General features: G+C 38.1%; 1 protein-coding gene across 1 annotated transcript; it reads right to left on the bottom strand.

The window, feature by feature from the left end:
- Window positions 1-20,319: 20,319 nt before the first annotated feature.
- Window positions 20,320-64,306, bottom strand: LOC135650381 (uncharacterized). Its single transcript, XM_065169639.1, has 7 exons — window positions 63,793-64,306; window positions 57,671-57,868; window positions 57,230-57,502; window positions 55,430-55,532; window positions 22,971-23,089; window positions 21,871-22,047; window positions 20,320-21,111 (listed from the first exon to the last, which is right to left on the bottom strand). The coding sequence occupies exons 1-7, from the start codon at window positions 64,099-64,101 to the stop codon at window positions 20,380-20,382; spliced, it is 1,911 nt and encodes a 636-aa protein (XP_065025711.1). The 5' UTR covers window positions 64,102-64,306; the 3' UTR covers window positions 20,320-20,379.
- Between the last annotated feature and the right edge of the window lie 7,783 nt (window positions 64,307-72,089).

Raw genomic sequence — 72,089 nt, 5'->3', positions numbered from 1 at the left:
TGGTAGGATTTTGATGTAATCCTTTTACAAATCCAATTCCATTTCTATTTGCGATGTGACCCTTGTGTGCAAGGATCATATCTAATCTTTTGCTACCAACCTTAAACTTGTTTAAGGTTTCTTTAAGAAGCAAATTTTTATTTTTTATTGCTTCTAAATGCTCACACTTAGAGCATGGAGGAATTTGAAGATTCTCAAACTTATCTTGTAGCAAAGCATGCTCTTTCTTTAAGATACTTAACTTCTTGCTAACAATTCTACATTCATCAAATAATTCATGAAAAGCGATAGAGAGTTCTTCAAAAGATAAATCTTCATTAAATAAATCACATACCTCTTCTCCTAAAGCCATTAGCGCGTAATGAGCAACTTGCTCGGTGTTGGACTCCTCTTCTTCGGACGCGCTTGAATCATCCCACGTTGCCTTGAGTGCCTTCTTCTTTGATGTTCTCTTTTTGGCTTGAGGACAATCGTTCTTGTAGTGTCCCGATTTTTTGCATCCATAGCAAATCACTTGGTCCTTCTTTTGTTCAAATTTGTTTTTAAATATGTTCTTTCTTAAGTATTTCTTAAATTTTTGAGTCAAAAGTGCAATGTCATTGTCACTGTCCTCATCACTTGATGTTCCTTTCAAGTGGTCTTCTTGTGATTTGAGTGTCATATCCTTCCTGTTCTTTGGAAGGGGGTTCTTGAGCTCGTCATGAGCTTGACATGTCATTTTGTAGGTCATTAGAGACCCAATGAGTTCTTCAAGAGGGAATGCTTTAAGGTCTTTGGCCTCTTGAATGGCCGTAACTTTTGGATCCCAACTTTTAGGGAGAGATCTTAAGATTTTAGTTACTAGTTCAAAGTTAGTAAAATCTTTACCAAGAGCTTTGAGTCCATTGATGACATCCGTAAACCGGGTGTACATGTCTCCGATGGACTCACTTGGTTTCATTCGGAAAAGTTCGTAAGAGTGCACAAGGATGTTGATTTTGGACTCTTTCACTCGGCTAGTGCCTTCATGAGTGACCTCAAGAGTTCTCCAAATATCAAAGGCCGAATCACAAATTGAAACACGATTAAATTCATTTTTGTCTAATGCACAAAACAAGGCATTCATAGCCTTTGCATTTAAAGCAAAAACCTTCTTCTCCGATTCATTCCATTCACTCATCGGAAGAGAAGATTTTTTAAATCCGTTTTCAACAATAGACCAAAGCTCAAAGTCCATAGAAATGAGGAAGATTCTCATGCGAGTCTTCCAATATGTGTAATCTGACCCATTAAACAAAGGTGGTCGTGCAATAGAGTGGCCCTCTTGCATGCCGGAGTAAGCCATCTCTCTTGGGTATTAAACCAAATATGAGAGATAACTTCGCTCTGATACCACTTGTTAGGATCGGAGCGGCACTAAGAGGCGGGGGGTGAATTAGTGCAGCGGATTAAAACTTCGGTTTTAGAAAAATCTTTCGTATGATAAGAACGAAACTTGAAAGACTTAACTTGAAAGCGTATTCTTGAAGTTGCGCAGCAAAGGTAATAAGGAACTAAAGCATGTAAGAAGGTTTGCAGTAATGTAAACAGCAATAATGAAATGCAAACCAGAGATTACGCCGATTTTAGAGTGGTTCGGTCAAATGACCTACATCCACTTGCGAAGCCCCTCTTCGATGAGGCTCCTACCTTCCACTAGCAAATCTCTTGAAATGGAAGGGTCAATACCCCTCTTACAACCTTTTACAAACAGCTCAACCTCTTACAAATTTTCAATAAGAAAAAAGGAGGAGAACTCTCTAGCAAATTGAAAACAAGACTTGCTAAGACTTTCTAAGACTTTTCTCTCAATCAAAATGCTTCTCAAAAGTTGTAACCTCAACTGAGATTTGAGGGGTATTTATAAGCCTCAAGAGGATTCAAATTTTAGGCTCCAAAATTTGAATTCTCTTTGGGTTCCCGATACTGGCGGTGCCACCGCCCAGCCAAGCGGTGCCACCGCCCAGCGTTCGGGTGCTGGGCGGTGCAACCACCCAGCCCAGGAGGTGTCACCGCCCAGCTCTCGGGTGCTGTGCGGTGCTACCGCCTAGCCAGGCGGTGCCACCGCCTGGATCTCCGATTTCACTGGTTTGGCTTAATTTTAGCCCAAACCATATCTGACTTTGGGCCCAGTTGGCCCCTAACCAGGATATAGGATTATCTTTTAATCCTAATCCTAATTACAAGTGAACTACATAACAAAAACACATCCTAAGCAAGCTTTCAACCGCGAACGTCGAGTCTTGTTTCGGCGAGCTTTCCGACGAGCTTCTTCCGACGGACTCCCATCAAGCTCCCGATCTTGTGATGACTTTAACGAGTAGCCGAGCCTTCTCGGTGATCTCCGTGAACCTCCGACGATCTCTTCGGCGAACTTCCAAAAATTCCGATAGGTTCCCGATTTCTTCTCGGTTGGTTCCGGCAGCATCTCCGACGATTCTTCGGACTCTTAAACGTCCATCGATCTTGACTCCGGTATTCTTGCTTTGTGTTTTCTGGTTATCGTAGTTAATCCTGCACACTTAACTCAATAATATGGATTAGATCAATTAACCCATCAATTGATTTCATCATCAAAATCCGAGATTCAACATACACCACTCTCTTTGACACTTAGACCACACTTCTCCTTTTAGAAGAACTTTCTAAATACTAGGAAGAAGTGACTATACTTCGAGAGAGATTATAATTCTTTTTCACAAGGATTCTTTCTCCATTTCTACTCTTTTTCTTGCTACCTCAAGTAGGAAAGAGGAAATAGCAGGGTATTTATAGACCCTAAATGGCTTAAAAATAGAGCCAAAAGTGTCATCCTTGGTTTCAGGTGCACTAACGATACCATCGCCGGTACTAGGCGATACCAACGCCTGCCAGTCGGATATTGGATGGTACTACTACCCAATTTGGTGGTACCATCACTAAACACACTGACACTATGTGGTACCATCGCCTAGTCTGATGGGACGATGGTACCACCGCCTAACAGCCTTAGAGATTGAGTTTTTGACTTTTCCAGCTCATAGGTAGTGCCACCGTCTGACCCAACTTTTGGGTCACTGAATGGGCCTTCCTCTTGGCCCAAAAGAGTCAATTTAGGCCCAATGGGCCCATAATTTAGTTAGCATGATTACACCAAAAACTAACTCAATTAGTCCCCTAAATTACTTCGATCTAGATAAATGATTACAAGCATGACTCTTATATTATAAGACATGTTATTGGTTCATCCGACGCTTCGTCCGCTCCTTCGGTACATCATCCTCTCTTTCAGTGTATTGTCCAATCGACATCTTGACCATTCACAACATCTGATCTCCTTAGTGCAACGTCCGATCCTTTGGCCCGATGCCCGAACTCATGGTATGAAGTCCTTCTGCCAGTACGTCGACTGATCCTTTGGCACGACGTCCAATCATCTAACATGTTCACTTCGGCCCAATGTCTGATTCTTCCTGCTTCAATTGATTTACTTTTTCTAATCGAAGACAGTCTTATGTCACTGAAATATACATTAAAGCATAACTTCATTAATTGATTTTAATGTTAAAATATGAGATTCAACTATCTCCCCCTTTTTGATGATGACAACCAATTGATGGAGGAGTTTAAACTAAACTCCCCCTATCAATATGACATATTAAAAGAAATTTTGAATTCAAAAAATCATGAGTATTTTATCATTACATGCATCATAAAATCATGAGTATTTTATGCATAATCATAATTTCAAAATATCAAAGTACACCATGCATGATTCAAATTTTAAATTATCATAACTTCTCCCCCTTTGTCATCAACAAAAAGGAGAAAAGTGCAACTATCAAGTTTTTTAAAACATACAAGTTTTACAACACTTTAGAACATGTAAGCTAGCAAGTTTTAGAGATGTGAAAGTTAGCAATTTTGCTTCTCTTGAGATGTGCAAGCTAGCAATCTTTGCTTTGTTGAATCTCAGATTTTGATGATAAAATTAATTGATGAGTTTACGATCTAATCTGTATTTTGAGTGATGTAGGACAAACTTTAATCAGGAAAGATAAATCGATTAAAGCAAGATGAATCAGACGTTGGGCCAAAATGAAATATATCAAGATATTAGATGTCGAGCCGGAGGATCGGTCGACGTACCAGCAAAAGGTCTTTGTGCCATGAGCTTGAGCATCAAGCCAAAAGATCGGACATTGCGCCAAGAAGATCGAAAGTTACTGGAGTCAACATGTCGATTGGGCAATATACCGAAGGAGAGGATGATGCATTGAAGAATCGGATGAAGCGTCGGATGAACCAATAACATATCGAACAATAAATGCTTGTAATTAATTGTGTCTAGATCGAGTTAGTTTAGGTCATAATTGAGTTGGTTTCGGGTGTAACCATGATAACTCAATTAGGAGCCTATTGGGCATAAGTTGGGACTATTTTGGGCTAAGTGGAAGGCTCATTCGGTCACCCAAGATTAGATGGAACCACCTATGAGCTGAAAAAGTCAAGAGCACACTTTTCCATGTTGTCAAGTAGTGGTACCAGTAGGTCAAGCGATGGTACCACCTAATGTCAAGCGGTGGTACCGCCCAACATAGGCGGTGATACCGCTAGGACCCAGGAAACCTAGGATAATACTTTTTTTGGATTCATTTTTAAAGTCATTTGGTGTCTATGAATTCCCCACCCTTTCCTGCTTAGTAGAGCACAAAATTGAATAGAAAAGGGGAAAAATATACTTAGAAAATAGTGTTATAATCTCTCTAAAGTTAGTGAGTCTCTTCCTCCTAGAGTTAAAATATTTTTAAGAGAGGAGTGAGGTCTAAAAAAGAGAGGTGTAAAGGTTCTCTCATGAGCCTATGAGGTCTAAAGGAGAAAGAGTTGTAAGAGTAGTTGATCTTCGCCCATTGGAAAGAAGATTGTTAGTGAACGTTGATGGCCTCGACGGAAGAGGAATTGGGAGTGGTCTCGAAGTAGGTCATGGCCTCGATGGAAGAGCACACTTTTCTATGTTGTCAACCGGTGGGACCACTAGGTCGGGCGGTGGTACTGCCCAGTGTCAAGCGGTGGTACCGCTCAGCATAGGTGGTGGTACCGCTAGGACCCAAGAAACCTAGGATAAGACTTTTTTTGGCTTCATTTTGTAAGTCATTTGGTATCTATGAATACCCTACCCTTTCTTGCTTAATAGAGCATGAAATTGAGTAGAAAAGGGGAAAATTATACTTGAGAAAAAAGTGTTGTAATTTCTCTAAAGTTAGTGAGTCAATTTCTTCTAGAGTTAGAAGGTTTCTAAGATAGGGGTGAAGTCTAAAAGAGAGAGGTGTAACAGTTCTCTCTTGAGCCTATGAGGTCTAAAAGAGAAAGAGTTGTAAGAGTAGTTAATCTTTGCCTATTGGAAAGAAGATCGTTAGTGAACGTTGATGGCCTCGACGAAAGAGGAATCGGGGGTGGACGTAGGTCATGACGATCAAACCACTACAAAACTCAGTTTATATTTCTATTTTACTATTTACCTTTGTTGCAAATTGTTTTACTTGCTCATTATAATCTTATGAATGTTTTTAAGTTAAACATATTTCCGATATGATTTTATAATGGATATACCATATTATGTTATGGTCCCACTTCACATTTTGTATGTTTGATATGATATCCAGAGCTTTGGTTATGTGTTTCTATACATGCTTTTGATAAGAATGATATAAATGCAATGTCAAATTCGATGTTTGAGCTTCTGTTTCGTATTCGTTCTTTGATATGCTCCGAAATGGTTCATATGTCATTGATATGTTTTGAAATGTTTCTCATACCATTGATATATTCCAAAATATTTCATTTGTTATTGATATGCTCTGAAATATTTCATACCCCATTGATATGCTCTGAAATGTTTCATCTATTATTGCTATACTTCGAAATGTTCCATATGTCATTGATATGCTCTGGAACATTTCATACGCCATTAATATGCTCTGAAATGTTTCATCTGTTATTGGGATGCTCCGAAATATTCCATATGCCATTGATACACTCCAGAACATTTCCTACGCTATTAATATGCTCCAATTACTCTATGCTCCATTTGTTATAAACCAAATATGTTTTGAATGACATGACACATATGATTTTATATCTAATGAGATGGTATCCTTGAGAATTCTTGAATTCTGCCTTACATTATGATACCTTACTTGTTTGAAATCGTTCCTTTTGTTCTGAATATACTTTGTCACTTGCTGAGCTGTTTTTAGCTCACTCCGTTTTTATATAAAATCTTTCAGGTCAGCTTTGTCACTCTTTGAGATGTTTGAATTGGGTTGAGGTAGTGGAGAGCTATTCAGAATTATGGGCAAGTTTTGTTGGTTATTATGTTATTATTGTATAAGTATATTTTGTATGTAATGAAATGTTGTCAATGAACTAAAATGGATATACCTTGTAAAAGTGTTACAAGATCTCTCTTATTTGGAATTTCGAAATGTTAAGTCTAGTTTACGATGATATGAACTTGTGGTAAGTGGTTGGAGTTTTGATTGTATAAATTACTTAGCTTATTGATTTATAAATATTGTTTATGTTTGTTAAGTTGGCTTGGGTTGTCATAAATGTGAATTATCGAGTGATATGATATATGTTTATAAATTGCATAGGTTTTATAGATGTGAATTTGATAAAATATTTTTCAGTGTCCTTAAATGTTAGTTTAGATCCTAGATTGGTTTATGATGAAAATTTTTATATCATCAATATTTTTGAGGGGCGTGACAGGTTTGGGCCGGATTCAAAGCCCAAACAGGACCCAGAAATCCTAGCCAACGGTGGCACCGCTTCGGAGACTCGATCTCCCAAGAATTCTAGGCGGTGGTACCACCCCTGTCAAGCGGTGGTACCGCCGGCAGTTATTGTTGCCAACGGTGGTACTGCTAGAGCTCGGCCTCTGAGCTCTGTCAGGTGGTGGTACCGCCCAGTAATGGCGGTAGCACTGCCAGGACCCCACAAATTCGGGATTAGACTTTTTTGGCTCCATTTTTGAAGTTATTGAAGCCTATAAAAACCTCACCATTTCCTACATGAAAGGGCAAGAAAGCATTGAGATAATCTTAAGCTATTCGGGTGTAAAAGTGTTGTAAACAAGTGCTAGAGTTCTCCTCCTCCCTTTTTGAGTTTTGAGGTCATTCAAGAGAGGAGTGAGACTTGTAAGGGTTATCTCCTAAACCCGGCAAAAGGAGAAAAGTCGTAAAAGGTGGTTGGCCTCCACCTATTGAAGGAAGGCCTCTAGTGGTCGTTAGTGACCTCGTCGGAGGAGGAATCTAAAAGTGGATGTAGGTCACGTTGACTGAACCACTCTAAAACTCGGTTTGCATTTACTTTGAGCAACTTTCTTTTATAGCAAACTACCTCTCCTCCTTACTATGCTTTAACTATGTTTACATATGCTTTCAAGTAAACACCTTCCGAGATCGGCTTTAATCGTACGAAGATTTTATGAAAGCTTTAAAGTTCAAATTCTTTCCGAAACGGATTGAATCGAAACCATTCTCGTCGGAATCATTTTAAACGAAACAAGTCTTTTGAAATAGTAAAAGTTTTCACTCTTGTTTGGTTTAAAACCCAAGAGAGATGACATTTGCCAAAAACCTAGAGGGTCATTCAATTACACGTCCGCCCATATTCAATGGGACGGATTATACATATTAGAAGACTAGAATGAGGATCTTCCTAATTTCAATGGATTTCGAACTATGGAATATTATAGAAAATGGATTTCAAAAGTCTTCTCTTCCAATGAACGATTGGAATGAGTTGGAGAAGAAGACTTTTGCTTTAAACGCAAAGGCTATGAATGCCTTATTTTGTGCATTAGATAAAAACGAGTTTAATCGAGTATCGATTTGTGAAACGACTTTTGACATTTAACACACACTTAAAGTGACTCATGAAGGCACTAGTAGAGTGAAAGAGTCAAAAATTAATCTTTTAGTGCATTCTTATGAGTTGTTTCAAATGAAACTGAGTGAAACCATTGGAGAGATGTACACCCGATTTACGAATATCGTCAATGGTCTAAAAGGACTTTGTAAAGGTTTCTCATATTTTGAACTCATTACTAAAGTTTTAAGATCTCTTTCAAAGAGTTGGGATCCTAATGTAACGGCCATTCAAGAGGCCAAAGATCTAAATAATTTTCCTCTTGAAGAACTAATTGGCTCACTAATGACCTATGAAATGACATATAAAGCTCATGAAGAGCTTTAGGACACCCTTCCAAACAACAGGAAGGATATAGTACTAAGAACATAAGAAGACCACTTGAAAGAAAACTCAAGTGATGAGGATTTTGATGAAGACTTGGCACTATTAACAAAAAAATTCAAAAAATTTATAAAAAAATAAATTAAAAAATGATACTAAAAATAAATTTGAACCAAAGAAAGAACAAGTGATATGCTATGAATGCAAGAAGCTGGGATACTTCAAGAGTGAATGTCCCCAAGCAAAGAGGAGGCTACCAAAGAAGAAAGCGCTCAAAGCTACATGTGATGACTCAAGTGCTTCCGAAGAAGAGGAGCTAACCAACACCGAGCAAGTTGCTCACTATGCACTAATGGCCATTGGAGATTAGGTAACAAGTTCATTAGATGCAAATTTAACTTTCGATGAACTTTCAAGTGCTTTTCATGAATTATTTGATGAATGTAGAATTTTGAGGAAAAAGTACAATTCTTTGAAAAAGGAACATGCTTCTCTTATTAGCAATTTTGATAAAATAAAAATTAAGCATGACAATAGCTTAGCTCCCTGCACAAAATGTCATGATTTAGAAATACTTCAAAAGGAAAACTTGCTACTCAAAGATACCTTGAAGAAATTTGAGGTTGGTAGCAAGTCCTTGAACATGATCCTTGCCAACAAGAGTCACGTTCATAGGAAAGGCAGAATCGGACTTGTGAGTAGCTCTCATCTAAATCCAACCACATTTATTAAAGGTCCTACCTTACATGTATCACCTCACACTAAATGCAACTTTTATTACAAACCTGGATATGTTGCATACAAATGATGTCCACTCAAGAAATATAATCCACATAAATTGATTTGGGTTCCTAAATGAATCCACATACAAATGAGATTCCTAAAAGAATCTCAAATGACTCGATGCAAAATGATAAACTATGTAGATCGATTTTTGAGGCATCCAAGGTGAAATGGGTATCTAAAAATCATCTTTTTTTTTGTAGAAAAATGTACCATCACAAGCTAGGAGCAAGAGATGATACTTTGATTTTTGATGCTTAAGGCTTATGACCAAAGATCCAAAAATAACTCATAAAGCTCTCTAGCCAAAATAATAAAAAGGGGATCATAAGAATTAAAACTATTAGTTACAAAATGATACTTATAAGATCATGATGTAATAATTATTTGAAACCTTGTGTATTAAACACTTGATCTTGATCTCTCAAACATAAAAACTCTTATGCACAAGTTCCCTTTCTAACTTCTTCTAGATTCCTAAATTTCTAGGATACATTCCCTAATAAATTCTTTTTTGGATCGAATTCTATCTAAGAAGGTCATGAATCTATGTTCGGACCTTCTTTGGATCATTCACATGAATCATGATCTTATAGTATGCGCAATGAGCCATATACATTTTTCCATACAAGTTTTTACGATGTTTGCATATAAATTTTATATGATGAATCATGAACTTATTATAAACATATGAGTTATATATAATGTTTGAGTATGGTATACATTTTATATGATCAATCATGAATGTACGAATCTTCTCCTCTTATGATGCGAATTTTTACATGATGATGTAAATAAGGTTGTGTGCTTCACAAACAAAAATTTCTTTCAAGTTGAAATCACCCATGATAGCCCCACAAAACTATGTGAGTAGTGCTCACTACCTGTAGGCGGTGGCACCACTCAGCTGGCGGTAGCACCACCAGATGTTATGGGTGGCAGGCAATAGCACCACCCAGCTAGTGGTGCCACCGCCCACAACCTGCCCCCTTATAAACTTAAGTTAGGGCCGACGGTAGAACCGACCCCAACACATTCTGCACTCCTCCAAACAGTTCCAAACCGATTGCTCTCCCTCCAACTCAAAAATCCTCACTTCCCACTAGATCAAGGATCAATCTCCGACATTCTTTGAAAGATCGCTAGAAAGGAGAACTACTAAGGTAATCTCTACACCAAACTGATTCTCCTTTGTATTATTTGTTCTTGCTCCTTATTTGCCTTTATTATTGTAGTCTCAATGGCTTCTAAAAGATCCTCTAGGGACAAAGGGAAGAGGAGATTAGATGAAAATTATGACTCCCTATTTTTCGATTCTAATCAACATGCCCTAGAATTTTCTTCCATAGAGTCTAGACATGTTCATAAGGGTAAATATGTTGATTTAGATTAGTTAAGTGATTTGCAACCTATTCAATGGTTTGCTAATCTAGACATTCTCCCTATTCTTCAAATTAGTGAACCTATTTACCCTAGACTTGTTAGGCTATTTTACAATAATTTATATGTAGATGAAGAAGAAAGGGTATCTACCTATCTATTAGGTCATCAAATACCCATTACGGATATATCAATTTGCAACATCATAGGAATTCTAGTAAAAAAAAGGGGGTGTTATTTTAGAGGATAATGGGATGATGAAACAGTTGGGACTACTTACGTTGATGCCTTAGAAACAATTTTTGGCAATCCTAACTTAACGATTCTTCCAAAAAGCTGTGAAATTTTACTACCTTTAAGCACCAAAATACTTCATCATATCTTGATAAGTATCATTCTCCCAAAACAATATCATCATGATGAAGTAAGCCAAATGGAACTAGGCACCATGTATTGGATCATGAAGGGATATAATAATTGTTTTGGTTACCTAATCTAACAAAACATAATAAAACTATCAAAAAAGGACATGATGCTTCCATATGATGGCTTAATCACAAGACTAATCCATACCTATGATATTGCTATTCCACCCGACGAAGAAGTTATAAAACTAGACAGATTTAATATCATAAATAAAAATATATTTCGATGGATGAGATGTATATTTAGAAATGGTATATGGACTAGACTACTTGGAAGGACTAATCCCCTCCAACCCGAACCAAAACCTGAAACACCAATTTTTATGGGTAATCTATCTCCTCCAACTGGTCCCTTTGAGGAATCACCTCCAATAGAGCAAGCACCTCCCACATCTATCGAAGACATAGGGAATCAGATGGATCATTTTGAACAATGACAAGATTGACTTGAACAACGCCAAAATCAAATCTTAACTGAGTTATAGCAGATTCACCAACAGTTTGATACATTGTTTAGACACTTTAACTTTCCACCACCTAAATAAGCTGAGTATGTATTTGGGAAAAGTAGACACAATTCCTCTTTGTTATGTTGTAATCCTATGTTGTTTACCTTAATGTTGTAAACTTAAAATGCTACTTACTTTGATGATCGCAATGTTGTGCTTTGATGCTTAAAATGCTACTTACTTTGATAGTAAAATTCTGCACTAACTAACTTGATGGTTAAATTCTAAGCTTACTTTAATGAATATATCACTCTAAGAATTAGACTTAATATATCTTTTGAATGGATAAATTACATGATATATTTAATTGTTGGTGTATTATTTGATGATCAGTTGTGGAGTTAGGAATGTTAAATTTGTCCAAATGCATATCTTTTTCAGACCATCTTTACGAATTTCTTGAATGGAGCTTTCATAAGATTATGCCATATTAAGTTTACTTCATACTCTTGCTCCATCATTTTTGATACACTCAATCACTTCATGGATTTTATTGACAAATGCATCTCTCGGATTTATCTCTTGTGAATTTTTATTGAAAAATGGATTTGATATGATAATCCTCTCAATATGAAGGTTTATTCATGGAATTTCTTTTATCCTTCATATGATGATTCTTTCACATGAATTCTTTCTTAAAGAAGGAAGATTTTTTTTTTATGAGATGAACACTTGCAATAGTGAGGATTTGATTTCACATGAATATCTTGATCCTATGAAAATTGAAGCATGATTTAATGAAACTTTTTTATCATTTTTTACTTGATTCAAATCATTTCACAAAGAAGGTTCTTAATGGATTTCCTCCTTCTTTCCTTTTTCATGCATGGTTTTAATGAAAAAAGGGGAGAAGTTGATGGAAACTATCTCTTTAAATATTAAATGTTGAGAACTTTTGAATGATAATATGAATGCTTGAAATATAATTGGTATGAATTTTTACAAATTGAAATGTGGCATGAATTTTTACCACACTTGTATTGTTAAATTGTTCTCCTTTTTGTTAATGATAAAGGGAGAGAAATAATATCAAAATGTGATAAATTGATGACAAATGTATGCAATATATTTCATCATATATACTTGAAATGTTTGCTTGATAAATTTTCTTCATTATGATAAGATATCTAGAGCTTAACTTGTAATTTTATAAATTGATATCTTGCCATAGAATAATGAATTGCTATCTTTGTCATCTTTCATATTTGAAATATCAGACTTAAAAATGGATGTCATGTCTTGACATTATTTTGAGAATGTTAGTCCATGATAGGAATCATGATGTGCATATTGATAAGTTTAATGAATTTAACTTATCGGTTTGATTCTTGAATTCAAAGGCCTTGAATTCAAGAATGTCTTTTCTCAAGTATGACATATAGATAGGGGGAGTTAAGGTTAACTCCGTCATCAATTGATTGTCATCATCAAAAAGGGAGAGATTGTTGAATCTCAGATTTTGATGATGAAGTCAATTGTAAATTATTTTATCTAATCTATATGTTGAGAAAAGTGTGCAGGATTAACTATGATAGCAGTAAGACATAAAGTAGGTATTTCCGGAGTTAAGATCGAGATCTCATTGGGAGTTTGAGAGTTCGTCGGAAGTCCGGACGTTCGTCGGAAGTTCTACCGAAACCAACCGAGAAGTCCAGAAGCTTGCCAAAGAAACTCGTCGAAGCTTGCCAAGAAGATTGTCGTGAAGTCCGGGAGCTTGCTAGGGAGTTCACCGAAGTATCGCCGAGAGTTCATCGGATGTTCGCTGGAAGCTCGTCGGAAGAGCAATTGACACACCAGAACATGAAGTGCAGAAGTCATGTCTTAATTATCGTAGTTAGAGTGAAATTAAGTTAGGATTGGGAGGTAATCTCACTAACTTAATTAGGGGCCAACTGGGCCCTAAGTTGGGCTGGTTTGGGCCTGGATTTAAGGCCCAACCAAGACCCAGAAATCTTGGCCGGCGATGGCACCGCTAGGGCCGGCGGTGGCACCGCTTGGGAGACTCGGTCTCCCAGGAATTCTAGGTGGTGGTACCACCAGTAGTTATTATTGCTAGTGGTGGTACTGCCCCTGTCAGGCGGTGGTACCGCTAGAGCTCGATCTCCGAGCTCTGTCAAGCGGTGATACAACCCAGTAATGGCGGTAGTACCGCTAGGACCCCGGAAATCTGGGATTAGACTTTTTTTTGCTCATTTTTGAAGCCATTGGGGCCTATAAAAATCCCACCCTTTCCTGCATGAAAGGGCATGAAAGCATTGAAATAATCTTAAGCTATTGGGGTGTAAAAGTGTTGTAAACAAGTGCTAGAGTTCTCCTCCTCCCTTTCCAAGTTTTGAGATCATTCAAGAGAGGAGTGAGACTTGTAAGGGTTGTCTCTTAAACTCGGCAAAAGGAGAAAAGCTGTAAAAGATGGTTGGCCTTCCCCTATTGAAGGAAGGCCTCTAGTGGACCCTGGTGACCTCATCGGAGGAGGAACCCGAAAGTGGATGTAGGTCACATTGACGGAAACACTCTAAAACTCGATTTTCATTTACTTTGAGCAACTTTCTTTTATAGCAAACTGCCTCTCCTCCTTACTATGCTTTAACTATGTTTATATATGCTTTCAAGTAAACACCTTCCGAGATCAGCTTTAATTATACGAAGATTTTACGAAAGCGTTCAAGTTCAAAATTCTTTCCGAAACGGATTGAATCGAAACCATTCTCGTCAGAATCGTTTTAAGCGAAACAAGTCTTTTGAAATAGTAAAAGATTTTCGCTGCACTAATTCACCCCCCCTCTTAGTGCCGCTCTTGATCCTAACACTCTTTTCCTTAACTGCTTTCTTTTATTACTTACTTAGCTGCTTACTTCACTTTGCATTTACTCTAAGTCAAACTTAAACACTTTCTGATACGGGCTTTATCGAAATAGTTTTTCTACATTGAACAAGTTTTCAAATCGACGTAATTTTTACATCAGCACTAATTCACACCCTCTTCCCCCCCACCCTCTCTTAATGCCGACTTGGTCTTAACAGTTCCATCTAATCAAAGTGATCATGGCCCGAGGAGATATAGTGGAAAGAGTTCCATCCGAAGATTACATCATAGATCCACTAACAAAGCCATTGTCTCATATTGTCTTTAAACGGGTCTGATGGGGATCAAATACATAGGTGATTGGCTTGAGGTCAAGTAAGAGATTGTTGGTCATAGGTGCCCTACAAGCCAATCACGTGAGTGATGGCACATGTGACATGATATGCATTTTTTTTTTTTGATATTTTATCACTTTATATTACTTGTTGCATATATATATATATATATATATATATATATATATATATATATATATATATATATATATATATATATATATATATATATATATATATATATATATATATATATATATATATATATATATATATATATTGTGATGTCCATGGATCTATGCAATGAGAATCAGATCCTGATGAGATCACGATAATGAGACTGATTCGCCTTTAAGCACAGATCCTAAACAATCTCAATCATAGGTTACTCAAGAGGAACATCGAGATAACCGGACATATTGGTATATTGTATACCCGTACATATGATGGAGGCAATTGGTCTCATAGCTGCTCATGTAAGGATACTAGAGCTACAATGCAGGTGCTCATTGGAGAATGAGTTTACTAATTGATCAGTTCACGGAATGCTGGATGGTTAATGATACCTCATTGTAAGACAATGATTCAGTTATCCCAGTAGTGTATTTGATCCTTAAACTTGAGACACCAAGGATGTCCTGTATGAGTACTTTACTGTTTGATAGTGGACTTATAGGTCAAAAAGTTCTAGATCTAGCACAACCTATGATTAGGAGTGGTAGCCAATCTTACAAGGGCTATTGACTATCAATAGAGGATCATCCGCTCTCGGTATCATGAGAGAAATATCTCATGTGTTCTTGCTCAAACAAATCCTTGGCTAGGAGAATTCAATTAGAGTGATACTCGAGGAGAAACTGTATGGGCCTGATAGTACTATGCCCAATATACGATATTTGGGATATTAGATGGATGAGTGATAATAGATACATAGTAACTGAGGACGGACATGTCCAATGGATTAGATTCTCCTATATCGTTTGGGGAATACGACGTAGTGGCCTAGTACATCCGTAGTCGATGAGTCGAGTGAATTAATATGGAGATAATAATTCACTAAGCTAGAAGGAGTTCTGACAAGTATAACTCACGGCCAACTCGATATTGGGCCTAGAGGGTCACACACATATGGTAGATATTGCAACAAGTAGAGGTTCAGGTATGAGATATCCATCGGAGCCCTTATCTTATTGGATATCTAATAAGCCCTGAATTATTAGATATCCAATAAGCCCATGAATTATTGGATCATCTGGATGAGATCCAATAAGTGCAAATAAGAGATTATTGGATAAAGATCCACTAATCTAAGAGGCTTGGGTAATTTGATGGAGATCCAATACCCAATATGGCAAGATCCACTTGGGTTAAGTGCTAGTCATAGGTGTCCTACAAGCCAATCATGTGAGTGATGGCACGTATGACTTAACACACAGTCTTTTTTACTTATTATTATTATTTGATATTTTATCATTTTATATTGCTTATTGCATAAATATATAGTGATGCCCATGGATCTATGCAATACAAATCGGATCGTGATGAGATCACGATAATAAGATCGATTTGTCTTTAAACACAGATCCTAAATAATCCCGATTATAGGTTACTCGAGAGGGACATCGAGGTAACCGAATAGACTAGTGTACTGTATACCCATCCATATGATGGATGCAGCTGGTCTCATAGCTGCTCATGTAGGGATACTAGGGATATAATGCAGGTGCTCATTGGAGAATTAGTTCACTAATTAATCCACTCATGGAATGTTAGATGGTTGATGATGCTTTATTATCAGACAATGATTTCGTCGTCCTAGTGGTATATCTAGTCATTTGACTTGAAATACCAAGGATGTTCTGTATGAGTACTCCACTCTTTGATACCAAACTTATAGGTTTGGAAGTTTCAGATCTAGCACAACTGATTATCGGGAGTGGTAGCCAACCTTACGAGGGCTATTGAGTGTCGATAGAGGATCATCTGCTCTTGGTGTTATGAAGTACTCATATAGATTGTCGTGATGTATCTATAGTCCCTCATCCATCTAATATCTAAGATATCGTATACCGGGCATAGTGCTGTCAGGCCCATACAGTTTCTACATGAGTCTCAATCTAATTGGATTCTCCCGGAGAACTCTTTTTCTTTCAATCTGAATGACCCTAACCAAGGATTTGTTTGAGTAAGAACATATGGGATATAGATCATAACAATTAAAGAGTGGTATATCTAGTCCTTAGACTTGAGATTCCAAGGATATCCCAGTGGTATATCTTCGCCCATTGAAAGAAGATCATTAGTGGACGCTAGTCGCCTCAATAGAGGAGGAATCAGGAGTAGACATAGATCACGATAATCGAACTACTATAAATTTGGTGTGTATCTTCTTTCTGTTCTTCATTACTATTATTTTTTCTACTTTTAACTACTTATTACATTTACTCTAAGTTATGCACACTTCGATATCATTTTCGATACGGTTTTATTGAATCAAGCTTTTTCAAATCATTGAAGTTTTCTGAATCGATATCGTTTTCCGAAAAGCACTAATTCACCCCCTCTTACTGCTAATTTCAATCCTAACAATACTCACAAAATTGATTCCTTCCTTCTATGTATATGATTTTTATTAGCAAGAATCATGTTTAATGATTTGCTATCAATTTTAAAATTTTCTAATGTTTATTATAATAATAAATTTTCTTTTTTTTAATGAATCTAACTCTTCACATTTAGGAGTTAATATGTAATTGTCATATTCATTTATCAAGTTTACCAGAGAGAGAAACATGATCCTTTTTTAGCAATTTATATTTCTTACCAATTAATCTAAATTCACATATATATCATGAAATGCATCAAGCAATTCATTTCTTACCACCGCTTGACACAGCTTGGGAGACTGTGTTCTAGCAGTACCACCACCAGTTTGGGTGGTACCACCACCTAACTGTGGCGGTACCATCGTCGGGTTTTTTAATAAATTACAATTCATACTTTCTAACTCACAAGTGGTACCATCTCTTGGCCTGACAGTGCCACCGCTTGGCCCAACCTCAGGTCATTGAATTGGCCTTCCAATTGGCCCAATTTAATCTTTATTTAGGCTTAATGGGCTCTTAATCAAGTTGGCATAGTTACACCTAAGACCAACTCAATTAAACACTTACACTAATTTGATCAAGACACAACAATTATAATCATGAAGCCTATGTTATCTAGCATATCATTAGTTCATTTGGCATTTCATCGGAACTTCTGGCATGTCGTCCTTTCCTTCGGTGTATTACCCGATCCATCGGCATATTGACCTCCCATAACATCTGATCTTCTTGGCGCAATGCCTGATCCTTCTAGCCCGATGCTTGATCTTTGACATGATAAACTCCGACCCAATATTTGATTCTCCTACTTCAATCGATTTGTCTTTCCATAATCGAAGTTTGTCCTGTGTCACTTTTCTCAAACGCTCATTAGTTCATAAACTCATCAATTGATTTCATCATCAAAATCCATGATTCAATAAGAGAAACTAGAGATTGATCCCATCGACCTTGAATACTATAAGGAAGATTCACAATTGATGATAGAATAGGTTGAAGCAAAGAAGAACTAAGAGAATTGTTTGCTTGATGAGGTAGGAAATTCTGTCCTTCACGTTTCATCACTAAGGCAATAGAAGAAGAGGAACAACATCCCCAATAGGAGGAAGATCTGCCTTCGTCAGAACATGGTGGAAGGAGTTAGATAATATTGACTCAGACTACTTGAGAAATAAGAGACACTCAACCATCACAATCGTCTATCCAACATGCAAAGGTAAAGGGGAAGGCAGTAATATTAGCTGCACCATGAGAAAGAATCAACTTGGGTGATGAGACACATTGTCAATTACATTTAGTAATGTGCTCACTTGTTGACATGATAGTGACATGGACAATAGTGCCTCGACCAATGATAGTAACGATGCCGAAAAGTCGATGATCTCGTATATTAAGTTTGAGGGTCGTGCATGGACCGAGGAGTAGTATTTTACATATACCACCCTAGATACAAATCATGGGGCTTGAGGAAGTAGTCATCAAGTTGACACACGAAAAGGAAAAGAGAAGGTAATGGATGATTTTGAGCAAACGCAATAGAGGCTACATGATGTAGATACATAGCGAAGCTTATTATATTCCCAACCATCATATTATGGAATATCTTACAGCCAACAATAGTATAATAATAGTTGGTCATTCTTCTCCAAGCAACAATACGACGATCAGTTTTATGATACAAAGCAATAAGTTAGTGGCAAAAGTAGAAGTTTTGACGTTCTCCAACCTCTGCACCAATACACCACACAATCATACATGTGTGGTTTACAACAATCAGACTATGACTATCACCACATTGATACACTAGTGGCATATAGTGTATCAGTATACTAAGTTGTGGGATCAATTTTAGAATTGAGTTCGACAAACATGCCATATTGATTATGCAGATATATAGGATCGAGGACCTTGATCCACCACTCATGAAGTCTCATTGTTCTTTTTCTAGTAAAACTAGTATATCCATCAATCGATCTATTTTTTGTTTGATTCATTTGAAACTTAAAAGTTTAACTCATAATCTAATAATTCAAATTATTTTTTTTTAGATAATTTAACATCAACGAAAGAATAATCCTAAACGTGCCACAAAGCTACTTCTTAAAGCTCGAAAAAGATGTATAGTACTATTCCTTCTTAATTTAAAATATTTTAATAAAATTATACTAAATTTATATTTACTTCCAACTTAAAATCCCTAATCTTTTTTTTTTTTTAGATAATTTTGGATATCTTTCTGTGTCATCGGCATGCACCACCATGCCAATTATAGATCGGTTGAACCTTCTTTATGATAATATTTTTAATGTTGAATAATAAAAGTTGAAATGAGCTTGAATTCTATATGATCGTTTTGTAACTCTCAGATTAAAAGGAGTATTTTATATTATCGAACTATATATGGTTTAGGATTTAGATAATTGGAAAAGAACACTAAAACAAAAGTAGCTGTTGAGCTGGATATTTGTAACCATTAAAAAAAGAATGGATAGGAAAATATGTTGGTGAATAAATGCACTTTTTTAAGATGAAACTGTTTTATGATAAGTCGTGCCAAGAAAGAGATTTGTCAAATTGCTTTTAGTTTGACTAATGACATTGTTATAGATAGATACCAATAACAAAAAGGACCAAGCAAAAGGGAAGAAAAGGCAACCGCTAAAGAGAGCAGTAATGTCCCTCTCAGATATATGACTTGTATTCTTTTCAACAAATAAACATGCGTCGTTGTACATAAGCGAGTTATAAAACGTTAGGAGTAAGTCAAAAGGGTTTATGTGAGTTCTGAGCCGAGTTTTGGAGTTTCAAGGTGCCATTATTTAGCTTACTTTCCCAGGTGCCGTTGCAGATATGATATTCTTCGACTTATGAGGTAGATGGAGGGCTTCAGTCCTTTGAGTACTTGGTCTGCTTGGTCTGCCTCTGGAACTCTACAACTTGCTTGTTTACTAGTTGAATATCATTTGTGTAACATATAATAGCTTAATGTTAATTACTCTCAGATAGTCAAGCCGAAATAATAGAAGCTTTACCGTTTGCAGTTTTCCCGATAAGCCCAAATAATTGGGAGCATATTCTCCCAAGATATGATTGACTACTACAGCTGATGAACAAGCAGTAGCAGACTTCAGATCCATCAGAAAAATAGCCTCCAATTCACAAATTCCCTTGAAACACTAAATGAAAGGAAGCAACAATAATCAATGGCAGATACCAACACAGTAACCATCAAAGAAATGTAATTTCTCAGCTGTTGCAATAACATCAATTCTATTGTCCTTTTCATATTAGCGTTTTTCTTTGATCATCATCATCATCTTTGGCAAGCTTTTCGATCAGTAGTTCCATCATCATTTTATACATAGGCATATAATGATCATTTATCATAGTTCTCGAAAGCCTAATCTTACTATACAGATATCTTGGGGATTCATAGATCCCAACATTCTTTTCATCCATTATGACATTCTCCGTTGGATCAGACTCTGAAGTTTGCAACACCACCATATGCATGATTCTCCCGGGAGGGTAAAACTGGTGCGTTTCGAATGCAACTGCTGAAATTTGCTGCTTGTTAGCTTGCAGCACTGCATTTTCCTCATCCATTATTTTTTTTACAGCAGCCACTACATCCTCCTGACCGTCACCAACAGTGGAGTCAGATTGCTCATTGATTTCCTTTTCCAATTGAAACCATAAATCACCATCTGTCAATTGATCAACAGCAGAAGCACCACCAACTTGATCTTGTTGTATTAGCTCCTCTTTCTCTGTTTCCTCATCGTCCGAATCTTTGGAACTATCAAATTGTGGTTCATTCACCATCTCATTGTCGCAATAATCAACACTAATTTTCTCTGAATTTCTTTGTGGTGCAGATGGCAGAATAGGTTCCTTCTCTTTAGTGACTGTGCCAATAGCACGACGCCGTGCACCCATGCATGTCCAAGAGGAGAATGATGACTGGCTTCTAGCAACTGCTTGTGCAACATATTGTGCACGTTTAACCATAACCTAGTAAGAACCAAGAAAGTCATAACCTCAATAAAACTGATAGTCTAAGACCCCAACTAATGAAGCATGACACAAAATTTAGTCAGATTATAGCAATTCAAATGGTTTAAATAATGCAAGTGCACAATTGCTCAAGATTGAAAGAAGAAACTGCATCAGGTGGTAAATAATTGATCAGTTTGCTGAAAAGATAGTCCAAGAAATGGAAATGAAAGATCGCCTTTTATGACTGAAAGAGAAAGAAAAATGACTAACAAAACACGTGAATAGATAAGTGATATCAGTAATATTTGTTGATAGACAAGTATGAGAGGTGGACTAAAGCTATCATTCATTAGCAAGCAGGTAACAGATTGTCAAGCATAAACCATAGTTGTAAACAATGTTGTATCAGAGTTACCAAACTCCCAGACCATACAATTCCAAAGTATGCTGCAACATGCATCAATCAAATCACTATTTCTACACATTCTGTGTAACTTGAGCTCTTATTACACTTTCACATATTATAAGATGCTTTACAAGCACAAAACCTAAACTTTCTCTGATATATATATTCATCTACCAGCTCAATGTATAAGTCAACAGATGACATTTAATTCATACAATCTGAGACGACCATCAAACAGTGATTCCAGTCACAAAGTCTATCTACTTTCCATATTGCATGATAAATATGATTCATCAATATGCTCTTGGAAACTTAAGAAACTATAACTTTCTTATATTATAAAACTGCAGTGTTCATATATATCTTACCTGAGTTTTGCTGGATACAGGCCGAAGTAGAGCACCAGCACCTGCAACCTTAGCCCTTGCACTAGAAATGGATGGCAAATGAGATCCTAGGGCAGATGCGGAGCGATAAATAACATTTAAGATTCTAGTATGCTGTATTTGATCTCTCAAATCATTTAACCATGATGATGCCGTCACCTAAATGAAGTTGACAAAATAAATATATAGTTATAAAATAGAAGATCAGCAGGAATAACATCAGTGGTGCTGGAAAGTCCTCACAGCAAATATTCAAAACAAGTAAATTGCAATGTGTGAACCTTGTACATCAATAGGATGGTTTATCTTGAATCACAGTTTTAACATTAGGTTCCATAATCAGCATTGTTCAAGGACAACTTGATTATCTTGTAACTTGAACATTCATTGGCTTGTCTACATGCAAAGAGAAATTAAATATTTGCATGACATGGTATAGATGTAGACAACTCAAAAACAGTGTTGTGCATGAACTTGATGTGATCAGATTGATTTGTGTCAGGCTTCCTTTCAGGCTAGATAGAGAAAATTTTCACATTACTGTCCAGCCATGTACCTAGCTGCTGGTCGCTTTCACTTTCCTGTATCAGCGATGTACAACCGAATGAGTTCTAAAGAACATACCTTAATATTGGTGTTAAACAAATAAATGTAAATATACTAGAAAAGCACATGCCTATACTGGAAAAGACTACGTCAACAAGATCTCATGCTAAAAACTTTTACTTTGCCAAAATATAATACAATTCACATATCAAAAAAGCAACATTTAAAGCAGGTATTCCAACAGAATCTGAAGATACTTTCTAGGATTATGAGAGTAATTAGACATTGCTCAACAACAATCATGTCTGAGACTCGGTACAAATTTGCTAAACTAGATAATAAACCAGTAGATAACAAACCAGTGACAAAAGTATGATTGGTCTAGCAGACTAAACAAATACAAAACGCACATGCCATTTTCATCTTATCATCAAGGCCAGAAATATTATATAATAAATAGAAAAACTATGACTACCTCAGAAAACTAGATCACGACTACTAAACTAGATTCGACTAAATAAAGGACTCGATGATACCTCAGACCGAAGATCGTCTATGGAAGCAGTTGAAAATGTTGGAACCAGGTCTGAGCCATTGACAACCGTAGTAATGAAGTCCTTGCCAGACTCCGCCAACTCCCATGTCATGCAAGCAGCTGGCATACAAAAAAAAAAAGAATTTAACAATGAAACTGCAATTACTAAGCATAATCTTGTATTATTCTCTGATTTTTCACAGGCCAAAATAAATTTATCATATGTTTATATCTTGACATCAAAGAGTCAGCATGGATCAGCTTGGGAGCTAAAGCTCCACAGAACAGAGATCCATGGATGCTTCGACAAACATTTTGTATACGATTATCAACACAAAATTTCATTCACCAAAATTCTAGCCAAGATAGATTTAAATCCTAGTATGCTGGTGGGTGAAGATAAGCCAAAGTGTCCAATTGATAAAATTTGTTCCATCAACAAGGTGCAACCACAAAAAAATGCAAAGGTCCTAGCAATTTATTTGTAATAAAAATTATCTTTCACTGGAACCTCTACTTTGAAACAAAGATCATAATATGCAAAAATCATTCATGGTTACTAGCAAAGTGATGAGATGCTCTGTCTAGACCTGAATCGGAACCAAACCAGCATGGCAGTTCGCCAGTACCAAACTGAACAGGAATCGGCCCTAGGTGGTTCGGTTTCGGTTCCTGGTTTTGGAAAATCGGAACTGATGGTTCCTAAACCGACAGTTCAGGTTTTGGATTGAATTGCTGATTCACAATTTTTTTTAAAAACTAAAAAGGCTCGATCAAACGAGCTTAACCGATCGTTGGGCTGACCATTTGAGCCCAAACAGTCCAACGATCGATTGTTAGGGGTAAATGACTAGTTTGCCCCTCCCAAAGTCATATAATGGTTATTTTCAAGGGTATTTTGATCATTTCATAATTAAAAAAATAAAATAAAATGACAAATTTACCCCTTTCAACAGCTAAATAACTAATTTTGGGGGCATTTTAGGGATGAAAAAACTCTAAAACCTATAAATACCACCTAACCTATCATTCTTCCTTACACATTTGATTAAGCATTCATAAGACTCTCTTTAGCTCTTTTACGCTCTCTTACGCTCTTTGATCACACTCTTTAAGCTCTCTCCCTGATTTTGATGGCAAGCGGAAACCATCACTTCACCGAGAAGAGTTTTGGAAGTTTGACTATAGTAATTCAAGAAATCTAGCACATTATCATCAAGATGAAGGAATTCAATATAGGAGCCAAAGTAAAGGCGAACATCTTGAAGCTTCATTTCAAGAAGGTCCAAAATATCGATGGCTCCTTCCATGTCATCTGCAATTACTACGGCCAGATTTTCAAATTCAACTGAAGTGGATATAGAACCTTTCAGAAGCATCTTCAAAAGAAAGAAAAATCCAATAAAAAAAATCAAACACAAATTTCCAAGTACCCCACTAATCCTACTTTTTATTTTTCCGTTGAAAAAATTTGCAAAGAATTATCTAGATTTATTTCTGTCGAACAATGTTTTTTAGTTTTGGTAAAAAAAAGTCGATTTTATTGATTATTGTCAAAACGTTTAGAATCTCACTGCCAATGTATTCCTCGAACTACTCTTACCCACGTTGTATATAATCTTTTTAAAAAAGGAAAAAGAGTTTTACAAAAGTTATTTTGAGCTTTTGACGGTCGTGTTTCTATTTATTCTGATATTTGGAGTAACAAATACACTCCTCTAGGGGTACCACTTATTATTGGATTGATAATCAATTGGATCATGCAAAAATGAATTATTGCTTTTAGAGTTTTTGATGAACGACATACTACCGATAACATCTATAAAATGATAAAAACTATTTTAGAATGAATTTTTTTTTTAATTGGTTTTGACAATGCATTTGCAAATACCGCTTGTATTCCTGAACTAGAAGAAGTGTAACAACCAACTTTTGGTGGTGTTTTTCCTATATTAGGTGTTCTTGCCGTGTTTTACATTTATGTGTACAGTATATGATGTCTTGAAATTTTTCTTTCTCCAATTAAGCAAGCAATTTCATACTTGTGAGGTCATCCACAAATAATAAGAGTGGTCTAGATTTTGCAAATTAAATGGAAAAAGACCCAAAAGATTTCCTAAGGACGTTCGTACCCGATTTAATTCTACCTATGAATTCTTTTAATGAATATTTTTTAATATAAAGAATTATTATGTACTTTTATTGCAAATAATGTTAGACAATTTATATCCACAACAATGACAAGTTTGTGTCAAAATTTTACTTATACTTTATGTGGTTTTTATTATCCTACTGCTTATATATTTTTAATTGTTTGTATTATATGCAGTGCCCGAGATTCACACACACTAATTACAAATAGCAAGCCAATAAAAGTACAAATAATATATATATGTTACCCTCACTTCATAATATAATTTGTGATACCTATACTTAATAAATATAATAAATGATATGCTCATATTTTCAACCTTTAAGATTGAAGTATATGCTTTCCAAAAATATCATTCTCGGTATTCTATATAATGTTAGCTAAGCATGCATAAGCTTTAATGTTTACATTAAGTACAGTGCAAGAAGCCAAAGTGTGCTAGCGAAATTGAATATGAGGTTCAATTATGGTAATAAGCGTACATATAGTGACTAGAAGTGACGATTGAATTGTAATCGATGTTAAGTGAATCTTAAGACCTGAATAAGTTTTAACCAAGGATTAAAATATAGTACCATACCGGAGTTTCGACATTCGCTCGATACAGTACGATACTGTATACCGAGCGGTATACCACTTGGGGAGAAGAGAGGCAATGTCGCTTCGGCATACCAAAGTGGGGCGACGTCGCCTCTATATATATATATATATATATATATATATATATATATATATATATAAGTAAAAAAAATCATATATATATATTTATATTTATATATAAAAGTAAAAAAATTGACAATGTTGTCGAGGCGACGTGACGTCGCCTTTTTCGGCAACATGCCGAGGCGACGCGACGTCGCTTTTTCTCGCTTAGGGAGAAAGAGGCGACGTCGCATATTTATATTATATTATATATATATATATATATATATATATATATATATATATATATATATATATATATATATATATATATATATATAATACCGCTCGGTAGTGGGCGTTCCGTGTACCGATCTGTTGACGGACCGGTACGTACCGCCCAATACGAGCGGTATTATTCGAAATTGTAATCCTTAGTTTTAACATAATTAAAATAAGAAAGTTTAAGTTTTAAACCTCATGTATATGGAGGATCATAAGCTACTTACTCATGGATGGAGTAATGAAAAATCAAATATGGATGCAAAACAAAGAGAAGTGTTGCACTATATGTTGAGATATTTAAGTGAGATTGAAGGATAAGTTTAGATCAAAAATGTTATATTCGTCCAAACCAAATTAAACTCAATTAGAATTGTTGTAACATTAAAATTATATTACTAAAAAAAATAAGAAAATAAACAAAAAGTTAAACTTAAAATGAGGCCTAATGGGATTAAACCATAGACCTCAAGGCAACCTCCTAAGCACCTCTACATTAATGTTGGCCTCATCCTCTTTACCCAGCTGATAACCCACAATCCTTCCTCTCCTTCTTCAGCCATTCTCTCCTCCTCTTAGGAAGGCCAAGAAACTCCAGCTCTAAGGAAGATTAAGGTAAGAAAAACTCAACTCTTCCCTTGTCCTAGGGTTTCAGTTTTACAGATTATATGCTGATATTTCTAGCTGCTTTTGAGTAACCTAGACTTCAAATTTATCTGTGATGTTTGGATATGTTTTGGATGATTCTCTTATGGTTCTAAGGCCACTAATATGACCTTAATCTAAGATCGATGCATAAAGTTATTATGGTCCCAATCTATGGTACTCAGAATCCTCTGTTCTCTAAGAAGAGATTCTGTTCAAACTAAATTAACCCCCTTAAGGATATGATTAGGATCTAGCCTTTTGATATGTTTTAAAAAATTCTCTTTTCTGTGAGATTTGGAATCGAGTTAATACCACCTCTATACACTAAAATATGAGGTTTATAAGTTCAGACAGTCCGAACACAGTTTCAGCAGAGTAAAATAGGTGTTGGTATTTGAATTAAAAGGGTAGTTTAAACTCCAAATGATTTGGTTTTAAATTAAATTTTGGTGTGTACTTAGTTTTATATGTTCTTTAGTTTTCTACAAAATTTCATGATAATTCAAGATCATTTGATCAGCTAGAATAGTAAAGTAAAATTTCTCCGGAGAATTGTGTGATGGTTTGATTGATGCTAACTAGTTCATTTGATTATAGAGTGACTTGTTAGAAAATTTGGTGATGGAATCTATATAAATTTTTAGGTTAAGCATAGCATATTTTGTGAGGGATTTTATCAAATTTTTCTATCGATTATTGCAATGAATTGTTATAAATCGATAATTCAAAAGGTAAGGTTCTTAATTAACGTATCTCATGACCCTATGCTGCCAATTTGATAGGTGTATCACTCCCTAGCACACTCAATCGTTAAGGAACATAATCTTTCCTTAACATATTTATTTTTAAGTTCAATTAGATAACTATAAATTCAATTGACTACAAAATAGTGATCGTATAAATTATCATATCCATAATATATTTTGGAAAACATGTTTCGACTGATATGATCGTCATGAGCTAAATGTAAATATATATATTTTGTAAACATAAAAATATATTAATTACAATAAGAATGTCTTATATGCATGGATATCTAATGACGTGCAATGTGGAAGCACACGTGTATTCTATGACATATGGTGTGAGAGTGCACAGATATGTTACGACATGCAATGTACGTATGTGTTATCAGATGCGGTGTAGGAGTGTATATATATATTATGACGTGGTGTGGGAATGCACGTATATATGATGGCATGCAGCGTGGGAGTGCACGTATATATAATGATATAGGGTGTAGAAGTTAAGGAATTTGGTACATTTCCTATACGTGCATATAAATATTCTGAATTATTTCGACATAGAATTTTACCTCTTTATTTTGCATATGTTATGTTCTAGGGTTATGCTTACGAAAATAGTCATAGGATGAGGTGTTTATTGTTAAGTATCTTATGACGATGATTTTAAAATATGATATACATGACATGATGCATGCTCACTTGAATAAAACCATAAAGGCTTATACTTATTAAGTGATTACTCACTATAGATCATATTTTGTAAGTAAGGATACAAGTACTCCACCCAAGTGATTGGAAAGAGAAGTGAGCATGTGTAAGCCCATGCCAACGCAAATATGGACATTGACCTATGGGCATTTAATGTGTATAAATTTTAGACATGTTATGTTTGGGTTTTCTTTCAGTTAGATGTTATAATTATGTCCAAGTGTCAAAAACATTGTGTATTAGGGGAAACCCTATCAATTTTTAGTAAGTTAGCATATTTTAATTTTTAGATTACCTACTTTCCGTTGCATTAGTATCGATAGCAGCAATGAAAAATTAAAATGTGACATCCTACTTTAGTCATACATAGTTAGCACTAATGCCTCGAGGGTAAATCAATTTCTACAAGGACTCAGAGTAGAAATTTATCAGGATGTAAAGATGATGATGAATGTCGTAGATATTCTTTATTCCCTAGTAGTAGAAAAGGCATTAGAGGCAACGGAGGTTGAATAAAGAATTCTCCAAGCCTAACAGATGCGTCGCAGCCAAGATATGCCAAGGAAGGGTAGGCCCCCACAATAGATTTTTGGCAACAAAAGAAAATGGCACCAAGGTCAAGGACAACAATAGAGGCAACCCAAATGCCCCTACAAAAGGAAAAGTAGGCCAAACGTCCTAATCTTCTCAGCTAGTTCAAGCATAAAGACCCACTTGCCCTGAATGTGAGAAGCATCATATGGGGGAATATTTTAAAGGTAAAGGGCTATGTTCTCGATGTAGAAAGCCAGGACATTTAGTAAGGAACTGCATAACAATTTCATCATAATAGAGAAGAGTACTAGACAAAGTCTTTGTGATGACCAAGAAAGAAGTAGAGGCTAACTTATCAATAATCTCAAGTGAGATATTTATTTATGACATTTCCTTACATGTATTAATTGATTCTAGCACTACACATTCTTTTGCATCACTAGCTTGTGTGAAGAAACTAGACAAACCAACTAAAACACTAAATGTGATATATTGCATAGTTGTCCATCAAGGGATATAATGTATTCAGGTCAGGGATTGGGATCATGTCCAATTCAGATTCCCAACAAAGAATTAATTGCAAACCTGATAATATTGAACATACAAGATTTTAATGTTATACTGGACATGGACTAGTTGTCCAAGCATCATGCTTTTATTGATCGCAATATGAAGATGGTAGTATTTCAACCTCCAGGTTCAGTAAAGTTTGTATTTGCTGGTTTTAAAGAAAAGACATCAATCCCTTTTATCTCGACAATGAAAGCAAGGAGACTTTTAAATGGTGGTTGCATAGGATATCTAGCAAATGTGATTAACACTGGGGCGGAACCGAAGTTCAAGCCAAAGGATATGCCAGTTGTGAGCGAATTCCTTCAAGTGTTTCTAGAGGATCTCCTTGGATTGCAGAGATTGAATTCGTCATAGACTTAATGCCAAGCACTGAACCTATTTCCAAAGCACCTTATAGACTTGCTCCAATAGAACTGAAGGAATTAAATATGCAATTACAGGAGCTCCTTAATAAAAGGTTCATTCGCGTTAGCTTTTCATCATGGGGAGCACTAGTCCTATTTATAAAGAAAAGGATGGGACGATGCGATTGTACATAGACTATTAGGAGTTGAATAAAGTAATTATTGAGAAAAAATACGCACTCCCCAAAATTTATGATTTGTTAGATCAATTGCAAGGTGCATCAATGTTTTCCAAAATTGATTTGAGATCAGGGTATCATCAATTGAAAATCAAAGACATTCTCAAGATAGCCTTTAGGACTAGATATAAGCATCTTAAATTTCTTATAATATCATTTGGTTTAACTAATACATTAATAACTTTATGGACTTAATGAAAAGGGTATTCAGGGAGCATCCAAACAAATTTGTGATTATTTTTATTGATGATATTTTGATATATTCACACTCTAAGGAGGAACATGCAAAACATTTAAGAAAAACTTTGAGTACCTTTAAGGAAAACCAATTGTATACAAAGTTTAAGAAGTATGAATTTTGGCTAGAGAAGATAATATTCCTTAAGCATAATGTATCCAATAAAGGGATATCGGTGGATCCAGCTAAGGTAGAAGCAATTAGTAACTAACCCAGGTCGACAATTGTAATGGAGGTAAGGAGTTTTCTTGATATGGTAGGTTATTATCGATGTTTTGTAGAAGGATTCACAAAGATGGCATCACCTCTCACCCAACGGACGAGAATAAATATTAAACTTAAATGGACTAATGTTTGTGAAAATAATTTTCAAGAACTTAAAAGGAGATTGATTTCAACCTCAATTCTTGTTGTACCATCAAAGATAGGAAGATTTATAGTGTATAGTGATGCATCCAAAAATGATCTAGGATGTGTTTTGGTGCAGAATGATAGAGTCATAACTTATACCTCAAGACAACTAAAACATTATAAGAACCATCTAACCCATGATATAGAATTGGCAGCAGTGGCGTTTGCCCTAAAAATTTGATGTCATTATCTTTATGGTGAGAAATACGAAATATACACTAATCATAATAGTTTGAGATATTTCTTTATTCAAAAGGATCTAAAAACGAGGCAAAGGAGATGGTTAAAGTTAGCAAAAAATTATGATTGTGTGATCAATTATCATCCTAGGAAAGCAAATGTAATTGCAGATGCATTGAGCAAAAAGTCAACCAATTTAGCTACTTTATCGACGGTTCAAAGACTTCTCTATATAGAATTGCAAAAATTTGAATATGAGATGATCCTTAAAATTTTAATTAGGAGATTAGCAACTCCGTCACTGCAGCCCAATGATTTAAAAAGCGTTAGGCGCTAAAGTCCCAAAACGCCCGAGGCGCTAGGTGATCCTCGAGTAAGCAAGGCGCTCTAAAATATTAAAATAAAAAATATATAATAAAATAAAAAAATATATAATATAATTAAAAATATAATTTATTTAAATAAAAATATATTATTAAATTCAAAATATACTATTAACAATATATTACTTAAGATAGAAGAGGAGAAAAAAATATTCTCTGAAATATTAAAATATAAAAATAAATAATATAATTAAAAATATAATTATTTAAATTAAAATATAATATTAAATTAAAAATATACTGTTAGTAGTATATTACTTAAAGAGGAGGGAGAAAAAATTATTAACAAAGAGAAATAGCAACAGCAACGGTTTAATATATTGTTAATAGTATATTACATAAAGTTAGAGGGGAGGAAAAAATGTTAACAGTAACAGAGATAGCAGCAGTGCTACGAACAACACCAACGGTAGCGACGGAAGCTGCGGACAGTAGCAGTGACAGCGGTGAAAGTTGCGGATAGCAACAGTCGCAACGGCAGAAGCTGCGGACAACAGCAGCAACAGCGGCGAAAGCTACGGATAGCAGCAGTGACAGTGGCGAAAGCTGCGAACAATACCAGCGGCAATGGCGGAAGCTCCAGAGGGTGTCCGTGGGTGGCGGAGGAACCTGTGGTCCTCTCCCTCGATAGTGGAAGTTCGCAACAGCAGAAGGAAGCTATAGGGGCCGTCGGACTCGTCCGTCGACAATAGAGGAAGGCTTGGTCCGCTGTGTCTGCAACGAAGGCAGAAGGAACGCTAGGGTACCTCGGGGTCGCACAGGCGTGAAGCGTGGTTTTGAGGTAAGAAACTACAAACTGAACCAGCCTTAAACCGGTTCGGTTTACCTAATAGAGTCGGGCGCTCGCCCGAAGCGCCCAGCACTTGCGTTCGGGCGAGCACCCAAGTGATGCCTCATTGAAGCATGCTGCTTGGTGCACACACGAGCGCTTAGGCGAGTGCCTATTTAAATCACTACTGCAACCAACCCTTTTGGGAAAAATTAAAGAGTTACAAGTTAACAACCTTTATTTGAACCGATTGAAGTATGATATTAAGATAGAAAAAAGAAAATATTTTCACATTGATGAAGGGGTAATCAGATTTCGGGGTAGATTATGTGTACTAGAGGAGCTTGGACTAAAGCAAGAAATTTTAACAAAGCACTTTCATCTCTATACTCGGTGCACCCTACAACAACCAAGATGTACAGGAATATAAAAAAGCACTACTGGTGGCCAAGAATAAAGAGAGATGTGATCCAATTTGTTGAGAAATATCTTACGTCAACAAATTAAAATCAAACATCAGATGCCAGTAGGTGCCTTGAGACTATTGCAAATACCCTAATGAAAATGTGAAAAGGTCAGTATGGATTTTGTCATGGGTTTGCCAAGACCAACAAGAGACATTATGGAATTTGGGTCATTATAGATAGATTAACCAAGACAACCTACTCCGTTAACTATTAGATGGATCAATATGCTCAATTATATACCCAAGAGATAATTAGACTCCATAATGTGTTGGTGTCCATTATGTTAGATAAAGACTCTAGATTCACATCAGGATTTACTAAGAGGATATACTAAGAGCTTGTGTCATGGACTTTAAAGGATCATTGAACAAATATTTACCTTTAATAGAGTTTGCCTACAATAACAGTTACTAGACAACCATTGGGATGGCACCATTTAAAGCACTATATGACAAAAAGTGCAAATCACCTGTTTATTGGGATAAGATGGGTGAAAGAAAATATTTGAGATTAGATTTAGTGAGAGAAACAACAAAAGTAGTAAACAAGATTCGCCAAAAGATGAAGGTAGCACAAAGCAGACAGAAATGTTATGCCGCTAAAAAGAGACCTTTGAAATTTAAAATAGATGATAAAGTATTCTTAAAGAGCCATGAGGTTTGGGAAGAAATGCAAGCTAAGTCCTCAATATATAGGACAATATGAAATTCTTGATAAAATTGGTGATGTGGCTTACAAACTAGCCTTACCTCCTGCATTAGCAAAGGAGCATAATATATTCCAAATATCAATGTTAAGGAAGTCCATTTTAGATCCTTCACATGTCCTAGAAGAACAACCAATATATTTGGGTGAAAATTTAATGTACAAATTCTTGATAGTAAGGATAAAGAACTTTATAATAAGGATTACAATTTCGAATAATATCGCCCGTACCGAGCGGTACGTACCAGTCCGTCAGCTGACCAATATACGGATCGCCCGTTACCGGATGGAATATATATATATATATATATATATATATATATATATATATATATATATATATATATATATATATATATATATATATATATATATATAAACGAGGCGACGTCGCCTTTTTCGACGACGTCACTAAGGCAATGCGACATCACCTTTTATATATATATATATATATATATATATATATATATATATATATATATATATATATATATATATATATATATATATATATATATATATATATATATATATATATATACTGAGCGGTATACAATATCGTACCGTACCGAGCGAATATCAAAACTCTTGTACAGTACGATATTTCAATCTTTGCTTTATAATAAGAAGATTAATTTAGTCAAAGTGCTATAGAGGAATCAGGCAATGGATGATTTACTTGGGAAAGGGAAGAAGAGATATGCGAGAAATATCCAGCGCTATTCAGGTACGAAATTTTGCGGACAAAATTTTTATTAGGAGGGGAGGATTGTAGTGCCCGAGTCTCACACATACTAAATTATAACTAGTATGCCAATAGAAGCACAAATAATATGTATATGTACCCTCACTTCATGATATGATTTGTGATGTCTATGCTTCATAAATATGATAAATAACATGCTCATATTTTTTACTTTTAAGATTGAAGTACATACTCTCCAAAAATATCATTCTCAGTGTTCTATGAAATGTTGGCTAAGCATGCATAAGCTTTAATGTTTACTATAAGCATAGTGCAAGAAGCCAAAGTGTGCTAGTGGACTTGAATATGAGGTTAAGTTACTTATTCGATACGGTACGATACTGTATACCAAGCGATATATTTCGATATACCGCTCAGTATATATATATATATATATATATATATATATATATATATATATATATATATATTACATATATTACATATATATATTACATATATATTACATATATTACATATATATATTACATATATATTACATATATATATATATATATATATATATATATTACATATATATATATATAACATATATATATATATAACATATATATATATATATATATATATTACATATATTTTGGTAAACCTCTCAGTTTACCTCTATGCGAGGCAACGCCGCCTCTCTTCTCGAGCGACGTCGCAAATAAAAAAAATTACGATGTCGCAGATTAAAAAAAAAATTACGACATTGCTTCCCTTCTCAAGTGGCATCGCCAAGGCGACATCGCCCAAGAAGTGAAGAAAAAAAATCTTCGTCTTTCTCCGTCCCACGATGCCGATGCCTCTTCTTCGGCACACGGATGAGAAGTTGTCGACAAACGAGGAGAAGAGTAATCTCCAAGTTCTCCCTTTTTTTTCTTATTTCTTTCTTCCCCTTCTCCCTCTTCTTTCTTCTCCCTCGATCACCGTCGACAATATTGCAGACCTTGCCTAGAAGTGACGATTGAATTGTAATTGACCTTAAGAAAAAGGTCAAAAATATTAAGTATATGGAGGATCATAAGCTACTTAGTCATGGATTGAGTAATGAAAAATTAAATGGGAGTGCAAATCAAAAAGGAATGTTGCACTAAATATTGAGATACTTAAGTGAGATTGAAGGATGAGTATAGATCAAAATTTTCATCTTTGTCAAAGCCAAATTAAACTCAATTAAAGTTGTTGCAACATTAAAATTATATTAGTAAAAGAAGAAAAGAAAAGAAAAAATTGAAATAAGACTTAATAAGATTGAACCCTAGACCTCAAGGCAACTTCTTACGCATCGCTACCTTAATTTTGGCCTCATCCTCTTTACCCAATTGAAACCTATGATCCTTTCTCTCCTTCTTTAACTATTCTCTCGGGGAGGCTACAAAACCCAACTCTTAAGGAAGATTAAGGTAAGAAAAACTCAACTCTTCCCTTGCTATACATAGGGTTTCAATTTTACATATTATAGGCTGATTTTTCTAACTACTTTTAAGTAACCTAGACTTTAAATTTATTTTTGGTATTTTTAGATATGTTTTGGATAATTCTCTTATGGTTCTAAGGCCACTAGTATGACCTTAATCTAAGATCGATGCATAAAGTTATTATAGTCCCAATCTAAGGTACTCAAAATCCCTTGTTTTCTAGGAAGGGGTTCTATTCGAGCTGAATTAATCCCCTAAGGAATATGATTAGGCTCTAACTTTTTGATATGTTTTAAAAGATTCCCTTAGGGTTCTGTGAGATTTGGAATTAAGTAAATACCACCTTTGTACACCAAGATATGAGGTTTATAAATTCAGACAGTCCCAACATAGTTTCAGCAAAACAAAATAGGCGTTAATAATTAAATTAGGAGGGTAGTTAGACCTCTAAATGATTTGATTTTAAGCTGAATTTTGGTATGTCCTTAGTTTTATATGTTTCTTAGTTTTCTACAAAATTTTGTGATAATTCAAAATCGTTTGATCAGTTAGAATACTGAAATAAAATTTTTCCGTAGAATTGTGATGGTTTAATTGATGCTAGCTAGTTCATTTAATTATAGAGTGAATTGTTAGTCGATAATTCAAGAGATATGGTTCTTAATTAACATATCTCATGACATTATGCTCCCAATTTGATATGTGTATCACTCTCTAGCATACTCGATCATTAAGGAACGTGATCTTTGCATGACATTTTCATTTTTAAGTTCGATCAAGTTTAATTCACTATAAAATAGTGGTCATATAAATTATCATATGCATAATATATTTCAAAAAGCATGTTTCAACTGATATGATAATGGGCTAAATGTAAGTGTATGTATTTTTTAAAAATAACAATATATGAATTACGATAAAAATATCTTACATGCATGCATATATGATAACGTGCAGTGTGGAAGTATATGTGTTTTCTATGACGTGCGGTGTGGGAGTGCACGGATATGTTATGACATGCAATGCACGTATATATTATGAAGTATGGTGTGGGAATGCACATATATATGATGACATGTTATCACAAACGATCGTCGCGCACCCGCAACAACTTCGTTCAATGAACCGTTCGTCGCTTTTGCATGCTTGTATAGAGACATGACAGCATGTTTTGCCTTGGTTTTGTGTGTTTTTGCTTAGAAAATGTAAGCAATGACAGTTCGCAGCGCTGTAATGCGACCGCTCGCCGCACCGGGCCGAACTGCCCCAAAATGGCTCCGTTCTCGCGTGCCACGACTTGATTTCTGTACGCCGCAGCTGCACGCGAAACGTCAACCATCTCAGCACCTTATGGACTTACAACTGTTCGTTCTACCTTCTAAATTCCTAGTTTTCTCCTTCCTCTCTTTTCTCTGTTGCACTTAAGGTGCTTGCTGAATTTCTTGTAAAGCTTCCCTCTCTACGAGACGTCGAGAGTTGTCCGTCACTCATTTTCAATTTAATCAACTTTCTATTTTATAAGTCCTTCGGGACCTGTACGAGGTTGCACCTAGGTTGAACCTTTGCGAACGCATATGTCACAAGGGCGCCTCATGACTTAGGTGTTGAATCTCGGATTTTGATGATGAAGTCAGTTGTAATTTGTTTGATCTAATCTATACGTTGAGAAAAGTGTGCAAGATTAACCACAATAGCAGTAAGACATAAAGCAGGTGTTGTGCCGGAGTCAAGATCGAGATCACGTTGGGAGTTCGAGAGTTCGTCGGAAGTCCGGACATTCGTCAGAAGTTCTACCGGAACCAACAGATAAGTCCAGGAGCTTGCCGGGAGTCCGCCGGAGCATTGCCGAGAGTTCATTGGATATTCGCCGGAAGTACGTCGGAAGCTCGCCGGAAGAGCAATTGACGCACCGGAACAAGAAGTGTTGTGATCATGTCATAATTATCATAGTTAGAGCGTAAATTAAGTTAGGATTAGGAGGTAATCCACTAACTTAATTAGGGGCCAACTGGGCCCTTAACAATGCTAATTTGGGTCGGATTGAACAACCCAATCAGCCATTGAAAACATGGTCGGCGGTGGCACCGCCCAGAAGACCCAATCTCCCAGGTGGTCTGGGCAGTGGTACTGCCAGTAGTTATTGCTGCCAACGGTGGTACCGCCCCTGTCTGGCGATGGTACCGCTAGAGCTCGGTCTTCAAGCTCTGTCAGGCGATGGTACAGCCGACAGTTATTGTTGCTAGCGGTGGTACCGCAGCTGTCAGGCGATGGTACCGTCAGAGCTCAGTCTCCGAGTTCTATAACGCGATGGTACGGCCCAGTATCAGACTGCAGGCGATAGTACCGCCCAATAATGGCGGTCGTACCGCCAGTATCCCAGAAATCTGGGATGAGACACTTTTTGGATCCATTTTTGAAGTCATTGGGCTTATAAAAACCACACCCTTTTCTACATGAAAGGGCACGAAAAGTATTGAGATAATCTTGAGTTATTGGGGTGTAAAAGTGTTGTAAACAAGTGCTAGAGTCCTCCTCATCCCTTTCTAAGTTTTGAGATCATTCAAGAGAGGTGTAAGACTTGTAAGGGTTCTCTCCTAAACTCGTGAAAAGGAGAAAGCGTTGTAAAAGGTGGTTGGTCTTCACTTATTGAAGGAAGGCCTTTAGTGGACGTCGGTGACCTTGTCGAAGGAGGAATCCGAAAGTGGAAGTAGGTCACATTGACTGAACCACTCTAAAACTCGGTTTGCATTTACTTTGAGCAATTTACTTTTATAGCAAACTGCCTCTCCTCCTTACTGTGCTTTTACTATGCCTATGTCTCACATACACTTTCAAGTAAACACCTTCCGAGATCGATTTTAATCGTACGAAGATTTTACGAAACCGACGCTTTTCATTTGTGCAATTTACATTACTGCAAATCTCCTTAATCGTCTCTTACACTTTTACGAAAAGCTTTCAAGTTCAAATTCTCTCCGAAACGGATTGAATCAAAACCATTTTCGTCGGAATCGATTTTAATCGAAACAAAGTCTTTCGAAATCGGAAAGTTTTCTGCTGCACTAATTCACCCCCCTCTTAGTGCCACTCTTGATCGTAACAATTGGTACCGAAGCAAGGTTCACTCTCATTCGGTTTTAAATCCAAGAGAGATGACATTTGCCGGCAACCTAAAGGGTCATTCAATTACACGTCCGCCCATGTTCAATGGGACGGATTACACATATTAGAAGACTAGAATGAGGATCTTTCAAATTTCAATGGATTTCGAATTATGGAATATTGTAGAAAATGGGTTTCAAAAGTCTTCTCTTCCAATGAACGATTGGAATGAGTTGGAGAAGAAGACTTTCACTTTAAATGTCAAGGCTATGAATGTCTTGTTTTGTGCATAAGATAAAAACGAGTTTAATCGACGATCGATTTGTGAAACAACTTTTGACATTTGGCACACACTCGAAGTAACTCATGAAGGCACCAGTAGAGTGAAGGAGTCAAAAATTAATTTTTTGGTGGATTTTTATGAGTTGTTTCGAATAAAACCGAGTGAGACCATTGGAGACATGTACACCCGATTTACGGATGTCGTCAATGGTCTAAAAGGACTTTGGTAAAAGTTTCTCGGATTTTGAACTTATTAATAAGATTTTAAGATCCCTTCTAAAATGTTGGGACCCTAAAGTAACGGTAATTCAAGAGGCCAAAGATCTAAATAATTTTCCTCTTAAAGAACTAATTGGGTCACTAATGACCTATGAAATGACATGTAAAGCTCATGAAGAGCTTGAGGACACCCTTCTAAAGAACAGAAAGGATATGGCACTGAGAACACAAGAAGACTACTTGAAAGAAAACTCAAGTGATGAGGACTTTGATGATAACGTAACACTCTTAACAAAGAAGTTCAAAAGAATCATAAAAAGAAATAAATTTAAAAATGATACTAAAAATAAATTTGAACCTAAGAAAGAACAAGTGATATGTTCTGAATGCAAGAAGCCGGGACACTTCAAGAGTGAATGTCCCCAAGCAAAGATGAGGCAACCAAAGAAGAAGGCTCTCAAAGCTATATGGGACGACTCAAGTGCTTCCGAAGAAGAGGAGTCAACCAACACCGAGCAAGTTGCTCACTATGCGCTAATGGCTATTAGAGATGAGGTAACTAAGTTCATTAAATGCAAATTTAACTTTCGATGAGCTTTCAAATACTTTTCATGATTTATTTGATGAATGCAAATTAATTAGTAAAAAATATAAATTGTTAAAAAAGGAGCATGCTTCTCTTGTTAGTGATTTCGATAGATTAAAAGTTGAGCACAATGATAGTTTAGCTCCATGTACGAAATGTAATAAACTAGAAATACTTCAAAAGAAAACTTACTACTAAAAGAAACCTTGAAAAAATTTGAGGTTGGTAGCAAGTCCTTGATCATTATCCTTGCCAACAAGGGCCACGTTCATAGAAAAGGCGGAATTGGATTTATGAGTAGCTCTCACCAAAATCCAACCACCTTTATTAAAGGCCCTACTTTGCATGTCTCCCCGAAACAAATACAACTTTTGTTGCAAATTTGGGTATGTAGCCTATCATTATCCATTCAAGAAATGTAGTCCACATAAATTGATTTGGATTCCTAAAAGAACCTCAAATGACTCAATGCAACATAATAAGCTATGTAGATCGATTTTTTAGGCACCCAAGGTCAAATGGGTATCTAAAAATCATCTCTTTTTGTAGAAAAATGTACCATCACAAGCTAGGAGCAAGAGATGGTACCTTGATAGTGGATGCTCAAGGCATATGATCGGAGATCCATCTCATTTCTCTAAGCTCACTAGCCTAAACGAAGGATACATCACCTTCGGAGATAACAACAAGGATAAAATCATTGGCAAAGGAACCATAGGTAACAAATCCAACCTTCTTATTGAAAATGTATTGTTAGTTGATGGTTTAAAGCATAACCTTTTGAGTATTAGTCAATTATGTGATAAAGGATATATCGTTAGATTTGAATCTAATGCTTGCATTATTGAAAAACCACACAAAAACACATCTATGATTGCCCTAAAATAAAATAATGTATAAACTATCGAGATTGATGATCTTTGTAATGAAATGTGCTTTTCGGTTTTGAATGACGATGTTTGGCTTTGCCATAGGAGATTAGGTCATGCTAGCATGAAACTAATCTCTCAAATTTCATCTAAAGAACTTGTAAGAGGAATTCCTCATATCAGGTTCGTCAAAAATAATGTGTGTAATGCATGTCAACTAGAAAAACAAATAAAAAGTACCTTCAAACCTAAGAACCAAATAAACACCTCTAGACCTTTACAATTGATCTATATGGACTTATTCGGACCAATTGCTACATCAAGCCTAGGAGGTAGCAAATATGCATTTGTCATCGTGGATGATTATAGTAGATACACATGGACTTATTTTTTAACACACAAAAGTGAATGCTTTAGGTATTTCTCTAAGTTTTGTAAACTTGTTCAAAATGAAAAGGGTTTTATGATTTCGTCAATTCGAAGTGATTACGGTGGTGAATTTCAAAATCGTGATTTCCAAGAATTTTGTGAATCTAATTGATACAACCACAACTTCTCTACTCCAAGAAATCCTCAACAAAATGGAGTAGTAGAAAGAAAAAAAAGAAACTTATAAGAAATGGCAAGAACCATATTAAACGAATATAACCTACCCAAATATTTTTGGGCCGAAGCCGTAAATACGACATGCTATGTTATGAATAGGGTTCTAGTAAGACCATTACTTTCCAAGACTCCTTATGAGTTGTGGAACAACAAAAAACCCAACATTTCATAGTTTAAAGTTTTCGGATATAAATAATTTATTTTGAATAAAAAATATACCTTAGGTAAATTTGATGCAAAATCCAATGAAGGAATTTTTCATGACTATTCTTTTGTTTCTAAAGCATTTCATATCTTTAACAAAAGAACTTTGATTATAAAAGAATATATTCATGTTGTTTTTAATGAAGTTTCCGAAGTTAAGAAAAATGATTTTGATGATGATGTTAATTTTGATGCTTTGAATTTAAATGAAACTCTTTCTCCATCTAGCAACTTGGATGCATCTTCTTCCGAAACATCCTTACCCAAGGATTGGAAGTTTGTAGATGTTAATTCTAAGAAGCTAATCATAGGAAAAACATCAAAAGGGGTTGAAACTCGTTCTTCTCTTAAAAATTTTGTGTCAACGCCGCTTTTCTCTCATAAATTGAACCTAAAAGCATTGAGGAGGCTTTAAAAGATGATTCATAAGTCATTGCAATACAAGAAGAGTTGAATCAATTTAAGAGAAATGAGGTGTGAAAGCTTGTTCCTAAACCAAATGACCATTTAATTATTTGTACTAAATGGGTCTTTAGAAACAAGCAAGATGAATTTGGTATCGTGGTTCGAAATAAGGTTAGATTAGTGGCCAAAGATTTCAACCAAGAAGAAGGTATCGATTATGAAGAGACCTTCGCTCCTATAGCTCGATTAGAAGCCACAAGGATGCTCCTTGCTTATGCTAATAGTAATAATTTTAAGTTGTTTCAAATGGATGTTAAAAGTGCTTTTCTTAATTGCTTTATTTCCGAAGAAGTTTATGTTGAACAACCTCCCGGATTTGAGAATGATAATCTCTCTAATCATGTGTTTAAATTGACTAAAGTTCTTTATGGATTGAAACAAGCCCCAAGGGCTTGGTATGAGAGACTTAGCTCATTTCTTATCAAAAATAATTTCTCTAAAGGCAAGGTCGATACTACATTGTTTATCAAAAATTTTGAAAATAATTTTCTTATTGTTCAAATTTATGTTGATAATATTATTTTCGGTTCCACGAATAAATCTTTATATGAATCATTTGCTAAAAGTATGAGTCTTGAATTTGAAATGAGTTTAATGGGAGAATTAACCTTCTTTTTAGGCTTACAAATCAAACAACTAAGTAATGGCATTTTTCTTAGTCAAACAAAATATGCTTTAGATTTGCTAAAAAGGTTTAATATGGATAGCTTAAAAGCTATCAAATATCAATACTCCCATAAGTACCTCCACTAAGTTAGACATTGATGAAAGTGAAGAAAGCTTTTATCAAAAAGCTTATACGGGTATGATAGGAAGTTTACTATACCTCACCGCAACTAGACCGGATATCATATTTAGTGTAGGTCTTTGTGCTAGGTTTCAATCTAATCCTAAGATATCTTATCTTAAAACAGTTAAGAGAATTTTTAGATATCTTAAAGGTACCACTAATCTAGGATTATGGTATCCAAAATCCGAGAACTTTGAACTAATTGCGTATGCTGATGCGGATTTTGCTGGATGTAGATTAGATAGAAAAAGCACATTGGGAACATATCAATTTTTAGGACACGCACTTGTTTCTTGGTCTTCCAAGAAACAAAACTCGGTTGGCATTATCTACAACCGAAGCTGAGTACATTGCAGCTAGTGCATGTTGTGCACAAGTTGTGTGGATGAAAAACACTTTAGAGGAGTATAAGATTCATCTTAAAAACATTCTTATAAAATGTGATAACACAAGTACAATATGTTTAACAAAAAATCTCATTCAACACTCTAGAACTAAACATATTGTATTAGGCATCACTTTATACGAGATCATGTTAATAATCATGATGTAATCTTAGAGTTTATTGATACGAAACATCAATTAACCGATATTTTTACAAAGCCTTTAAGTGAAGAACAATTTGATTTTATTAGAAAAGAATTAGGAATGTTAATTTGTCCGAATGCATGAATTTAATGTATTTTATGAATCGAGCTTTCATAAGTCTATTTCGTTTTTTTTTTTAATCTTCCTTGGTATCAAGTTTACTTCATGTCCTTGCTCCATCATGTACTAATGTTGGATACATGGAATTCATTGACAAATGCATCTCTCACGGATTTCACTCTTATGAATTTTTTTTTTATGAGAAATGGATTTGATGTGATCATTCATGAAATTTCTTTTATTCTTTCACATGAATTCTTTATTAATGAAAGAAAATTTTATATTAATTTTTTAGTATGAGATGAACACTTACAAGAGTGAGGATTGATTTCACATAAATATCTTGATCCTTGTGAAAATTAAAGAATGATTTAATTAAACTCTTTTATCGTTTTTTAGTTGACTCAAATCATTTCACAAAGTTGGTTTTTAATGGATTTCCTCCTTTCTTTCCTTCTTCATGTAAAGTCATGATGAAAAAAAAAAAGGGAGAAGTTGATGGAAGCTATCGCTTTAATGTTGATAACATTTAATGTTGAGAACTTTTAAATGATACCATGTCATGAATGCTAGAAATATGATTGGTATTGTCAAATACAAATTGAAATGTGGCATGAATCTTTACCACACTTACATTGTTGAATTGTTCTCCTTTTTGTTGATGACAAAGGAGGAGAAATGATACCAAAATGTGGTAAATTGATGACAATGTATGCAATTTATCTTATTATAAATGCTTATATGCTTATCATTTGAAACATATTAAAATATAGAAAAAACATATCTTCTAAAATTGATAAATGTCTTTCATATAAGATATCATGAGTTGAAATATGGCAAAAACATATCTTATCGTATCAAATTGATAAATGTCTTTCATATAAGATATCTAGAGCTTAACTTACAATTTTATAAATGATATCTTGCCATAGAATAATGAATTGTTATCTTTGTCATCTTTCATATTTGAAATATCTTACTTGAAAATGGATGTTATGACTTGACATCATACTTGTCACGGTATCTTGAGAATGTTAGATCATGATAGTAATCATGATGTGCATGTTGATAAGTTTAAATGAATCTAACTTATCAGCTTGATACTTGAATTCAAAGGCTTTGACTTCAAGAGTGTCTTTTCTCAAGTATAACATATAGATATGGGGAGTTAAGGTTAACTCCGTCATCAATTAATTGTCATCATCAAAAAGGGGGAGATTGATGAATCAGATTTTGATTATGAAGTCAATTGTAATTTGTTTGATCTAATTTATATGTTGAGAAAAGTGTGCAGACTTAACTACGATAGCAGTAAGACATAAAACAGGTGTTGTGCCGGAGTCAAGATCGAGATCACGTTGAGAGTTCGAGGGTTCGTCGAAAGTCCGGACATTCTATCACGGACTTAGCTGGTTTTGCCTAAGTCGTGCGGCACCCTTGCGTGTCCATCCGCAAAGGTCAGCCTCCCCGAAGCCTCCCATGGTCCCTTAGGACCCACAAAAAAAGAGAACAAGATAGAGAAAACGCCTCACTCGGGATCCACAAGCAAACATCTCTGACAAACACTTTATAAACAATGCAAATTACAAATAGACTTTACAAGCTCTGAACAGTTGCACAACAAAGGGTAACATGGTCCATTATAGACCGAAAATCTCTCGCACGTGTCAACATGACACAACCTTTATTTACAAGCCTAAAGCGGCCACCAACCTAACTAAAATGGGACTATTAAGCCTTCGGCCGTCCCTCTACATGCTGTGCAAAGCATGAACATACCAAAAGACACGGACATACATAAGCATTACATCAAACATCCTGTTTAGAAGTTTGTCCGTGACATTCTCCCCCACTTATTCCTTCGACGTCCTCGTCGAAGCCTTTGTCGACACTGCAACTCCTCGCCTTTGCTGAGTTTTCAATCTTCTGCTCCAGTTGCAATGCGCCTCTTGGCTCCCAACTGCTCTCTGCTGCTGTTTTTGAGTACTCGAACCTTTGATCCGCCATGCTGCTTCAACTCGCCAATGACTCTGACTCTAGTGTGGGGTTAGCTGAGTTGTGTTAATCCCTATTGGTTCCTGCGGATCCTCCAAATGAAGGAAAAGACCATCCTTACTACGCCAGTCTCTCAAATGCCTCGTGCTACTTGAACTGGGTGGATGCTTGTTGGAGCTTTAACGAGCATCGTCTCGCAAACTTCTAAAGTATTGGGTCTTTCCTCCACAAAATTTGCTCATTGACTCTTCTTTCACTTAGTTGTCACATCCAAGTAGGTTCGCATCACTTCCGCTTTCGATTGGCATTTTGTTGGGAAATGAAGCGGACAATCTACTCTCAGTAACACTGATCACCGTTGGTGAGGATTTGACAACTATTGTCTTCCATTATCTTCGAAGGGTCTTTGAATATATGCAGAGCTCCTCTGCTGGATAGATAAGAGAATTGGGGTACTGGGTTTCGCCCATTCTCTTAAGAGTTGAGAAGGCAAAGGTTACTTGACTTCGCCCGCCTCCTCGAGGTTGTACTCCATGCATCGAGCTGGTTACTAGCCTTCGCCTGCTCTTTGCTCACACTTTTGAAGCACTTGAAGTGTTTGCACTCCTTGCGTTGAGTTAGTTACTGTGATTCACCTTCTCAATGCCAGGAAGTTTTCACCCAACTTGGAATAATTCTCTAATAGATTTGGTCGCCTCTGGGATTGTACCGTCTTCTCCATCAACCCTACCGCCTACTCCCCTGAGTAGCGAAGGTACAACACCGCGTACTGCCTGCTTCGTTCCTTGGTCGTGCACTCTTGCATGACCCGAAGTCCTTCACTTTCGGCTATCTTGATGAGAAACTCGTTGACACCAGTCTTACGAAGTTCCTTGGCCTCTGCCCTTCAGCCTTGTCACGATACTTGGAGTTTGCCTCTGCATGCTCCACCTCCTCGACCCCTTTCACGACCAAGCGCTCTCCCTCCATGAGAGCAAGGGATCAATGACTTTCACGGAAGTCCCGCCTCTGCGGTACCATGGCGCTGCCATGCCCATGGCACTACCATCCGTCGTCTCGCATCTGCATCCCTTTACTTCACAATCAGTAGATACGCCTCTGTGGCACTCCTCCGAGTCCACCTCCATTCTAACTGATGCTTGATTTTGGGTAGCTAAGTCCCTCTGGACTCGTCGTCGCTTCCTCGCCCCTTTCGACCCCCTGCTTCAACACCTCTGTGTTCTCCAAGCAGCTCCCTTTGGTCGATGGAAAGACAGACTGCAACTCCCATGCATGGCCTCTACCATCACGTTGTAGGGTTTGCACCGATTCTGTTCTCCTTAGCTTCCTTGGTAGCAACGTTCGCTTACTCGACCTTGTCCTCTGACTTGTCGGGCACCCTTAAACGAATATGGGCTCTGGAGCAATCCAACTCTCCAGCTGCTTCGATCATACCACTGCATGATCAAGTCCCTCCCATGGGACTCACTGGTACTTGCATTCAAACTTTTCCCTTGGTGGAACCTAGCCCCCATATGCTGATGACCAAGGTTTTCATCCGATGCAAAATTCGATGCACGCACGGAAGACCCGCCTCTGCGGTACCATGGCCTTCACTCCTTAAATCCATAGCCCTTCTTGCCGTCGTGTTGTTCACCGAAGTGGAGCTTCCAGTAGCCCCCAATCATACCTCCGTATGATCTAGTCCCTCACGGGACTAGGTTGTGTGTATCGCATTGCCACGAACTGTTCCACCACGATCCGCTGCACCATGTCGCCTCTTGGTGACATCTCTATTGCATTCTGATCCTTGTGTGATGAACTCGAATTGTGAACCCTTCATGTGTGGCCTCTGCCAATACATCGCAGGGTCTCTTCCACCTTCGATTTTGTTCGCTCCTTTGGCAATCGACCTTCTTCCACCCACTCTTGGGTCACACCTAGATGAAGCACCGCTCTAGGACAGTCCGTCGCCTAGTAGCTCCCGAAGTCCCCCGACTTCGCTACAATTAGTGCACCATTGTCTGGATCCTGGGCCTCTAACCCTACCAGCACAATGTTCGCTGCGCAACGCTTCCTTCATAGCAACTTGAATGGCAACACTGTGGCATATTCTTCAAGAGCACCCGCCTCTGCGTCCTCTTACCCCGTGCTAAGGCCTTCTGAACCCAACTTCGCCTACGCAAATTGAGTCGCCTTAATTCCTCCATCAAATGCTCCTCCGAGATAAGGTGCATGTGCCCAGAAGCTCCCTTCGTCTTTGGCACCATGCAAGATGAGTCCGCTCCGTCAGAATGAATGACCCATGGAACAACATGATCCTACTCTTGCCTCTGCAAGAGTTCATGTCCTTGACCTCTGTCCAAGGAAAGCACTATGCCTCCGCTCCATGTTCCATCTTCTATACTAGCTCCCTTCATGCGGCTTGGGTACTTCGCCAAGTTATACCCAAGTTGCTCCGCTCCTCGTTTTACATTGAGTTGATGGTGGCCCTCGCGCCCACCATTCCACGAGTCAGCCCTCCCTTGAGTCCGATCTCCATATCGACTCCAAGTGTGCCTTCATTTGTGTTGCTTTGGGTTGCTCCCCCACTTGATCTCGTAATGCATCCACCAATGCATTCTCTCAAGCGAGATCATGCGACGACTCCTCGCCACTTGCTCAGTCCATTGAGCTTCGTGGAGTTGTTGTTTGTTGAGGTATTCATCCTCAACATGTGAGGTCCATCCCACATGATTCTCCCTCTGGAGAGCCGAGACTTATCCCTCCTGGATAACTGTCCCGTTGGAGTAACATCTCTCTTCGTTTCGGAGACCACCATCCCCTTGGACTACTCCGATCTGCTGAACAAACTGTGCATTGTTCTGCCTCCTGCAAACACACTTGCTAGATTGCAACTCCACGTCAATACAGCCCCCGCTGCACCACTCAAGGCCTAGCAACATGCTGAACTCGTTGCACACTTCAGCCTCCTACGGACATATCCTTCACATGCCGAAGAGAAAGTTTCAATGCTCCATGGCGCCGAGTTTCGATCGCCTTGGGATGGCCGCGAACATTCCATCGTCCGCATATAAGCCCATGCATGAGTACTGAATTCTTTGAGTTAGTAATTCCCCTCACCTCTGTGAGCTTTGCACAACTCTTTCGGTCGCTGAGCAACTCATTCCACCTTGGATGGTCTTATCCTTTACCAAGCGCCTCGCTTGCCTTGAGCACCATCAAGTATGGTTGTCAACGTTGAGCCATAGCTCAAACTCAGCCATCCCAACCTTTGTGCGCTCCGCATTCTTCCAAGCTTGTCTGTTCTCGTGGTGCCTCTTGCGCGAAGTGTTGGTCATTCCTCTGAATGTCAATCTCAGATGCCCGCTCCTCCGAGCGACTCTTTTTCCCTACATCTCCATTCCCATTTTCCCCCAAACGATCGCGCGTGTGCTGACTGCCCTCAACGCAGCCCCGCTAGATCCCCCACGTTTGCATGCTAAGTGTTTCTATGAGTGCTTGTCCTGCTCTGATACCATCTGTCACGGACTTAGTTGGTTTTGCCTAAGTCGTGCGACACCCTTGCGTGTCCGTCCACAAAGGTCAGCCTCCCCGAAGCCTCCCATGGTCCCTTAGGACCCACAAAAGAGAGAACGAGATAGAGAAAACACCTCACTCAGGATCCACAAGCAAACATCTCTGAAAAACACTTTATAGACAATGCAAATTACAAACAGACTTTACAAGCTCTGAATAGTTGCACAACAAAGGGTAAAATGGTCAATTACAGATTGAAAATCTCTCGCACGTGTCCACATGACACAACCTTTATTTACAAGCCTAAAGCGGCCACCAACCTAACTAAAATGAGACTATTAAGCCTTCGGCCGTCCCTCTACATGCTGTGCAGAGCATGAACATACCAAAAGACACGGACATACATAAGCATTACATCAAACATCCTGTTTAGAAGTTTGTCCGTGACATTTCGTCGGAAGTTCTTGCGGAACCAACCGAGAAGTCCAGGAGCTTGCCAAAGAAGCTCGTCGGAACTTGCCAAGAAGATCGTCGTAAAGTCCAGGAGCTTGCTGGGAGTTCGCCGGAGCATTGCTGAGAGTTCGTTGGATGTTCGCCGGAAGTACGTCGGAATCTCACCGGAAGAGCAATTGACGCACCGGAACAAGAAGTGTTGTGATCATGTTTTAATTATCGTAGTTAGAGCATAAATTAAGTTAGGATTGAGAGGTAATCCTACTAATTTAATTAGGGGCCAACTGGGCCCTTAACAAGGCTGATTTGGGTCGAATTGAATAGCCCAATCAGCCCCTAAAAACATGGCCGGCGGTGGTACCGCCAAGGCCGACGATGGCACCGCCCAGAAGACTCAGTCTCCCAAGTGGTTTGGGCGGTGGTACTGCCGACAGTTATTGCTGCCAGCGATGGTACCGCCCCTGTCAAGCGATGGTACCGCTAAAGCTCGGTCTCCTAGCTTTGTCAGGCGGTGATACCGCCTAGACTGGGCGGTGGTACCACCCAGTGTCAGACTGCAGGAGGTAGTACCGCCCAGTAATGGCGGTGGCACCACCAGTACCCCGGAAATCCGGGATGAGACACTTTTTGGCTCCATTTTTGAAGTCATTGGGGCCTATAAAAACCCCACCCTTTTCTGCATGAAAGGACACGAAAAGTATTGAGATAATCTTGAGTTATTGGGGTGTAAAAGTGTTGTAAACAAGTGCTAGAGTTCTCCTCCCTTTCTAAGTTTTAAGATCATTCAAGAGAGGTGTGAGACTTATAAGGGTTCTCTCCTAAACCCGTAAAAAGAAGAAAGCGCTGTAAAAGGTGTTTGGTCTTCACCTATTGAAGGAAGGCCTTTAGTGGACGCCGGTGACCTCGTCGGAGGAGGAATCCGAAAGTGGATGTAGGTTACATTGACCGAACCACTCTAAAACTCAGTTTGCATTTACTTTGAGCAATTTACTTTTATAGCAAATTGCCTCTCCTCCTTACTATGCTTTTACTACGCCTATGTCTCACATACGATTTCAAGTAAACACCTTCCGAGATCGATTTTAATCGTACGAAGATTTTACGAAACCGACGCTTTTCATTTGTGCAATTTACATTACTGCAAATCTCCTTAATCTTCTCTTACACTTTTACGAAAAGCTTTCAAGTTCAAATTCTCTCTGAAACAGATTGAATCAAAACCATTTTCGTCGGAATCGATTTTAATCGAAACAAAGTCTTTCGAAATCGGAAAGTTTTCCGCTGCACTAATTCACCCCCCCTCTTAGTGCCGCTCTTGATCCTAACATTAGGTAATCCCAGCTAAGTCCGAGGAGTTGGCACAAGGGTGCTTCACGACTTAGGCAATTTCAACTAAGTTCGTGACTTAGCTGGAATTGCCGAAGTCTATGACAGTGCAATGTGAGAGTGCACATATATGTTATGACGTACGATGTGGGAGTGCACGTATATATTACAATGATGTGGGATGTGGGAGTCTATGTATATTATAATATGGGGCGTAGATCTTCATGAATTTGTTATGTTTCATACATGTGTATATAAGAGTCCTGAATTATTTTGACGCAGAATTTTACATCTTTATTTTGCATATACTATGTTGTAGGGCTATGCTTGCGAAAGAAATCATAGGATGAGGTGTTTAATGGTAATTGTCTTATGACGATGATTTTAAAATATGGTATACATGACATGATGCATGCTCACCTAAATAAAACTACAAAGGCTTATAACTAAGTGATTACTCACTATACACCCTATTTTGCAAGTAAGGATACTAGTACTCCACCTAAATGATTGGGAAGGGATGTGAGCATGTGCAAGCCCATGCTAGCGTAGATATGGACAATGACCTATAAGCATTTTATGTGTATAAATTTTAGATATGTTATGTTTGGATTTTCTTTTAGTTAGATGTTATAATTATGTACAAGTGTCAAAAACATTGTGTACCAGGGAAAACCCTATCAATTTTGTTTAGTAAGTTAACATATTTTAATTTTTAGATTGCCAACTTTCCGTCACATTCCTATTGATAGTAATAATGAAAAATTAAAATATGACATCCTACTTTAGTCATGCATATAGGGTATAGGTGGAACTAGGAGTAGGATGTTATATATTGTTGGTGCTTTGAAAGCATATTAAAATAATCATGATTTAAATATGACTATCACGACAACAAAATCAAAATGGACAAATTATTTTCTTGATATTCCATGAACTTATCTTGTTGCTTGTGTTTTTTATTGTCAAACTAGAATAGATGGTTTAAGTGATTATTTAACTATTTAAAATGAAAGTTTAGGAATAGAAGTTGGTATCGATGATAAAATTAGAGAAATAAAAAACTAATCATTATTATAATACAAACTATAGTAAACGAACCACCTCCAAAACTTTTTCATCTATGGATCAATTTAAAAGGATTAGTTAAATATTTAAGGGAGAGACATTATTATTATAAAAACAATAAAACCAAGGAGATTATCAAGCTCGAAATCCGAGCTCGAAATTTATTTGACTTCTTTTAAGTTTGGTGTCAGCACTACAGTATAAATTTTCGATTCTTGAATGGTCGATGTGATATATAACAACCTTTCTTATTTTAGTGATGATTGCAAAGCAAATACCAATAGCTCTAATGTCAATAGTACAAGCCTTTAGTGTGGGGGAGTGCATCTTGGATGAAACCCATTCGAGTATGATCCCCGAATCAGATGAAACTCAAACATGCATTAACAACTAGACAAAGACAGAGAAATGGAACTAAGAGATCATCCGTGAAGAGAACGACTGCTTATTCGGTTTAATGGGATAATTGAAACATTCAACATCGAAAGCTATTGAAATTTTATAATTTTACTTTTTTTATATCTTTTTTGTCATTACACATTATACATTTATTTTCAAATTGTAAAAATAAAATTATAAATTTTTTTCATGTTTTAAATTATTTTTAATTAAAATTTAAAAAAAGTTGGTGATTCAAACTAGAACCGCCGATGGTTCCAATTCAGAACCGGACTATCTGTTTCGAAACTAAGGTCAAGGCTAGGTCTATCACCTACTTAGTTTCATCAAGGAGATGATACCCAATAAAGCAAGGTGGTGATCCTCTACTCTCAAAATCACAAAGCAAGACAATGTCTATTGCTTTTTTTTTTAATTAACAAGCTTTAATAACTTATAGGTAAAAGACTTGTACCATATTGCACTCAAAAATTTGCTTCCCTAATTTAAATATTATATCAATAACACCACATCAATAATTTAAAAAAATGTCCCTTTGTGATTATATAAAAGTAATCTAAGGTAATTTAATTATTGTATCTTCTGCAAGTAAATTAATGTACAGAGACAATAGATCAACAATAGAAGTTATTTATCTAATAAAACAATTAATGAAAAAGAATAGAGAAAAAAAGATTTACATATAATTTTTATTGATTTTGAGAAAGCCTATAATAGAGTTCCTAGAGATTTATAATAGTGGTTTTAAAAAAAAAATGTATTCACTAATTATATTGATGTTATTAAGGATATATATAATAATGCAACAGAAGAGATCGAGTCTTAATAGATTTAATAATTGGATAGGAGTCTGTTGGAGTACAGTTAATTGGTTCACTATACTAGCTTCTTCAGATATTAAAAAAGCACAACTATTAGTAAATCATCACATTTTACTCAAACAATAAAATGATAAATATAGATATATTAAGACTTAACAGCTTTAATATTTAGGTAGGAGTATGTAGGAAAGAGTTAATTGGTTCACTAGCCTTACTTTTGGTTTGTAGGGGAAGGTTAGTTTGAAGGGATGCGGTAAGCATCAAATCACTTATTTTGATCATTGAGGACAAAATAAAATGTTTGACCTTTCTAAGTAAATTTGCTTTAAAGTCATGTGGTAAGCATTGAATCACTTACCTTGATCACAGAAGACAAAATAAAATGTTTGACCTTAGCATGTGAATTAGCTATTGTATTTAACTGAACCTGAATGATGACAAAAATTAACTATGAACTCATTGTTTTTTTTTTTAAGTTTGCAATGAAAATATTTTAGAACTTTTCTTGAAATGGATTCGAGAATAGCATGCCTTAATTTTTATTTGTATTTAGTTTCTCATTTTGTCAAAAAACCTGTTTTGTTATTACCCATCAATAAATCCAAATAGTATACACGCTTCTAAAATGGAAGACGATACCTTTTGGTAAGTTCTGAAATCTAAGTATTCAACAATAACAAAGAAGCTGTGAGACCCCAGCTATTTGGGGTCAGAAATATGACCTTTTTCCACCACTTGGTTCTGTTGAGAAAATTAACACTCTCCAAACTAAGAACCATTGGATTATTGTTCCTTACAATGATTTTGTCTTCCTCAGTCTCTTCTGATACCACTAATCTCTTTGAAATCAGACGTACTAGTTATTTTTCTTCATATATACACCTATAGAGGATGTACATGATAACAGACACATTTTATATGGTATTACACATACTGTTTAATTTCAATGGAAAAAGTAACTAACAACAAACTTCCGTAAGATAGAGGATATTACCAATTATTTCTATCTATGTATACCAGTTGCATGTTTATAATAGATAAAGATTTAAAATTTTGGTCCAGTCCCAATACCAGTCAATGGCTGGATCAGCAAGGTACCAAAATGATCAGCACATTGACACTCAATGAGTCAGATACTGATTGTAGGTAGGAGTGAGAGATTGTGTGCTAAAAGAGAGGAGAGTAGGACAATGAGGTGGATGTGGAAGAGGAAGAGGAGAAAGAGGAAAAGTAGGAGAAGAGGTGGAGAGGGAGGAGGTCTACTGACAAGAAGTGAAAATGGAGGCAGAGTGGTAGGGAGGGGGCAGCTGCGATAAAACAGAGAGAAGTCCATGAAGGAGGGGAGAAAGAGAGAAAGAGAAAAGAAAATAAGAAGGTTAAAAGAGATTTGTGACAGGTATAAAAATTGAAAAAAAAAAAAAAGATAATGATATTGGACAATAAGCTTATAACGTAGAATATTTTGATATTGTTTTGCTTACCACTTGATAAAATCCATAAGGTGAACTTACCAAGTTGAGGATCAAACCCAACGAAATCATCTGATCCACATTTCGGTTGGAGCGGTAAAAAACAGTCCCATACCAACTAAGACAGATGATATTCTAAACTATGTAGTGGGTAGTTATAGATCCAATAAGAGTGTTACCAATATATAGGAAGAATGTTTGTAGAAAATTGCTAACGAAACATATTTCAGAAAATATATTGAAACCATATAACACTGATGTGCATGACGAAGTAACAAATATATTTGTGAGAAAGTTATGTTGGTTATGTCACGTATCAACTTTCTAGGAAGTCTCTTGCTACTTTGATTCAAATTTATGCACAAATCTGACACATGATGGTGCATACTGCATAGAGCTAGCTTTTCCAAGAAGTATGTTAAAATATTCTAGTGGGTTATGTGGTCATCAAGTAAAAAAAAAAAAATCATGACTTCTTTTTCACCATCTTTGAACTATATTAATACATTTTTTGATTCAGAAAGTAAAAAATATTGGATACTTGTAGGATTTCATTTATGCTTGTTAAACCACAGAAAAAAGTAAGAAATCACATTTCAAAACTGGAGTTCCTATAGGGTTTTTGTTATTCCAGCTTCAAGTCAAATCTAAAAGTGACGACCAATTATGTAAAAACACTTCCAAATTCCAATCATACAAGGAAAATGAGAGATCACTAACTGAAAGAACATCATCAGTCCATTTACCATGGTTTATAACCTAGTTAAATGCATAGCTACTAAAGAACCCACATGATAAGGTTAAGTGGTATACACTATCACTGCCCTCATATCACAAACAAAAGCATTCCACATTTCAGATAGTTATGGTAGAAATATGTACATTGAAGTCAGCAACTTAAGACCATGAAACAAGGAGCACCTATGTAAAGTCCTGTAACAATAAGGGAAATGACATTTTGCAATTTGGAGAAATATTCACGAAAAATAAATCAATAGACGAGTGAGAGAAAACCACAAACCAAATCTGCCATTTATTGGAAATTGTTAAGGCAGTTTTTCTTACTACCTAAAAGATGTTTTAACCGATTGTAAAAGATATTGGAAATTATTAGGTTCTCCATGTGACAAGTATTTCAAAGGTTTCCATTGGACTTGCTGGAAATCTAATCAATTGGTGATGAAGATATTGGTATCACTATCATCATTTTCTTCACATGCCATAGTGGGTCGATAAATCAGATGTCAGATTCTGAACTAGTGGGTTACATTGCTGGGGAATATGAAGATATGATGACAAAACAGATATATGGAACAAGGTAAAATGGGACTTAGTGAAATTAATTATTATAAGTTACATCTTCAATAGAATTTATGATCATATGCAATGGATGAGATATGTAGGTACATGCTTTATGCATTTATATGTGTTGCATAACAAACAATATGCAAACTAAAGATAGAATATACACACCCGGAGCAAATGCCACACAAGTGCTTGAAAAGAATTCTTTCCGCTCCCGAAGAATATATGTTAACAGTGCAGCAGTGCCACCTCCCAATGAGTGCCCAACAATCTAATAATAAAGAAGTAAATATTATGCTACATACCCATTACTCACAGGGCAGAGAATTATATGAAGCTACAAATGTGATAGAATAGCACCTAACAGGTGATACACAAGACAATTATTTTCAATTATTGACAAAGTTTTCTAGGTCAAAAGGCTCCATTTGCTAATTAGAATAATACATATACTTAATGACACAAGAAAATCTCTGAAATACACAATATGAAGTTTCCTGTCATGTTCATGTTGGTGGTAGTTGTGGAATATGTTCAACACATGTAAGATCTACTTATAAAAATATATACACATACAAAAATGCTGATGAGACTTGCAAAATGGCAAGACATGATGAACAAGTCATCTCATTTTAACACATTTATGTCAATGACAAAAATTATCTTGGACTGGAGATCACATAAAATTATTTACAGTAATGAATTAGTTGATGTACAACTACTAGTAGGACAAATGTTTATCATCCAAATAAGGCACCTAGACAAATTATAAAGTTTGGAAGCTTTGACTTACTATGGACATGGATCATCTAGATAGATGTCATAAACCTGTTTGGGTGATTGTTACGGCTATACTGAATTATAAATCATGTACAAGTATTATTTAAACATCGTAATGAATTTGTTGATATAAGAAATACTAGTAGGACAAGGGTACATCATCCACATAAGGGCTTCTAATATATTTTATACCTTTGATTCTTTGACTCACTATCAATATGAATGATCTGTGTATTTTCCATATACCTTTGTTCTTGAAATAAGTGTATTTGGGTGATTGTTATGGCTCCAAGTTAACATTATAGTGATCACAGATTGTTGAAATTGTACAATGACATAGAAACTTATAAAATCTGTGAAAAAGTGTATTAATAAATTTTAATGTCCATGTCCTATTTTTACAAGAATTTCCATATTAAATGTATCTATCTCATGTAGTTCACTGTCCATGCCTTGTAGCATAAAATTCACAACATGTATGTAACACCCTAGTTTAGTCTCATATCAAAAGTGGACAAATACTAAAATTGACTTATTGGATATATTATTATTAACCTAAGCTTAAGTATTTTAGACTAGTGGTTTAGGTTCAGCGAAATTAATGGGTTAGTTATCCCATCAGATCAAGTCGTAACAATTGGTGCCCCAATGGTAAGAGGCTTTAGTAGGAAAGAATCTTAGGATGAGGCCAAAGGACATGTCATAGCAAAGAGCCACCATTATAACACCCGATTTTAGTCCTACATTGGAAATTGACAAAGATTAGAATTGATTTATAAAGGTCTAATGGGTTAATAAGTCAATTATCCCATCAAGTTGGGTTAGTGGTCCAGGATCAATGAAGCTAACAGGGATTACTGTCCCATCAAGTTGAGTTGTGACAATGTGAATGTCAACAATGTTGTTCATGCAATAAGTAGTTAAAATTGACTATACATCAATTTTAACTACTGAATGCATCATCAAAAAGTTGATAAGCTATTTTGAGTAAATCAGGAAAATGTATCATCAAAAAGTGAAAATAAGTCGAAGGTTGATGAGATGTGAACATTCCAAATAATCTATCTGGCAAAAACCAATGAACTCAAATTTTTCTGTGTTGTCTCTTGAACATAATAAGAGAAGCATATAAACTTGTCATATGCATTAGTGCCTAGGATGCAAAGTAGGGGTCATAAAAGATTATACCTTGATCTTGAAATCTGGATGCTGATTGACTGCTTTCAGAAGGCATGGGGTAGTACATTTTGCAATCCAACGAGCAGCAGCAACCATCCCACAATGAGCATATCCTAGGACTAATTTTTTCACACCACCTTCATCTAAAACGGAGTGGTGAAAAGGGACCACTGCACCAGTTGCAGCTGTCAAAGTGTCTTTAATGCTATGGGTTCCTCGTATCAGCAGAAGAAAGCATTTGGTTTCCTTGTCATCTAAGATTGTGAAAGCTGGTTTCAAAAGCTACATAAAGGAAGCAACCAAGAGAACATTCCATAAATTCCAATTAGGCAATTTTACAGATGTTCTGAAATCCATATAATTTTATCAATAATATCTTCCCACCATCTTCACAGAACAAAGAAAGGATAGTTGTAGGTGCAGTGACTAATGATATATGCTAATCCTTACCCCTGCCTTAGGCTCTTGAAGAAGTACATCTTCTGGTGAATAGCCAGCAGACTCCAGAAAAATTGGAAATGGTCTCTTTGAGAAAAGATAGCAGAGGTTCAGCAATCTTAATAAACGAATCAATTCAGCCAGTACCTCAGGCCCCTTGAGTTCTACACAATCACTACCAGCATACACACTTGCGACATGCAGATTACCCTGAAATTGCATGCAACATTGAACTGATCATTGATAAAAAAACAAACAAAACTATATGTAATATTCCATAAAAACTAAATCAACCAAAAATTTGATGACATCCATTAATTGTGATTTCATACGGTTGATTTTTTTAATAAAAAAAATTTGATTTCACATTCTTCATCGACTGTTTATTCTTCATATACTGGGTAAACATTGGTGGGAGCCTCGGGTATATTCTTTTTTAATTCTCCATGGACCATTTTGCTCAGTTTCATCAAAAATGATGGTCGACTAGAACACAATTGTTGGTAAACATAGCAATAATAACAAAATTAATTTAATCGAGCAATCTCCTTGATTGGTACTCCACTGCAACAAAACTTCTACAAATATAAACATCCTTTTTCTATAGATAAGAATCAAAACTGAGGGCAGTCACCTAAAACAGTTTTGGCCTTCCAAAAGATGAAAGGTAACTTCTGCAAAGATAAAGCATGTAAATAAACATCATAAAAAACTAAAAGTAATTGTATGCAAATGTTAGGATCCCTTGAATTTTTGGGTCCTAAACTTGATGTAAATACATGTCTCTTTAGAGTTTCCTAGTCTTAGTAGGAGTCAGCTAGGGTTCTTATTTAGGAATTGCTCTTTTTTAGGACTCCTTGTCCTAGTGGACTAAGGATTAGAACTCAATATATATGGGTGTAATGCCTTTGGCTAGTTTTTCTCTCTCAAGTAATGAAGTATCATTTAGCCTTTAGCTAACAAGGAGGCCAATCCCCTTGAAGTGATCAAAGGAGGCCGATCCCCTTGAAGCGATCTTATCACTTTTCTCTTTTTTCTCTACGATAAAACCCTAGGGTCTTATCATCTGATATCAGAGCAGCGTTCCTTGGAGTGTTCACAGCGATCCCTCACATTGCCCTCGACACTTTCCAATGGTGTTCCTCGGTGTTTTCACAGCGATCCCTCATGCTGCCCTTAGTGCTTCCCAGTGGTGTTCCTCGGCGTTTTCGCAGCGATCCCCCACGCTGCCCTTAGCACCCTCTAGCCATGCCCCTTGGCGATTTCCTTGGCACTCGCTCGTGGTGTGCCCTTGGTGTTTCCTTGCGGTGTGTCGTCATCGACGCTGCCATAAACCGGTCCTCTCCAACACTACCATGCCTCTTCGACGCTGCCACAAGCAAGACGCTACCTTAAGGCCAACGCCATGCTACCAACAGCCACACCAAATAGGGCAGTGCTCATGCCCTTGACTCGAAATCAAAAATAAGAGTTAGGGATTACAGATCCTATAATCGTACGCAATGGCTACCGACAACTCAATGAAAGCCCAATTGGAAGCTTTGGAAGTCAGAATTGAGAACCGGCTGCAAGAGACTCTTAATGACTTCAGAAAGAGTTTATTTGAGAATTTCAACAAGATGAAAGTTTGACTCCTGCAAGTAAACAATCGAACCGATCTGGAGATATAGGAAAAGGGTACCAAGAGCATGATAAAAGCTATCCACGCATGAAGATAGAATTTCCATAATGGGAAGATAAAGATCCGACCAATTGGATTTCTAGGACAGAAAAAAATTTTCGCTTTCATAAAACTCCAGAAGACTCCAAAGTGGAAATAGCTTCAATCTAATTAAATGGAGACGCTATCCAATGGTATGAAACATATCATGGAGTTCCCTCATAGGAGCAATTCAAGAAAGGACTTCTTGTTCGCTTTGGATCCTCCGAATATGAGAATGTAGATGGGCAACTCGCAAAAATTCGTCAGACTTCTACGGTACTAGAGTATCAAAGCCGATTTGAACGACTATCAAATCAAGCTAAATACTGGCCCGAACGGCAATTGGTGGGTACATTCATTGAAGGACTTAATCCAGATATCCGGTGTAAAGTTAAGGCTCCCCAACCTCACACCATGACCGCTGCGATTTCTTCTGCACGATCGCATGAGGAAAAAATCAATATGGAGAATCGCCGAAACCGAAGTATCAATAAATAGGTGATCAGTAAGCCGAATGTCATAACTGTTCCGGCCCAAAACCCTAACACCCGAAGACTAACCCGAGAAGGAACTTAAGGAAAGATCCGCGAAGGATTTGTGCTAGCATTGTGATGAAAAGTAGAGTAGGGAGCACTGATGCAAACAAGGGAAGCTTTTGATGATTGAACCAATCGAGGAGGAACCTGAAGCTGAGGCTATAGACTCCGATCATAAAGGTACGGATAGTGATGAGGATATTGAACCAATCACACATAATGTTCATGCACTAGCTGGCTACTCTAATCCACAAACTATAAAAGTTGAAGGAACTTTGAAACATCAACCTATTACTGTTTTAATTGATACCGGTAGCACTAACAATTTTATGGATAACAAGGTTGCTACACGATTGTCCTATCACATTGAATGTTGTGATAAATTCGAAGTAAATGTCGTTGATGAACGGATTCTAACTTGTGAAAGCAAGTGTTCCAAGATAAAATTGGTTATGCAGGGCCAAGAATTGCTTGTGGATTTTTTCTTAGTACCATTGGAAGATTACGAAGTTGTGCTCGGAATTGATGGTTATCAACCCTAGGTGATGTCTCTTAAAACTTTTCTAAACTAATCATGAAGTTCTTTATCAATGGAAAGCAGGTAATCCTAAAGGGAAGGCATGGTAGTAAGGTCAAAACTATTACCAGCCACCGAATGGAGAGGGTTCTTCAAAAGACACACCATGGATTTTTGGTATAGCTACAAAGCATTGAAGAGGAAGCTACAGTACACGAACAAAACGAAGATATTCAATTATTGCTCCGAGAATTTACAGATGTATCCGCAAAGCCACAGGGACTTCCACCTCTTCGACCTCATGATTACCGAATTCCAATACTACCTAGGAGGGCACCAACTAACGTTCGGCCCTACCGATATCCACACCTCCAAAAAACCGGAATAGAGAAAATTGTTAAAGAAATGCTTGAAGTAAGAGTCATAAGAGCTAGTGTTAGTCCATACTCCTCTCCGGTCCTATTAGTAAAGAAGAAAGATGGCTTGTGACGAATGTGTGTGGATTACCGAGCACCTAACAACATGACAGTGAAAGACAAATATCCTATTCTGATGGTAGATGAGCTGCTGGATGAATTGGGAGAAGTACAAGTTTTTACTAAACTGGACTTACGATTTGGCTATCACCAAATTCGAGTACATGAAGGCAACATTCAGAAAACCGTCTTCAGAATACATAATGGTCACTATGAATTTCTAGTAATGCCTTTTGGGTTAACCAACGCGCCCTCTACTTTTCAGAGTTTAATGAATGATATATTTCGAGCTCCCCTCCACAAGTTTGTTCTAGTTTTCTTTGATGATATTCTGATATATAGCACATCCTTAGAAAGTCATTTATTACATTTACGGGCTATTTTTACTATTCTTCGTGAGCATTGTCTTTTTGTCAAGAAATCAAAGTGCAGCTTTATGCAATCTAAGGTTGAGTATCTCGACCATGTTATCTCTCGAAAGGGCATTGCAGTTGACCCTTCTAAAATCTAAGCAATGAAAGATTGGCTGATTCCAAGATAAATTAAAGCTCTAAGGGGATTCTTGGGGCTCAGGATTATTACCAAAAGTTTGTGAAAAAGTATGGCAAAATCAACGCTCTCTTGACATTACTTCTGAAGAAGGATACATTTAGATGGATAAAAGGGGCAACTCAAGCTTTTAACTCTCTGAAGACTGCAATGACTACTACACCAGTACTTGCTCTACTCGATTTTAACAAGTTATTTGTGATTGAGTCTAATGCTTCTAAAGTAGGTGTTGCAACTGAATTAATGCAGGAAGGCCGTCCCATTGCTTATACTAGTAACGCACTTTCCCCCTCTCATTTGAATTTATTCGTTTATGACAAGGAAATGTTAGTCATTGTTCATGCAATCACTAAGTGGAGACCCTACTTAATTAGCCGATGGTTTCAAATGCATACTGATCACAAAACCTTGAAATATTTCCTTAGAGCAAAAGGTTTCTTCTTTGGAGCAACAAAAATGGGTCACCAAGCTATTTGGATTTGACTATGTGATTATTATACGAAGGGGAGTGAGAATTTAGTTGCAGATGCACTTTCCCGCCTTCCAAAACAAGCTGACCTAGTGGCTATTTCTATTCCTACTTTTGAGACCTTGGGAATTATCAGGAAGGAATGGTTAGATGATCCCGAGATCCAGGATATTATTAAAAGGCTAGAAGAAGATCCGATTTCTATTCCTAATTACAATTGGGATTCCGTGGACTTACGCTATAAGGTCGAATTGTTTTAGCTCCACATTCTTCTTGCCAAGATATAATTTTGAAGGAGTTTCATTCATCATCAATTGCAGGTCATTCTGGATTTCTTCGTACATACAAACGTGTTCGTCAACTTTTCTATTGGAAGGGTATGAAAAAAATAATGAAGAAATTTGTTGCCGAATGTGATATTTGCCAATGTCATAAAAGTGAGACAGTTGCTACCCTAGGTTTGCTTCACCCCCTCCCTATTCCTGATTATGCTCGGACTGACATATCCATGGACTTCATTGACGAACTTCCATCATCACAAGGGAAAACTACCATCTTTGTAGTTATGGATCGGCTTACGAAATACACTCATTTCTATGCTATACGACACCCTTATACAGCCGCAAGTGTTACCAGCACTTTTATTGAGAACATAGTAAAATTGCATGGAGTTTCACATTCCAATGTTAGTGACCGCGATAAAGTTTTTATTAACGCCTTTTGGACAGAGCTTTTTCGTTTGCAGGGTACCCAACTGAATATGAGTACTACTTATCACCCGCAAACAGATGTGCAAACCAAACTATTTCAAATGTTTTACCAGTGATAAACTGAAGGAGTAGACCAAATGGCTTCCTTGGGTAGAATGATGGTATAATACCTCTTATCATTCTTCTACTTAAATGACTCCTTTTGAAGCAGTTTATAATCGAACCCCTCCCACAATTACAAAATACATGCTCGGCTCTTCTAAAGTTGATCAAGTGGACAAGGAATTACTTGACAGGGACAAAATTATTCAGCTTTTAAAGGATAACCTCATAGCCTCACAAGCAAGAATGAAGCAGCAAGATGATAAATACCGAAGTGAACGAGAATTTGCAGTGGGTGATTGGGTTTTTCTTTGTCTTCATCCCTACAAGCAGACTTCTATAAAGTGTTGGAACGCATTGGTCCAGTTGCCTATCGCTTTTACTTGCCTTCAAGCTCTAAGATACATCCAGTTTTTCACGTTTCCTGCCTTAAAAAGAAGCCAGGTGAGGATGAGGTGGTGCAACACCATTTGTCAGACATTTCTTCCACTAGTGAGGTTTAAATTCTACCGCAAACCATACTTGATCGACGGATTGTGATGCGTCGCTGATATCCTATAACTGAAGTACTAGTGCAGTGGACCAACTTACCAATTGAAGATGCCACTTGGGAGTCCTATAAAGCGCTGAAAGATAAATTTTTATAGTTTGTTGCTGCTCAGCCTTGAGGACAAAGCTGATTTGAAGAGAGGAGAAATGTTAGGATCCCTTGAATTTTTGGGTCCTAAACTTGATGTAAATACATGTCTCTTTAGAGTTTCCTAGTCTTAGTAGAGGTCGGCTAGGATTCTCATTTAGGATTTGCTATTTTTTAGGACTCCTAGTCCTAGTGGACTAAGGATTAAAACTTTGTATATGGGTGAAATGCCTTTTGCTAGTTTTTCTCTCTCAAGTAATGAAGTATCATTCACGGAGGCCTATCCCCTCAAAGTGACGAAAGGAGGCCGATCCCTCGAAGCGATCTTATCACTTTTCTAAATATCGTATAAAAAGAATAATCAACGCTTGCATACGAATAGAGATGTTAGAAGAGAGAGCGAACAGATAGTCCACAGCGATCCAAATGCACTTACCTGCCGCCTCATCAGATATTTAATCCCGAAGGCCAAATCCCCGATCGGCCACTTCCCCAGCGTCTCCGAGTACGTGAAACGAAGAGTCTCAACCAGCGTCGCCACAGCCTCCCGCCACGTCGCCGGCGGCTGAGCCGGCCTACGCGCGATCCTCCTCCTCCCGGCCGCCACTCTCTCCACCTTGTGCACACTCCCTCCACCGCCATGATCCTCCTCCCCGTCCGTCCTCGCTGCAGCAATCCTCCGGCTAAGCAGGAAGTACAGCACCACCGCCATCCCCGCCGCCGTCGCGACCGTCGCCGTCGCCATCGCCGATTCTCCCGATAGACACCTCCAATCCGCACACTAAACCCTAAAACTCTCCATCTATGAAGACCAGATAGATCCCTCATTCGCCATTAGAGGCGCTCTCGAGATTTCTCGGAATCTTAGAAGGGCAGTCTGGGTTAGAGGGAAGCCCGTCCTAGTCACAACCAACATATTGGTATTCCTAAACGACCCTCATCCAACTTCGTCCTTCGCCTTCAAATTTAGTAAATCTTCGAACTACCCATGAGGGTATTTAAGTCGATTAGATGCATCGTTATCGGTAAGGTGGCGCCTGTACGCGTTTGCACCGACACGATACGCAATTGCTGCGTGGGGCCCATTGCGCCGCGTCGCTTTATAGAAGAATTTAACCTAGCCAACGCCCTGCGGCTTCCGGGACCCAAAGCTGCACCGAGGGTGTGTCGACGGATGGAAACAGAGTCGGTGAATTTTTCTTTCCTCTCGTCTTCTTGTATGTGTTTTGGCTGGTAGATGAATCGGAAAAACTGGTAGATGAGTCGAATCGGATCCACCTAAGATAAGAATTCGAATTTGATGAATCGGTGATCCAAGTTTCTAAACTCCTCAATAGAATTCACATAAAAAATACAATCCCACTAATAGGATCCGAAACGATGATCCAAATCACAAAATTTTGAATTGGGAAAACACTTCCAATTTTGGTCCACATCGGGATGCTACTTTGTACGTCCACTAAGAAATTATCGGGAGACATTTGCTATATTTTTATTCAAGAGTTGGTGGGCGTGGAATGTCACCCACACTTGTCTCCATCTTAACGAAAAAAACATTTTTTTTTTGGGGTCAACGAATAAAACAATTACAATATAAGAACATGATGGGTTTGACAGCATGGTTAGAATTATTCATTTAAGGATATATGGTGCATCAAAAAAGATGTCATCATGAAACATCAGAATTTTAAACAACGTAACATAATTAATTGGAGAGGAAATGGTGGGTCAACCATTGGCTTTGGATAAGGTGAAGATAATGACGTATTTTGAATGGTGCAATGTTTTTCCGGTGGTGTGTAAAAGGAATCTGTAAATAGATTATTGTTAGTGCACAAGGGAGGTTGGATTCCCGGTAATCTCTCTTGTCATACATATCTTATGTTTGGAAAAAAAAAAAACTTAATTCAAAAGCAAAGCAAAAGAGGTAATCTACTATTCGTTATATTCTTTAGTAACAAAAATTATGTTATTCGATCTCAAACTTATAAGCTAGAATAAAATTTTAAGTCTTGAATGGGTCAGTTCAACCAACAAATATGTTACAATTTAATCATCATCTTTGATCATTGATTGTAACATCAGATCAACCAAACCAACGTATCTAAGATTCATTCAACTTATATAATAATGTTTGAAAAACTTTACCATTATTAGGATTAGGATTGATAAGTAGTAGAAAATATAAAGTCAATCGGTCAATCATTCCCGATGTCAACGCCATGTCACGTCAACACCCTTATGATAGGGATAAAAGTGGCGACGTGACACACCATGACAGCATCACGTCAACACCCTGCCTGAGGCTCACCATACCCTGCAGCAGCTCAGCCTCCCACGCAACCCCAGTGGCAATGTCAGACGCCACCAAAGGTACAGTCCTGCCCTGCAGACAGCTGCGTCAGGTAACATCTAATCTCCTCTATAAATACCCCTGAGTCATAAGCAAAGGGGAGGACACTCTCAACACACTCAACACACGGAGGTTTTCCCTCCTCCTTCACCCCCTCCACATCTTTCATTGACATGATCGTCGGAGGGGTCGGGTCGAGCACCCCGACCCGACCTTTGTGCAGGTGCGACGCCTTTGGAGATCACCGTCTCTGGAGATCCAGCAGACTCGAGGGGCTCCCCCACCCGTTGACCACCGCCTTCCGGACCCAGACCAAGCCGCGACGACCTCGAGGTCACGGCTGAACAGTTACTGACCGTAACATTTTGGCGCTAGAAGGAGGGCCCGGAATGATGGTACGTTAGTATTCTCCTTGGTTGCGCCACTGCAGCCGACCTGCACCAGCAGCAGCGACTTCTGGGACTGTTCTCGGCCCCTCGGCCCCACGCGCGAGGCTCGGCCCCACGCGCGCAGCCAGCCCGCGCGCCTCGGCCCCTCGGCCCCACGCGCGAGGCTCGGCCCCACGCGCGCAGCCAGCCCGCGCGCCTCGGCACCTCGGCCTCACGCACAGCAAGCAGCACGCTGCCTTGCTGCCTCGGCTCCTCGGCCTCGCGCACCTCGGCCCCTCGGCCCCACGCGCGCAGCCAGCCCGCGCGCCTCGGCACCTCGGCCTCACGCGCAGCAAGCAGCACGCTGCCTTGCTGCCTCGGCGCCTCGGCTCCTCGGCCTCGTGCGCAGCCAGCAAGCAGCCTCGGCCACTCGGCCTCATGCGCAGCCAACACGCTGCTGCCTCAGCCTCATGCGCAGCCAACACGCTGCCTTGGCTCCTCAACCCCATGCGCAGCAAGTAGCACGCTGCCTTGCTGCCTCGCTGCCTTGGCCTCATGCGCAGCCAGCACGCTGCCTCAGCCACTCGACCTCATGCGCAGCCAACACGCTACCTCGGCCGCTCGGCCTCATGCGCAGCCAGCACGCTGCCTTACTGCCTTGCTGCCTCGCTGCCTCGCTGCCTCGGCTCCTCGGCCTCGTGCGCAGCCAGCAAGCAGCCTCGCTGCCTTGGCCACTCGGCCTCACGCGCAGCCAGCAAGCAGCCTCGCTGCCTTGGCCACTCGGCCTCATGCGCAGCCAACACGCTGCCTCGGCCACTCGGCCTCATGCGCAGCCAACACGCTACTACCTCGGCCTCATGCGCAGCAAGCAGCGCGCTGCCTCGGCCCCTCGGCCCCGTGTGCAGCCAACACGCTGCCTCGGCCCCTCGGCCTCATGCGCAGCCCACACGCTGCCTCGGCACCTCGACCAATCACTGCTGAGATCTACCTCGGCGCGGCCTGTCCGCCTCTATCGTGTACCTCGGCCGCATGGTGCCCGAGTCCACGTCCTCGCGTCCTGCCCGCCTGCGTCGTGCTACTCGATCGCATGGCCCTCGCGACCACGCCTGCGCGGTCTGCCCGCCTGCGTCGTGCTCCTCGGTCGCGTAATGCCCGAGACCACACCTGCGCCGCCAGCCGCCTGCATCGTGCTCCTTGGCTCCATGTTCCCGAGACAGACCAGCGCCGCCAGCCTGCCTGCGTCGTGTCCCTCGGCTCCATACCCCCCGAGAAACGCTTGCGCGGCCAGCCTGCCTGCGCCGAGCTCCTCGGCCATACTCACTGCCGAGTCTATCTAAGGGCGGCTTACCGACTAGAGTCTCGCCCCTCAGTCGCAGCCTGCTTGCGCCGAGCCTACCTCAGCGCGGCTTGCGCGCCTGAGCGGTGTCCCTCGGTCGCAGCTTGCCTGCGCCAAGCACCTCAGTCAATCGCTGCCGAGATCTACCTCGACGTGGCCTGTCCGCCTCTGTCGTATACCTCGACCGCATGGTGCCCGAGTCCACGTCCTCGCGTCCTGCCCGCCTGCGTCGTGCTACTCGGTCGCATGGCCCTCGTGACCACGCCTGCGCGGTCTGCCCGCCTGCGTCATGCTTCTCGGTCGCGTAATGCCCGAGACCACACCTGCGCCGCCAACTGCCTGCGTCGTGCTCCTTGGCTCCATGTTCCCGAGACAGACCAGCGCCGCCAGCCCGCCTGCGTCGTGTCCCTCGGCTCCATACCCCCCGAGAAACGCTTGCGCGGCTAGCCTGCCTGCGCCGAGCTCCTCGGCCATATTCACTGCCGAGTCTGAGGGCGGCTCACCCACTTGGGTCTCGCCCCTCGGTCGCAGCCTGCCTGCGCCGAGCCTACCTCAGCGCGGTCAGCCCGCCTGGGTCCGGCCCCTCGGTCGGGTAATGCCCGAGGCTCACCAGCGCGGTCAGCCCGCCTGGGTCCTGCTCCTCGGTCGCGTAACGCCCGAGGTCAGCCCGCCTGGGTCATGCTCCTCGGTCGCGTAATGCCCGAGGCTCATGCTCGCGTAATGCCCGAGGCTCACCAGCGCGGTCAGCCCACCTAGGTCATGCTCCTCGGTCGCGTAACGCCCCGAGGTCAGCCCGCCTGAGTCCTGCTCCTCGGTCGCGTAACGCCCGAGGTCAGCCCGCCTGGGTCATGCTCCTCGGTCGCGTAATGCCCGAGGTCAGCTCGCCTGGGTCCTGCTCCTCGGTCGCGTAATGCCCGAGGCTCACTAGCGCGGTCAGCCCACCTGAGTCCTGCTCCTCGGTCGCGTAATGCCCGAGGCTCATGCTCGCGTAATGCCCGAGACACACTGGACCACAGGCCGCCTCAAACTGCGTCGGCACCACGAGACACAGCCATGCCTCGGACCCCCTCCCCCATCACGACCGACGCATGGCTCCTTTTGGGGGGGCATATGATAGGGATAAAAGTGGCGACGTGACACGCTATGACAGCATCCCCCTGAGCGACACGCTGCCTGAGGCTCACTATACCCTACAGCAGCTCAGCCTCCCACGCAACCCCAGTGGCAATGTCAGACGCCACCAAAGGTACAGTCCTGCCCTGCAGACAGCTACGTCAGGTAACATCTAATCTCCTCTATAAATACCCCTGAGCCCTAAGCAAAGGGGAGGACACTCTCAACACACTCAACACACGGAGGTTTTCCCTCCTCCTTCACCCCCTTCACATCTTCTTCTAACTTGATCGTCGGAGGGGTCAGGTCGAGCACCCCGACCCGACCTTTGTGCAGGTGCGACGCCTTTGGAGATCACCGTCTCTGGAGATCCAGCAGACTCGAGGGGCTCCCCCACCCGTTGACCACCGCCTTCCGGACCCGGACCAAGCCGCGACGACCTCGAGGTCACGGCTGAACAGTTACTGACCGTAACACCTTCTTCCAGTAATATGCTACGACAAATAGATCAATGTCCGAAAAAAATATGTTATGATTTTCATCAAATCCAAGGGTAAGAGATAGATTTGCTAGTCATATGTGTCTTGCAAGTCAATCACGTGAGTGATGACACATATGATATGATAAGTAGTTTTTTACTTATTATTATTATTATTATATTTTCTCACTTTATATTACTTGATGAATAAATATATTGTGATGCCTATGGATATATATAATGGGAATCATATCATGATGATATCACGATAATGAGACCGATTCACCTCTAAACATAGACCCTAAATAATCATTGTCATAGATTACTCGAGAGGGACATCGAGATAACTAGACAAACTAGTGGAACATATTAGAAGATTGGACGTCGAGCTGGAGGATTGGTCAATGTATCGGCAGAAGGCTTCGGGCCATGGGTTCGGGCATCGGGACAAGAAGAGCGAAAATTATGCTAAAGAAATTTAAGTTGCGGAGGTCAACTAGCCGATTGGGCAATAGGCTACAAGAAATGATGATACGCCGAAGAATAAGATGAAGCACCGATGAACCAATAAAATGCCAAACAATATTTGATTTAACTTTGTAATAATTATCTAGATCAAAGTAGGTTTTAGGTGTAATTGGGTTAGAATTGGAACAACTCAATTATGGGTAAATTGGCCTAAAGTTTGAGTTATGTTAAGCCAAGTGAAAGGCCCAAACCGTGCCACTGACCCAACAGGTGGAACCGTCGGTGGCATAGTCTCCGAGACTATGTTAGGTGATGGTACCACCTAGACATAATCTCCTAGGCAATGGTATCACTAGACTGGACGGTGGTATCACCTAGTGTTAGTATTATAGGTGGTGGTATCGCTAGTACCCCGAAAACTGAGGATGAGATACTTCTAAGCTCCAAGTTTGAATCCACTTAAGGTCTATAAATACCCCTCTCGGTTAACATGCATAAGAATTGAGAGCAAAAAAGGAAGAAAACGTTGTTATAATCTTGTAAGAACTCCTCTCAAACTCTAAGCATTAGTAAAGTTTAAGAGAAGTGGTAGTGGGGGTGTTAAGGTTCTCTCTTCAGCTTGTCAAAATGAGAATCGAGTGTAAAATGATAGTTGATCTTTGCCCGTTGAATGAAAATTAGTAGTGGAAGTTAGTGGCCTCGAATAAAAAGGAAACAGGAGTGGATGTAGAACACGACGACCGAACCATTGTAAATCGATGTGCATTTCTATTATTGTCATTTACTTACTTTGCAATTGCTTCACTTCCTCCTTACTTTGCTTTTACTACACTTACGAATAAGCATTCAATTTCATGTTATCCTCCGAGAATGGTTTTTATTGTACAAAGAAATTTCAAACCGACGTTTTTATCTTGTGCACTAATTTAAAACACCCCCCATCCTCTACCCCCCCTCCCTCCCTCTTAGTGCCGCTTTTGATCCTAATAGTTAGTATCAGAGCCATGTTTTTTTTTTAATTTGGTTTAACACCTAAAAGAAATGGCTCTTTTCGGCTGTCAAGAGGGTCACTCTATCATTCGTCCTCCTATGTTCAATGGGATAGACTACATATTGAAAAACTCAGATGAAAGTTTTCTTACTTTCTATGAGCTTCGATTTATGGAATATTGTTGAACTTGGTTTTCAAACACCTTCTAAATATATGAATGAATGGAGTAATTTTGAGAAAAATATATTTCTTTGAATGCAAAAGCTATGAATGTTTTGTGCCTTAGACAAAAATGAATTTAATCGTATTTCTATTTGCGAAACTGCTTTCTATTTGGCACACTCTTGAAACCACACACGAAGGTACTATTAGAGTAAAAGATTCTAAGATAAATTTTTTGATGCGTGATTTTGAATTGTTTCATATGAAACCAAGCGAAACCATTGGAGACATATACACCCATTTTACGAATGTCATCAATGGTTTAAAAGCACTTGGTAAAAGTTTTTCGAATCTTGAACTTATTAATAAAGTTTTATGATCTCTTTTTAAAAATTGGGATTCGAACGTAACGGTAATACAAGAATCAAAGGACTTGAACCATTTTTCGATTGAAGAACTTATCAGGTCTTTGATGCCATATGAAATGACTTATATTGAACATGAGAACTACCTTCCAAAGAACAAGAAGGATTTGACACTTCGAACAATAGAATATCACTTAAGTGATGACTCAAGTGATGATGATGATGACCTTGAACTCCTCACAATAAAACTTAAAAATTCTTAAAACAAGAATTAACGAACAAAAATGAATCTAAAAAGAAGAAGCTTCAAAAGAAGAAGAAAACACTAAATATGGTTTGGGACGAATCAAGTTCATCTAAAGACGAAGAACAACCAACAAAGGCGAGGTGGTAAACTACGCCTTAACGGTTTTCGATGATGAGGTAACCAAAACCTCTTTACTTTATTTTGAAATTACTTGATGCATTTCATGAGTCTTTTTTAAATTAGTTTAGAAAAATTATATATAAATTATTAAAAAAATATTAAAAAAATATTTAAAAAATGAGACCATGCTTATCTTTCTTTGATTTTGAAAATGATTATAAAAATTACATGTTTTATAATAAAGGAACAAAATGTTAGATCTAATGCTTGTACATCTAATAAGATTAATCTTATGTATGTTTTTAAGAAGTAATAATATGTATCTTAATGATTTCCATATTGCATTTTCGTTTAAAAATATTTTATGTTTAATGAAATCATACTTGATAATTTAATGATGCATAATGATTTGAAATGTTATGTTTTGAAATAACGTGTTACACTTTTGATCTTATATCTTTCATGACATGATTTCTTTGTATTTATGATTTGTATATCTCATGATATGATTGAATCATTGATCTAAAGAAGGAAAATATATTACTACAACAAACAAAATGATTTTAATTAAAAATGCTTTATGAAATCATGCTTGATGAAATAATGTTATGATGATTTGAAATCATACTTAATAAGTTTATATTTTGAAATTATGCATGATGATCTTTGTGATGATGAACTTTGATTTTAATTAATGATGCATGTTTTTATTTGGCGTAAAAACTTGGGCAT

Source organism: Musa acuminata, chromosome BXJ3-10, assembly GCF_036884655.1.
Source record: "Musa acuminata AAA Group cultivar baxijiao chromosome BXJ3-10, Cavendish_Baxijiao_AAA, whole genome shotgun sequence".
NCBI lineage: Eukaryota > Viridiplantae > Streptophyta > Magnoliopsida > Zingiberales > Musaceae > Musa > Musa acuminata.
The sequence above is the reverse complement of the archived record's forward strand: the minus strand, read 5'-3'. Positions and strand labels throughout refer to the sequence as shown.

What these genes read in the sequence shown, in the direction of transcription:
- LOC135650381 (XM_065169639.1), bottom strand. Translation starts at nt 64,101, where the DNA reads ATGGCGACGGCGACGGTCGCGACGGCGGCGGGGATGGCGGTGGTGCTG. An exon ending in TTGTGTGGCATTTGCTCCGG is followed by an intron (nt 23,090 to 55,429) that starts GTGTGTATATTC and finishes TTTGTATGCCAG; the next exon opens with CTGCTTGCATGACATGGGAG. An exon ending in CTGTATCCAGCAAAACTCAG is followed by an intron (nt 21,112 to 21,870) that starts GTAAGATATATA and finishes GGTTCTTACTAG; the next exon opens with GTTATGGTTAAACGTGCACA.